Source organism: Athene noctua, chromosome Z (assembly GCF_965140245.1).
Source record: "Athene noctua chromosome Z, bAthNoc1.hap1.1, whole genome shotgun sequence".
Classification (NCBI taxonomy): domain Eukaryota; kingdom Metazoa; phylum Chordata; class Aves; order Strigiformes; family Strigidae; genus Athene; species Athene noctua.
This window is the reverse complement of record NC_134077.1, coordinates 18,502,166-18,574,254: the sequence shown is the minus strand read 5'-3', so window position 1 is coordinate 18,574,254 and position 72,089 is coordinate 18,502,166. Positions and strand designations below refer to the sequence as shown.

At 41.5% G+C, this 72,089-nt stretch overlaps 1 protein-coding gene across 3 annotated transcripts; it reads right to left on the bottom strand.

Moving 5' to 3' along the window:
• Positions 1-30,748: 30,748 nt before the first annotated feature.
• On the bottom strand, positions 30,749-42,784 carry ISL1 (ISL LIM homeobox 1). Of its 3 annotated transcripts, none has more exons than XM_074932744.1 (7): positions 42,467-42,784; positions 42,243-42,351; positions 41,221-41,410; positions 37,985-38,244; positions 35,715-35,998; positions 34,054-34,221; positions 30,749-31,935 (listed from the first exon to the last, which is right to left on the bottom strand). In XM_074932744.1, the coding sequence occupies exons 2-7, from the start codon at positions 42,268-42,270 to the stop codon at positions 31,819-31,821; spliced, it is 1,047 nt and encodes a 348-aa protein (XP_074788845.1). In that variant the 5' UTR covers positions 42,271-42,351; positions 42,467-42,784; the 3' UTR covers positions 30,749-31,818. The 3 variants fall into 3 exon arrangements, with proteins under 3 accessions (XP_074788845.1, XP_074788842.1, XP_074788844.1); XM_074932741.1 differs by having other exon boundaries at positions 30,754-31,935; positions 35,715-36,001; positions 42,467-42,779; XM_074932743.1 differs by having other exon boundaries at positions 30,754-31,935; positions 35,715-36,001; positions 42,243-42,345; positions 42,467-42,779.
• Positions 42,785-72,089: the final 29,305 nt, after the last annotated feature.

The window sequence follows — 72,089 nt, the reverse complement described above, 5'->3', positions numbered from 1 at the left end:
TGTAGGGATAGGACAAGGGGTAATGGCTTTAAACTGAAAGAGGGTAGGTTTACATTAGATATAAGGAAGAAATTCTTTACTGTGAGGGTGCTGAGGCACTGGAACAGGTCGCCCAGAGAACCTGTGGCTGCCCCCTCCCTGGCAGTGTCCAAGGCCAAGTTGGATGAGGCTTTAAGCAACCTGGTTTAGTGGAAGGTGTCCCTGGCCATGGCAGGGGGGTTGGAGCTAGATGATGTTTAAGGTCCCTTCCAAACCAAACCATTATATGGTTCTATGAAACATAAATTGCATTTCACTTAGTTATATTCCTGTGGTAAATAATAGTTAGGATATATTACTAAAAGACTTATTACTTCTACCCCTTTCCTTTTCTTCAGTTGTTTTTCCCACATAAATCCATGATGCCTTATAAGAAACCATCTGTTGCCCATAAAATTCCATTTAATATTTTAAAACATTTTACTGGTGGAGACTAAAATTAGCCAAGCTTAAAGTGTTCCACTATAGATATCTAAGAAAACTTACCTTCAAACTTCATTTCAAAAGATGCTGGAACCTGTAAATTGACCTCACTACACATTTTTTCTGAATAATCAGACCATTTTTATTTAGGCACCTAAATGGAGATTTAAGCATCTCACTTGTGACTCCTTAATTTTAAATGCTGGCATAAGTCACTTTACCTGTCTGAGACTTCACAGTACCAGCTGATCCTAACTAAAATTGAGGAACTGTGAGTTTAATTTATTAACTGTGCTGCTTTGTGACTGGTAACACCCAGCCTGTACAAAAGTACCCAGCCAAAAACAGTAACAGATTTGGTTTGCTTCTGTTACTTCTGGTCTATATTTTGTTATGATAAAGACAGAGATATAGTGTTGCTTGCACCCAATCTGATACAAAAGATATCTTCAGATCAAAACCAGTTTGATTACTGTGTGTTTAACTTGCCTGCACACAACAATGACAATGGGATAATTTTTACATGCCATGTTAATTTGTCATGTTAATGTTGGCACTAGTCATTACTTTTAAGTAACCTCAAGCCACAGTTTACGCAGCGTGGAGTAATATCTGAGGCTGAAACCATATTTAGGGTAGAAGCTAGAATCTCAGTACTCTGTGTATAAACTGTGTCAGATAACCATAAAATCAAAACTGGGTATCATTTATACAGATGCTGAGCAGGTATCTCCAGAAATCTGAGTTCATTCAAATTGTGGACCATGCATCAGTTTGGACATTCTCTAAAACATCTCAGTTCTACATATTCTCTTCATACTCTCTCTAACTAATGTGCATAAGGACCTAGTGCCAAACAGACAGTTTGTTGTTTATAAACCCTCATCTAAAATTTACCTGTGCCTTCGGTCCACTGAGCATAGAAAAGTGAAGAAGAGTCTGAGTAAACTCAAGTGAGCTTAACTTACATGGACTTACACATCACCTGCATGTTTGGCACCATGTCCTAGCATGATGCCAGAAAATGAGTCAAAAAGAATTCATGTCACTTTTGATGTTACAGGACATTTAATGGGTGTTACTTTTAACATTGTGTCCAAAACAACCAGAGGGCATGGAAGATCCAGGATATTCTCCTACCAACAGGTCTTTAAATATTCTTAAAATGCTGTTCAGTTCTGAAAGGGAGTGATGTAAAAATGACACCTTCTTATTCTGCAGGTCCATTCCTTGTGCACATTCAGTATTAGAGTCATACCTGCTGCCTGCAGAAACAAAATTTAAGCCTTACTGTGTTTTACTTCTTTTAGTCTTACAGAGCATGCACTGCAGAGAGCAAACTGGATCACCCTTCCTTTCCACATTTCTAACTATAGGCAAGTTGTGTGTGAGTCTGCATACACACCACCAAATATACAAACCAAGAATACTGTAAAGTATTGATATGATTGAAATCATAATTTTACCACCAAAATTGGAAGCGTTTCTAATGAAATGTGATGCAGAATGTATAAACTAGCTTGAGAACCAAGCATGTTGTTCTATATAATAGTGGAAAACACTGTACAGAAAATTGGGGGAACAATTCATAATCACCCATTTAAAAATTACATTGTCTTAATCCTGCCTGATGTGAGAGGAACAGTTTTATGTTCCAGAACAGCTGTGTGCATCTGAAAGTGTTCTGCCCATAGAAGAAGTCAATGCTAGGTATAGATTCCAAATGTAAATAACTAATTGGTCTTGTTCACTTCTTGGTTTTCTCTTTCTTTCTGTACTCCATTAAGAAGCTTATTAACAGAAACAAGCAGCTTTTCTTCATGCCAGGCAAGTCACTGAAAAGTGTTTTCATCAATTACACAAACATACACACAAAATCTGCAGTTAAGTCTAATTAGTTCATGTTCTGTTACAGGCTTAGTAATTATTACCTCCTTTTTTGATTGATATTTTCAAGATCATTGCAATAATCATTATACAGAGCTTTTAAGGTAGTATTTAAGAATACAAATCCAACACAGACAATGTATTCCCACTGGTATTTAGGCTTGTTGCCAATTTGCATCCCTTCTACAATGCTGGCTTTGCACCAACAGAAAAGAAAAAAAAAAAAAAAGAAAAAAAAAAAGTTGATCCTTCAAAACGAAAATATAAGTAATATCCAGTATTTCATGCAAAAGTCATTGAAAGAATATTTGTAGTAACTTGTGATTTTTAAAACACAAAGAATTCAAGTACCTGCAGGTGATTTTTGACATGAAATGTCTTTAATCTTTTTAATAATACATTTTAAATATAAAGTGCACAGTCAGATAAACATTCTCTTAACATAATATTGTTACCTTAAACTGTGATTAACACAACAAAGATACTGAACAAAGATTTATGGTGAAAAAGACATAGAAACTAGTTTTAATAACTGCAACACTATTTGGGCTTTGGAAAGTCTTTTGGCCTATTACCTTTGCTTCGTTACCTGTAACCCACCATTATCACAAGGAGGTTCAAACAATGTAAGCTTTTATTGAAGAACAAGTGTTTTAAAGCAACTTGGGCTAAATAAAACCTACAGCCATGAACTTCAGTTCCAGCCTTGTCTCCTTTGTTCACCAGCCAGAGAGCCTTCGCTACCCAACATGACGCAGAGACATCTGGTGGCTAATGGACACACTGCAGAGAGGCTTTCCAGTCGGGAGAGCCGGAGGAAGCCCAGCAGTGACTCCCCTACAGAAAAACCTTCCAGATTCTCCTATAACCTTCGATGCTATGTGCCGTTGACCTGCCTGTACGTGGAGTCTACCAGCTTTGTATGACTGTCCGGCAGTCAGTGATTTTCCTTGGGTACCCTTTGTCTAACAACCATCAATAAAATTGGCTGCAGTTACTCTCAGTTTCCTGTAAAGCTCACTAATGAGAAAATGAGTTAAACCTCTCTCTAAACCAGCACCCAATAGGATCCATTTGAAGACATCACAGTTTACTCCACATGAATATATCTTCCAGTAGCAAAAGTCCTTCTCTTAAAACATTTTGGAATAGCAGGTCGTTCATGACTAATCTCCACAGACTCCTTCATCTCTGGAGTGGGTGTCTATGAGTTAAGCCAAAGGCATCAAGCATCAAATGTTCACAGGAACAAGAAAGAAGAAGCCAGACTTCAAATAAAAAAATACGCACCTTCTCTCTCTCTCTGAATACACCGTTAGACCAACTCTGGTCCATCATACTTTAATGCCTCAGTTCAGCCGAAAAAATCATACTTGCCAGAAATGTAAACACACTAAAAGACATAACACCAGAATCTTTGCGGAAGCAAAACAGCATTTTTTAATTTGCAGAATGTTAAATTTATTTTGTTTTAAACTAAAATAATTTTAAAATATGTTTATTCCAAATAAAATATAAACATTCTTATTTTTACTGTATATGTAAAGTAGAGATTCTTAATGCAATCACATACTCCACTAGACATAAAATCCATAGAGGTCTGTTTCCTTGCATACAAACCTTTTCTTCTGAAGTCTGTGTAAATGAATCATCAATGCTAGCAGCCGTGACAGTGCAGCACGAGGAGCTACCACAAACCCAACAGTTTTTAAAATTCAAGGGCTCTGACCGCATTCTAACATGTCTTTAGTAAAGTATAGGGTCATCTTTCTCTGAAGTTTAACAAGACAAGACAAAAATCTGAATTACCAAATTACCCCATCAAACTAATTGTTGCCTCTTGGGTGTTCTAAAGCCCTTTGTTTGTTTTTTGTTTTTTCTTAGTTCTCTGTGTACAGTCAATGGATTGTAAAAACATAATTATCTTCTGTGAAACTAAATAAGTGACCTTTACTATGAAGGACTGCATATCTTTGTCCATTTTCTTAACAGCCAGACTATGTTCTTCTTTTTCTGAATTCAGACTTGTAACGACTCTGCTTTACACAGCATCAGGGTGAGGACAGTAAAGCAGAGACCCACTTAGAGAGACGGCACTAAAACCTGACTGAGACACTCTTCCCAAGATCACAATGTGAATATCAGCAATGGCTTCCCCACCAGCTTCTCACAGGGCCTAGGCAGACTTGACCCAGAATTACAGAAAACATTGTATTTCATAGTATTGTCCTGCAGAAGACAGTGAGACTCCAGCACTTTCAGACAGTGATGACTGGATCCCAAGCAATCCCTGGAAAAGAGGAGTGATTTGTGGGGAGCTGCCAGACCACAGGGCTCACCTCATCTCTAACCACAAATGTAGAGAGGTATTCACACACTGTATTGAACAGAAATGGAACCACTCGTGCTCTTCATTATTATTTTTCAAGTTTGAAACCTTGATTTGATGAACCAAGGTTTCATCAGAAGGTACTCATCAATTTGATGAGAGCTGAATGTGGAATCCTCCAGGCTCCAGGAAGGAAATATGCCTGACAAAACCTTTGCCCTCATTCAGCCTTGCCCTGGAATAATCTTAGTAAACGCATAAAAATACAATAATGGTGCTAAGTACTTTGGTTTTCATACAAAATTATTATTTATTCCTTTTTTTGTCCTGTTTTTAAGCCTTTAACTTGTCTCTTGTGTGTAAGCTAATTCTCATTACTTACATTTCTTGCATGGCCTCTGTAGGCTATTCAAAGTGATGAAACAAGGTCTGCTTCTTCCTCTTCATCACACTATTCCCCAGCCAGTTCTCACCAGTATGGGCAGAAGTCAGAAGGTAATAGGTGCAGTATGTACACAGCCTTTCACAGTGGCCTATCAGCCGCATATCCTGACTGTGTAAAAATAAAAGGCTGCAAACACAGACATTTCATTAAGAGAGTCTACAGGTAGGAGCTTTTAGATTATTTACACTAAGGACAGATAGTTCTTTTGTCATCTATATATTAATATTTTGCAGTTACTTCCTGCTGTTTCCTGGATGCTTCTTAATTTACTAGTGACTCACTGCCAATGATTCCCTTGTGCTAGGTACCTGGTAAGCCTCTTCATTTCTGTACTGAGCTTAAGCCTGTGGGGCTCCCTGGAAGAAAGCTTAACAAATATAGAGACTTTGTGCCTGAAAATCTGCATTAACACTTCATTTGGGAGATAGTTTGAGCTTGCATATATAGTGTTGTAGTACTGTAGGACTAGATTTTGACTCTCCAAAATTTTACATATCAATCTCTCTTCAATACCTGAGTTTGTCCTATCTTTAAAGGACTGCCTAGATGGAAAAGACAGTTGTACAGGTACAAGTGTTTGGGGGAACAGGAAAGTTCAGGAACAGTCTTTCGCTATGACAAGCTGTTAACAGAGTAAAGGAGAGTGTGAGTCTGCAGTCACCACAGTCCTATGCTACCACAGGTCCTTCTTATGCAGGCAACCCTGAGGGATATGGGTCAAATTCCTTATGATTTTTTTCTTTGGTTTTTTTTTTTTCTATGATCAAGAAGATCTGATCACTGAGCTCTTCCAGTCTTACTTGTGCAGGTGTTTTCCTGTGGTTACAAGTATCTTTGTTTAGAGAGAGCTCCCGAGTTTTTCAGTACCAATAGCTTTTTATAGTTTTATTTTCTGTTAGAGTAATCAAGACCAGTTCACTGAGAACCAGTTTGATTGTTATAACCTAATGTGTCTATTACATACAAGCAAGGTGGCATAGTGTTTAACAAAATATGGACCAAAACATACTTCCATCCTGTCACAGGACTGATGGATATGGGGGATCTTTCCCCTAAGTCTCTACACCTACAGTTATCTCCAAAAGACAAAACAGCATACCAACCTCTTCTAATAACTAGAATCATTATTATCAACAGGCATTTGTTGCACATTTCTATCTCCCTTCAATCTTCTAGTTTTGTTTAAAACCATGGACACATCGAACTGTGAACCTTGGTTTGAGAATTGCTTAATTTAGTTTGAATGAGATCACCTTGATGAAAATTGCTTCAGGTTTAGAAGAATTTTTGTTAATCACAGAAGCTGTAAGTTCCAACAGTAGCTATATGCACTTCATTAATTGGTAGAGAGGTATAAATCGTATTTGAATTTACTGGTTTTAAAAAGAAAACCACATTTCAAATTACAATATCAAGTAGTAAACTTGTGACCTGTGGACAGAATCTAACCAGTTTATACAGATTGTGGTTCTTCCGTTGGCACCTTCTTTCACAAAATGTTCTGGGTGTCCACCTTCTGTTGGTTTTGCTCCCAGTGGTTTACATATCTTTCTTCTGTCAAATGACTGGAGTGACATCCATCACATAACCAAATACAAGTATCCCTGTATTTGTGATTGTGATTATTATCACAAAACAGACATGTCTCTAGTCACAGGCTAGGGGCAATATGTCCATATAAGAGGAACAAAATAGTGCCTTTGTACTGTAAAAAGTCGGGAGTTATTTCCCCATGTGGGTATTGCCCTAAGCAGCATGGCAGCTGTAGAGCCCTGGATTTCTGCCATAACCAAGGAAAAACCATTCAGTGTAGAATCTGACAGTTTCTTCTAAATGAGTCTAACCTTCCCCTGTTTTAAAATTCAGACATCATGAGACAGTAATAGGCTGTTCATTTCACTTGCTGTGCTGATAATTCATACATAATATAGCTGTTAATTTGGCGAGCTGAAGCATCAGTCATGCTGATATTGTGCACCAGCCTCTTCATCTCCTTTGGTTATTTTGTGTTCCATCATCACTGAATATTTTTTTTCCAACTCCATGTTTCATAATAGGAAGAAAGTGAGCTGAAGAGCTACAATGATTTCCATCTAAACTGCTCTTTTTTTGTCTGCACTACAAAAACTAATATCCCTTTGCCAACATTTGCTTAGACATTTTTCAAATCATAAGAAAGGAAATGATGGGAGTGAGAACACAAAAATGGAGCAAAATCCTCTTTTTACCATAAAGTGTGCATTGGAAATGAGTGAGTTTCCAACTGTTCAGAACATACATGTGAACAGTAGGAGACAATGAATGCTCTAAGCACTGTCTCCTGCCTGCTGACACAGTAGAGCAATCAGAAAAGAGAAGGCTGTTTGCCTTGTTAAAAAAAAAAAAAAAAAAAGTCAATCTTTTTTGAGAGCCAGTAGCAGAGTTCTTTATTTTCATCTCTCCTGCGATGCTTCATAAACTCACTGCACTGTTAAAGTTACATACAGCTACCTTTTCCTCTGTGTTTTCTGATCTTGGGATTTTCCCTGGAATATATGATTCCCAAAGCTGAAGCCTTTAATGATGTCATTACTTGCACAAAGAAACATGCAAGGGGTTCTGTTAGCTCTGTTACGCTTGGAAAAATAAATAAATAAATAAATACATTTTCTTTTCAGATTTGGGTTTTTTTAACTACACACAGTATTTGCTAATAGGAGTTTTGTGAAGAACAAAACAAAGAGGAAGGGAGGTAGGTATATGGGAGAGAACACTGATACAACCTACTCACAACAGAGCAAGTAGTGTGTTCTGTATAAGTTGACATTACTCAAGAACTCAGATACGCAAAATATCAACTTCTGGAGTGCATTTATCTGAAGTTTAATCCAGGATACAATTAATGTTTAACCTAGTCCAACTCCAAACCTTCAGAAAACATGAGTCTAAGCGTCTCAAGTCTTGAGCTTACCATTAAAAATAACTTCTTTTTTTTTTTTTTTTTTTTTAAGTGAATACAGTTAGTTTCTTTGTGTTCAACTTCTGGTTTCTAAATCATTAAGCAATTTCCATATCACGTGTTAGTTTGTTTTGTTTTTTTCTACAGCCGTAAGTACTAGAAACTGAAAGGTTTTATGACTATTTGCTCAGCTGATTGACTGGTTAAATGATAAATACTTTAGGGAAATTGTATAAAGCAGCTGGAGACTTAAGAAAAAACTTTGAATCTTGCAAGACATGATATCACTGTAAGATTAGTGAAACTTCCTAATGTTCCTAAAACTTCCATTCACTCAAGTGCTGCATTTTATTGTCCTAACTGACAGCATTTTAAACTGACAAAATATTAAAATTTGGCTGATAGTCCTTTGATGATCCAGTAATGTAAACTTGCCAGTTTTCAAGATAAAGTTAGCATATTCTTCAGAGACTGGAAAGAGCTCCAGTGATATAAGAGGGCCAGGGTGAATCTAATACTAAAAGTGGCTTCTCCAGCCCAGGGCTCAAGTTATTTTGCCGACTCTGTCTACGTCACCATTAAGGTACTGTCCTTCATACACAGTTGCTGAAGCCTTGAGTGAAATTCCATTTCAAGCAAAGAGATGTCACAAGACCTACCTGGCTTTGGCCTTGTGCAAGGGTTAAATGTAACATCTTGAACAAATCTCCCAGAGAGATAAATTCCTCCTTAGAAAAATTAGTGAGATAAGAGAAGATAGACAGAGAGTCCTTTTTTATGGAAAAAAAAACCCAACCAACCAACCAACCAAACCAAAAACAAACAAACAAACACAACAGAGGAGCCAAAGAAAACAAATGAATAAATACCTCCAAATGTATTCAAATAAAGAAGTTCCTTTTCTTCCACAGATTGATTCTTTACTAAGATAACCTGTCATAACCTCATCTTTACACAAATTCTTTATGGTGATTTGTGCAATGAAGCAAATGCTATTTAAAAAAAAAAAAAAAGAGGGAAGGAAAATAATCACTTAATGTAATAAAATTTAAATCTTTAAAAAAAACTTCTACAGTGCAAAAGTGAAACCAGCAAATAATCTTGGCATAATTTTTCTAAAAGGGATGACTGGTCAGTTAACTTTTCTCAGTTTCTTTTTCTTTAATTCACCTTGGATTCGGGAAGAAAAAAAATGTGACAAAAGTATAACCAAGGTTCCCTTATTCTCCAGTCTTGCCACATTCAGTAATAGATTCAACAGGATTTAGTAAAAGAAAAAAAGAGAAAAAGGGGTCAAAAGTTCTTCCCTGAGACTAAATATCTTGGTGGGCCACAGCAGGTAAGGGCAATTTCTGTAGCAAATGGAAGAGAAACAAATGAAATAACAGGCATTGTGCCCAATCACCTCTAATTCACCAACAAAACAGTTCTTTATGAAGGGATCAACTGGGAAAAGCAAGTGGAAGGAAAGTGGGATGAGATCTGAGTTCCTGCCTCTGAACCACACAGGTCCTGTTATCCATCATGCACTCTTATCATGAGGGAATATTTAAATCTTGTTGCAATCTTATGCATATTCATACTTTTATACTGATACCTATTTATTGGTGTATTCAACCCTAATTATGGGGTCACTGCCACTTTAAAAAGATTTTCCAGTCCAGTGTATTTTGCCTAAATTTTCTATCATATATTTGCTTGTAAACAATCTGTATACAAAAATAAATGCAGAGATTAAATGCTCAGTTGCAAAAAAAGCAGATGCATAAAAAAATCCATCCATCATGATGCATTTCATTTTCATTATGTTTTTGTAGCCTGAAGCAGCCAGTTTGAATTAATATTCAGTCATCCTGTTGTAATTCTGGTCATCCTTTGGTACTAAAATGAATAAAGTATCTAAATCACATGAAAATTAAATCTCTTACAAGTTATTTAACCAATCTTTTTATCTATCTTTTTCAATAATGTTATTTTAAGCAAGGTTGAACAAAAGGAATTAATTTTCTCCACTGGATTCAAACAGCTAATTAGGTGTAAATCTCAACTGAACTAAAATCTGATGTCATGGCTGGTATGGCCAACACAACCTATATGATTCATATTTTTGCAAAAGAAGACTAGGAAATTAGTACATCTAATAGCTGGGAGACAGCAAGCAGCCTTGGAGCCACTGTGGGCTTGGCAGCACTGAAGGCCAGCAGCATCCTCTGGTGCATCAGCAAGAGCACCGCCTGATCAAGGACTAAGATTATACTCCACTCAGCACTTATTAGGCCACATTTGGAAAAGTCTTCAGTTTTCATTCCCACCTTTAGGAGAGACATTTAAAAAAATTGAAGGGGTCCAGTGGAGGACCATCAACATGGTTACGGAATTGGAGAACTTGACATATGAAAAGATGTTGATGGAATTGAATTTGTTCAACCTAGAGGAGAGAAAGTTCAGGGGGAACTTAATCACACTCCAGCAATACCATAAGTATATTTATAGAGAAGATGGAGGTACTCTCTTTACAAGGGAGCACGGTGACAAGACAATGGGAACAAACTGCTTTGGGAGAAATTATCTCTGGATATAAGAAAAATATTTCTCACTGTGAGAACAATTAAACTTTGGAGTAGGCTGCCCAAAGAAGAGGTGGAAGATCTCTTGCCCAAAATACTGAAGACCTTGCTTAACAGAGCCCTGAAAAATCTAATCTAAAGCTCTGCTTTCAATAAAAGGTTGAACCAGATGATCTCCAGAGGTCCCTTCCACACTTTTAATGACTTTTGAACGATTCAGTTTTTCTTTTCTTTGGTATTCTTGCTCCACTTTCGAAGATCTTATCTTTTTCCTAAAATTACACTTACTTTCTAAAATCAGAAAAATATTTAAAGTATATCAGCAAGAAAATGTGTATCACATATTGATGCTCAGTACCTCTGTTGGATTTGCAAGATCATGAAAGTGATATATTGAAAGAAAAATAAAAACGTACTCTTTATCTGACTCAACTGGTCATGTAATTTCTACAGAATGGACATATAATGAGGCTTTGAATTTAAACTACACTGCCTCTCCATTCCCCCCTCCAGTTATCAGGCTGCAGCTCGAGTCACATTACACTTATACAAGAGTGGGATTACATTCCCCTAATGGGGCAGGATTAAGCCAAAGGAGGTGGAACAGCTTTCAAAGGACCAACTTCAACACAGGGGGACAAATTCCACTCTCAGTTACACACATGTGACTGTCACAGTGATTTCAGTGGGGATACTCAGGTGTAACCAGGAGTAGAGTGACTTTGTGACATGGAGCAGATGTGAAAAATCCAATTGCAGATTAACCGTGAGTATCTCATTTTTAAACAGCCACTTTATTGTGGTTGGCAAGCAACAAGCTTTAAATAAGACCATAATCTACTGCACTGTATTCAGAAGTAAATCATTCTTCTATACTGGATTCACTTTCACCCTCTCACAACTGCTACAAAATACAGCAAACCTACAGTAAAAGATACTGAAGAGTGAAGGTGAGATTCTTTACTCCAAGTTTACAATTTCTCTGATTGTTGAACTGTTTGTCTCACCTCCATCACTACAGCACCTGAAGTGTCAGGCTGTGTTCAGAGCTACTTTATATCCTTCTGGTTTAATTCTTGCAGCTTTAAAAGTCAAAGTCACACTTCTTTATCTTAGAGGATTTTTTAATTATCTGTACATTTCTGTTTTCATGTAAGTTAATGAGTGTAATAAAACTGTATTGAAGATTTTTTTATTTTAAAGTTCTATGTAAGCAGAGCAGATTTTAACATGACTCTCAATATGGATCCCTCCTTTAGAATAGACCAGACAGACTTTGCAGTAAATTTCATCAATGTCTGTACAAGAATGTAAGTTCGACAATATTAATTCACACCAGCAATTTGCCAGAGTGCTAATAAATTGTATCATGAGTGGCTGAGGTACAGTCATGTGGAAAGGAAAGGAAAAGCATCAGTAGAAAAGCAAAGGGCTGGCTGGAACTCTTCTGTCTAGCCTATCTTCTCTCTAGGATCAGCTCATACGATTTAAAAGAAACCATCATATACAGAGTATAACTCAGAATATTGTCCATGTTATATGACCATATGAGCAATGCTGACAGAATGAATCACGCAATGGGCAGTGCAGCTGGCTGTCACCCAAGACTGGGGAGATTTGCCTGTGCTCACAGGAGTCCTCCAGCCCCCAGAGACAGTGCACACTGCAGTGTCACTAATGGCCATGCTGCAGAACACCGTGTCATTGAAATAAAAGAGAGAAGGGGAAGGGGAATTAATCTGGCAATAAAGTAGGGATTTGCCCTAAATTAAAAATATAAATGCAGGCAAGCCATGTAATCTTGTATTAAGCTGTTGTACACTATAGAAATTATTCACATTACATATTTTGTTTTCCTGAGAAACATTCCTGTAGCTCTTTAATTAAATGATTTCACTACCACCTTTAAGAACTGACTGCCTCTACATGCTCAGCCTAGTGCTACAGCTTGGGAAGGTGAGAAAAATATTAGGGTAAGCTATACTCAAGCCATACATGGACCACAGTTCCTTCAGGTAATACTGTGGTTCTATGATTTCCATAAGCCTCCAGAGGCAAGCTTCATCTCTCACTACGCGTTAACCACCCAAAAGTTGCATATCATACCCAAATCATCCAGGAGAAGAGTCAAGGGAGGCTAACTAATCCTAGGTTTATGTTGATGTGAGGTTGTATCTTTTGAGAGGGGCCAGACTGGGACCTAGAAGCTGTTCATTGTAGACTAACTTGCATCATTAAGTGAAGGATAAATTATTTATCCAAAAAAGAGACAGGCTCTTCACCGTATTTTGCAGAACACAAAAGGAACCATGCAGCTGTTTAAGGAAAACAAGAAGCACTAAGCTGTCTCCCTGACAGGCTGTGACATGGTTGGTGTCAGATGCCCCTGAATCTCCTAGCATTTGCTGAAGCCATCTGAAACTGCTTCTCCAGTAGCATGTGGACAAAGTATCGCATCCTTTCTCTGTAGTATATGATGAATTCAGATTCTGATTTTCATACAAGAAATGCAAAACACACTAAGTAACAGCAGAAAATTAATACTGAATAATCAATCTATTTGAGAAGAAAAATAGCACAAGTGTGGAAGAGGAATATTAACCGACCATCTCTCTAGGGGAACCGGACAATGCATTCACAAATAATAGATTCATTAAAAGGCAGAGAAAAATCATTGAGAAAATAATTTTACAAATAATGTTTGAATATTACTCATCTTAGCCCAGCTTCACACAGCTGTCACTAAAATTTACCATACCTGACTGCCCTTTACCATTGTGATTAACACTAATAAAAAAACCTAGTGGTGTTTTATAACCTTGTCAAAAAAAAAAAAAAAAACCTGCACAGGGCAAGTGGTTGAATAAAAATTTGCAGCACTGACTTAGAGTCATAAATATTACTGATTAATAAAGTGTGGTCCCTGTGATATACATTTAATTACTCTTCCCACTGTTTTATTCACTTGGGGCTTGATTGTGCATGGCTGGAGTCACTGTCTTTTTGGGAAATACTGAATAAACAAATCTCAGTGACATTCATAATGCATAAGAACCACCAATACCTTGATAGATTTAAAAATAAAATATTTTTCTTGTACTTTTATTTGAAATCTATTTTATTCATGCCATATCCTGGCATTCCCCACAAATTTTCTAATGTGTAATTTTATCCAAAACATTACTCATGAAAACTGCTTAAGACACCTTTTCATTAAGATGGCACAATATTATTCTTCTCAGCAAAGGACAAGAAAAAGCATAAACTTCAGGTTCATGAAAGAGTCCAATAACGAAAGGACTTGGAAAGTTAAATATTGAGCAATGAAGAAAAAAGAAAATATCTAGAGATAGCATTTCTATCACCTGTACATGTTATATCTTTGAGGCAGATTAATATTTTGGAGTAGTTCTCTTTCTTCAGTATGTACTTGTATGGCTCCTGTTAGTCACTGAGACTCCACAATAAGGGCAAGATTTTGACTCACCGTTTTTCCATTATAATTGGATTCAAAGATAGCAAACCTGTAATAATTAATCAAGAATATGAATCAGGTCAGCAGGATATTTGTTCTGTGATCATAATGGCTTAGAAGTTTTATTAAACTAAGCATTTACAGAAGACTTCTGAAGGAAACATTTTAATCAAATGAGCTATTACATGACGCAATACTGTTAAAAGACAGTATCTAAACTGTAGGATTTGGATGTTTTATATTTTTTTCAGATACCTGCAAAACAATTCCAGAGGTACCAAAGCCCAGAAGAGAAGAAAAAGGAGAATCTCTTTTTCAGGACAATAAGGAATCGCTTGAGAGACATAAAGTGGCTTGGGGTCATTTGAGGAAATTGTCTGCTATAGACACTGTTTGTTAGGTAAAATATCATATCTAAAGAGACTTGAGTATATGATAATTCCTTGTCTCTACTGCTTTGGTTCTGCTACAAAAGAAGTGCTTCTTTAAGAAGGCTGACCAGTGGTTGCAAAATCATAGAGAAAATAATGCAAGTACTGAATCAGGTTACCTAGAGAAATTTTGATGAAGAGCTGATACAGAAATGGGAGACCTAAGGAATTCTGTCCATCTTCCTAGGTTGGTTGCCCTCTCTCATTATCTCAACATCAGAAAGAATGTGTGTGTCAATATTGCACCTCTTCTCAGCTCCCTCATGTAGACTGAGACCACATCCACCTCCAGTAGGAGCAAACCAAGATGAGGAGAAAATGCTATTTTCCTGGTAACTGTAACAGCTATTAAAAAGGGATCTATTCAAAAGGCAGGGTTCAGTAACAAACAATAACTCACATAAATGCCACAAAATTGTTCTTAGTATATCTGTAAAGGGTCTGAGTGGTTTATAGTAATAGTGGCCTCTTGTAAAGATTTTACTAGTTGACTTCTAAATGCCATAATTCAATATATTTTCTTTTTTATCCAGTGGGAATAGGAGGGAAAATGCAGTTTTCATATGAAATTGTCTCTTGTCCTAGTGTTTTATTGCTGCAGTGCATGAGAGCATATTGTTGTAGTTAGTGCAGAAAAATTCCAGGCTAGAGGTAGCATTATACATACCATGATGGTGAAGAGATCAGATTCAACACCCAGGGTTTCATTCTTCTCTGAATTACTTTTGATACAGTCATTTGCTTGACTTGAAGGAATACAGTTATTTTGTTTTGGTGACAAAACCCATTCAAACTCTTCTATTTGCAGATTCCTATCAGCTTATGCCAGTTCAGTTCATACTCAAGTTCATACATTTGGACAAAATCCTGAATGATAAGAAGGAGGCGTTGCCCTTATCACGGTTTTTGAAATATGGTTTCCTTAGGAATGACCTTCACTGAGGGTACATTCTGTGCATACAAAAAGCAGAGTCATTAATAAATTATATACAATGTAGGACTTGAAAAATACATACAAAGTAGACAAAGCTTTGTAGTCTGAAAGAACTGCATGGAACTGCTAATATATGATGTGACAGGAATGAAAAGTAACTGACCATACAAGAAGTGTTTTTAGAAAATCCAGTACCATTTGATTGGAAATAAAAATCAAAGCGAGAAGTCAACAAAATAATGTTACCTGCTGTTTTTATGGACTGCTAGAAATAAGAGTAGCAAAGAAAAGGCTTTGCAAAATTATAGCAAATTTTGACCCCCAAATTCTTTTGGAATTGCAGAGTTCAAACTAAAATTTCAGGGATAATTAAATGAGAATTATAGTTCATATAATATATATATATATAAGGAAATATTTTAATAATGATTAAGGTGATTGTCTATAATGTTACAATACTATCACTCATTTGAAAGGATTTAGATATTTTACTACAGTGAAATATTAAATTTCATTTCAAACAGAATGCTTAATCTCTGTTAACAGTTGTATATCTTATTGGGAACAAATAAACTAGAATTATATGGGCTGAAAAAAGGTAGATCCCAGTCTTTCAAGGAGGAGAACTTTGAGGAAATGTCAAGAACCATCATCTCCACTGAAAGACAAGGGTGTGATATCAGCTACTATCACTTCTGTACAAATGAGTCAAAACTTCATCTTAATAAAGAGGCTGAAGCCTACAAATTACAAGTACTCTGTCACACTGACAGTGAAGTCACTAGACTGAAATTTCATGCCAGTAAGACAAGAATGAGTCCTGACCATGTTAAGAACTACAGCACACATCAGGTCTTTCTGTCTCTGGAAAAAGCATAAGAAAACAAGACACATACAGAGTGACCAATGCCCGATAGATTCTTCTAGAGGCCAAAATTTGTCTGCATGAACTGATTTTGTTCCTTTTGGAATCTATTTACCTCTTAGCACCTGTAAAATCATCTGACTGAGCATAACATAGTTATTAATTATATATTGTCTGAAAAAATGCTACATATTGTTTGCTTTTATACTTACTGCGTGATAAACTGGAATAGCTCAAGTGATAAACAGGATTTTTATTATTTATCTTTGACTTATTCTATATTATAATATGAGCCCATCATTTACGGTGGAAGAGCTTTCATTGTCTTCTATAAGAATATTTTAGGCATTATCTCCTTTGTCGAGGTAAATGTGGTTTCCCTTTAAAAATATTCTGGGACTTTACAACAGACCTTTCACATTTTACTATTTATTTTACACACAGTACTGTTGTACAGTATTATTTTCTTTTGAGGAAAAAATAATATTAAAGCAAAGTGGCTTTGTTACTAAAACTCCAGCATACAGAAACGTAGGCACAGAACCTGTGTATCTGCTATGAATTTAAATGTACTCTACTTTTACAAGTATTTCCAATCAGAAAGAACATAAATGCTATTCACGTTTTTTAAGGAACTTCAGTGCAGACCAAGTGCTTGTGCTCAGTTATCTCTTCTTCAGGCACATTCAGAGTATCCCATTTCCAGTAAGGCATTGTGTAAGATAATGTTTATAACTGATCAAGTCGAACAAGAATGGTGGTGAATCAGTGTTCTATCACTCTTGTGAAAAACAATAGCTTAAGTCAGGCCTCACTGCCTGCACAGAAGGCAGCAGTTTGCTGAGGATATATGAAGTGTAATTGTAACTGGTCACACCAGTGTGTGGCTGCTCTCTCTCAGTGACTTTCTTACTGTTTCCTTACCTATAGCGGGACTCACCAGATACAGGATTTATTGTGCTGCTGCTGCTATACGGAGCTGAAACATGTTTGCTGCCTGCTCCAGATAGAGGCAGAGAAATGCTGCTTTTGAGAGAAATAGCATTCTGGTTTGCTTAATGAAATAAAAGTCTCCATAGACATTTGTTTTACATTATACACTCTTACAGATATGACTGCATCAGACAGCTAAGGGATACTTCAGGGTCAAATTCTGATTTATATCCATCAAATTGTATTCAAACCAGTGAAATTGAGCAGTATGAAAGTGAGAGTAGTAAGCCACCATCTGTGTCTGGTAGATCCCCAGACATAGAGAAATTAGAATATATTTGATTGTGTAGTTTTATTTAAAATACATCATATTAGTCTGCACATTTGAGTAAACTTGCAGTCTAACATATCATGACAAAAAAATTAAGTGTCATAACACTGACAAATGATAGAAACACTGTAAATATTCTTTTTAAAAGCAAACATTGTGTTCAAGTGAAATCACACAAGCTAGCTGAAAGAAAAAACAGTTAAAAATTTATTTAATATTAAAGAGTAGGAAAAACACAATCAAGCCTTGCAGCTTGAAAGGGTTTCACCCAGTCCTTAAAAAAGTATCCAAAGCCTCATACTTTGATATTCTGCTGTATAATGCTATATTGGGTAGAATCTCCAAACCTCAGACAGGCAGCCATCCTGTGGGAAAATGCCTAACTTCTTTATGACACTGAATCTTGCTAGGAGCAAGCAGAAAGAATATTTTGGTGACTAAGCGAAGGATAAATTCATTCCAAATGTCTTTGGGGAGGGTTAGCTTAGTCATCAAACATATGGTATTTTTAAACATCGTGGATCAGATCTTCAAACCATGCCCCAACTTCTTTGTGTTGTGGGTGTGTACAGAAGACAAAAAGCTGCCCTTGTAGGGCTCTGTGGCATCTCCATGAGTCCATGCTATGTATGTTGTGAATCAGGACAGAGCAGTGTATCTAATCAAGGTAGAATGAGAAGAGGAACCAAAACTGCTACAGTTTCCTCATTTGCATTTAAAACTGTTTAGATGGCACTGAACGATCTTGTAACATATCTATTACATATTGATTAAAAATATGATCAGAATAGAACTCATAATCCTTAAAATCTAATTATTCTGGAAAAAAAAACCCATGCTGATGCTCTGTTCTTCTGTCCATCTCAGTCCTTATTTTTGTTGCTTTAGTTTTAAATAAATAATGGTGAAAATAAACCATTTCTTTACATATGCTCCTGAATCTTTGTATCGACCATGCACCTCCCACCACCACATTCCATCAAATTTTGAAAGGTCATTTTAAATGATTCGAGCAAGTTTCCATTAAAAATCCTGGTGAGATTCTTGGCAGTCTTCCATTGCCAAGAGATTTCTCCTAATATTCACAGAGTCAGTTGCATTACAAATTGCAATTATTAACCAAATTATACTTACAATGTGCTTTTGGACAAGTCTGCTTGTCTAAAGCTGCTGGTGTTTGACTCACTGTCTAGAGCTGCATAAAGCAAGGATTATCAAACTTAATTGGAAGAGGTAAGAGTACCTTAGATCTCTGTGCAAGGCCAAGTTCTTGCACAGGAATTGCTCAGTTGTTCACAAACTGCACTGAAGAGTTGCATAGCAAGTAGAACAGTTTGGGAACTCCTTAGCAAAACAGTGGTATCCCTGATATAAATATGAAAGGGAGTTTCTGGTGAGCTCAAGAAGAGGAGACCATGTCTAATAGTACTTTAGGAAGAAACACAATGGTTACTAACAGTCTTTGAAGTTAGTATCTGGGATTACAGCTATTACAGATACAAATACAGTATTTCTAAAAATCATATAAGGGAAGATTCACCTTAGAAACTTAGAAAATAACTTCCTGAAGATGGACTCAAAACCTTATCCATGCCCATCTTTCTCAAATATATGCCTCTTGCTCTGCAGTCTCTACCTCACCCTCCCAAAAAACTTGGTCATGTCCAGCAGATCAGTGTATTCTGGCTACATTGACAACAGGTGAGACCAGACAATAACCTCAGAAGCAAACAACTGGAGAAACTTCCTGACAAGTTGTTCTTTTCCACTTTCATATTGTGGCTACTCCAGCTTATCACCAACTAGCACAAGTTGAAGCTGTGGATGGACTGTGCAGATAGATGCCCATGTTCTCATATATGCAAGCTACCTAGGTTCCGCAGGTCAAAATCATACTTTAAAACTCCACCTGGAGACCAACTAGAGGCTAGAAGATGTCTGGGAACACTGATCTCGTGTTCCCAGCAAGATACATTGTTTAGTGAGAGGACATGACACTCTGATCGAGTTGTAACACAGAGTGATGTATTTGCTGTAACAAACCACTGCAAGAACCTAGGTGTCAGGGCACAGAACACAAGAGCAAAGTCTTCATCCAAAAGTATTAATAACAAATGTCTCACCAGAAAATTATGGGGGTGTGTTGTGGGTAAGCTTGCCTTCCACCTGCTGAGATGGAATCACTTAACAGCAGCCAGAGCCTGAGTAATGCTTCCAGCCTGACAGCCAGCAGACTCCCTGGTGAGCAGGGCAGGTACCAGCTCTGCCTTACCTGCTGGAAGCTTCCTCCAGCCTGTACCACTGCCTTAAGCCTTATGCAGACTGACCTGTGACCAGCAAGCTCTCACAGGTTTCCAAGTGTCACCCACACATTGGGCAAGGCATTTGACAGCAGTGAGCAAGTTAAATGAGGCAGAGAGTGAGGATCCTTGCACGACCTTTTCCCTTTCACGACCCCTGCCACACCTCTCTGATACTGCTAGGAAGATGGAAGCTGGCCACATCTTCCAGCTGGGCCCCTTCTGGTAGGTGTTGTCAGCACACTTGCAAACACCCTCCTCAGCAGTGGCTTTCCAAAGGGGGTAAGGTGCCCAGCATGAAGCTTGGGTGTGATTTAAGCATGTAGGCCCAAAACAGATCTTGTTAAAACTTTGTTCACCTGATGACCATTTCCAGAGCCATCTGACCTCTGGAGAGGCCTGGTTTCTACATCAGAATTTCTCAAACACCCACAGTTCTGCATGCATATATGCTGAGACCTACCTGCTCCTGACAGGCTACACACCTCGGACAAAACCCATCCTCCAAATGGACTCAAACTTGCTTCCTGTGACAGAGGTTTCAACTATCATATTCTCATTTCCTCTCTCCAGTCTTCCCTGGGCTGTAGAATAGCTTCAGCAGGTAGGATGGAAACACCCCGCATCACACACCCACACATCAGCCCTATACATACATCCGACTGCCTTGGCTGGGGGAAGGACACATGGCTGCATCGCCTCAGGCATGGAGGGAATCTAAAACCATGTCTGTCAAGTCTTAAGTAAATGCTGAAACCACAGATCATTTTTAGAGCAGAGGGAGCTAGGGCTCCAGGCATCTTCTGAAAGTTAAAACTGATACCTTGTATCAACCAAATTAAAAAAAAAAAAAGGGGGGGTGGGGGAGGGGAGAAGGACATAAGTGCCTGCTATTGTTAACGGGCCTGGGCTGTAAATTCTGAGAGACATGACTTCTAGTAGCACAGCCCCAAAGAAGGGCAGCATCTGCGATATATCCCTCTGCTCAGTAAGCAGCAGCTGTTTTTCTGTGAATCAGACTCAGAAGCACTCAGATCTCCCCATCCACTCACCATGGCATGAGATGCTGCTCCGCAGCCTGTACCTCCATTACAGAGTCGGACGTCCAAAAGTAGCTGTTGCAGCACATGCTCTGCTCCACTGAAGCTCATCCCCAGAGGGTGGACAGCCCTTGCTGTCTCAAGCTTTGGCCATGGTGCATGGTCTCTGGCACACGAAGCATGGCACTAGCACAGAGCTGCAGGTGCTCTCCAGGCAGCACATGGCACAGCCTGCGCCTGCATTTATGGCCTCAGCCTGCGCCTTCTCACAAGTGCCATGCTTGGGCTGGATGTCTGCAGGAGCACAATGGCCCTTTCACATCACAGGCTTTAAACAGCAGGTGCCACATGCTAAGTCTCACGTCCCAGCTTTTTGGACAGAGGCTTTCTCTTCATCACAAAGCACATGCATGGATTCCGTGATGGCTGAGAGGATGGAGGAGACACAGATGAAGCCTTGCCCAAGCTGGCCAGAACATCCTGCATGTAGCTGGGCCTGCACTGCCAGAGCAAGAATAGCCTGTGCTAGAGAAAGGACAGAGGAGTGTGGGAACTCAGGGCAAGGAGCCAGCCAGGAACATGCTCTCCCACATCTGGAGACTTCCAGGTCACGGCCTGAGTGGTGCAGGGGGAGGAAGAGCAGCGATGCATTAAGGCAAGGGCGGGCAGTCACACTCCTGAGAACAGGGAAGTTTCAGCTCCCTGCCCCAAGCTTCCCTGCGACTGCTCTGGAGGCTTTCATAGAGAGGGAGAAAGCCTTGACTGAAACACAAGCTCAGGTCTCTACTGAAAGCTCTGCAGACCAACAACAACTTATCTCAGCCGTAACAAAGGCATGAGGAAGTTCATCAGAGACACCTGATCTCTCTCCGTCATCAAGAGATCAGCTCTCATTGTGGTCAGTGCCTCTTTCTGTGCAGATGTGAATTTGAGGCAGCTCTATGCTTTGGGAACTAGTTTGCCACACAACTTTTTTCAGCATTCCTCCTAGAAAGAGAGCACCTGTCTAACGATCCTATCCAAGGACGACTCAGCCTCTGCTGAAGCAGCACAAAAACATCCTTTCCCGGAGGAGCTCTGCTGCCCCTCACTAGTGGTGAGCCCCTTCACAAGCCCATGCAAGGCTCAGCTACACTATGAAGCAAAGGCTTCAACACCAGAGAGCATTATCGGGGTGTCATAGGCTCTGTGTCATGTCACAGGTAGACATGAACTGCCTCCATACTCCCTTTTTCTCTTCCACATTGCTCTCACAATTGCATTTACCACTCTACTGCCCCTGTGAGCTTCACTGACCTAACTGGAAGCACTAGTTCTTTGTTCCTTTAGAATCCACATTTACATCCACATTCTCCCCCAACTCTATTCTCTTTTATCCCCAAATAAGAAATACTTCACAATATTAAAAAAAACAAAAACAAAAACAAAAACAATCATTAACTAAAGGGCAACTCAGTTTAACACCCCCTGGCTGGAAGACATGATCAAGAATTGGAGCAGATAACTCATCATACTTAATTGATCATTAACTGGTTAAATTTATTGCAATCTCTGCTTGATCAACGGCTGTTCTATGACTGCCTTTGGTCCAGCAGTGTATTCAAATGTATATCAAAACAAAAAATATTTGCTGAAGTATAAGGTAGAGTTATGGCAGACAAAACTCTGAAGAAGCAGCGTATTGTTTTAGTGACTATAATAGTCAACCAAACTTTTGCTCCTGCAGTACCAGACCTTCAGATTTCAGGTTTTTTTCCATGCAGACTCAGTCCTTGCAGCATAAAACTTGTACTGCTAATTGCACTGCTGCTACTTGTCATGCTATTTCATTCTTACTTCCCATTATTTTTTTGAGGCACTTGCTGAATGAAGAGACCAAATTCTGCTGTGGAATTTAGCAACAATTTTGCCATAGAAACAGGAACAAGTGCAGTGTTGAAAAATTATTTTGTGGAAATCTAACATCTATAAGATATTGTGTCTATATTAGCTGATTATTACTGTAGAGTTGTATTAACATCACCCTGTTCTTTTATTTACTATTATCAACCATGTTGGTTACAGCATTGCTCTAAGGGCCTTTGAGGAGCATGACCCATTATATTAGGCACTGCACAACTGTGGAACAGTCATAAGCACCCTCAAATGAATCGCTACTTGAATGACCTAATAATTTCAGAAAGAAACGTCTTTTTATAAACAAAATATTCACCAGGAAAAATAACAAACTGACAAAGAATAATTCTGATTTGATAGTTGTGAGAAGTGGCATCTGCCTTTCTTAAAATCTTCTGGGCTTGGGTTTTTGTTGTTTTGGTTTTTTTTTTTTTCACTGTGATAATGATTAGTAAGTTAAAGGAAAACTGCAAACACATTTCCCTAATATAATCAGTTTTGAAGAGCCAACATACTGTGGAACAGAGATCCCAAATACTGAAATTTCACTTTCAGGACTGTTTTAATGACCAGTTCTTCTCCTCTGAAGTAGCTCGTAACAGTGTTGTTACCACAAAGAAATATGATACGGAGTGGTCACTGAAAAAATCTTAATGTTCTTGACTTTGCCACGATGTAATTGCCAGAGATTTCTGACTCTGAAACAGGATGGGCTCAACTGAATTGAGGACACATGACTCTCTGAAAGTCCACTGAGGCTTTACTCAAACAAAAAAAATTAAGATTAAGGCATAAAACAGCTGTGCTTACTGGAAGAGGCAAAGTTGCTTTGAAAACTAACTCATCAGAAGAAAAATGATGAACCAAAAGAACAGAGATTTAAAAACCTAGTATTAAAAAAATGTGATGAAGACTCATCTAATGACTTGAAAATATTGCTCCTGTATTAACACCAGGAGTTAGTTTTTTCCCCAGTTTACACTAACCAGTAAAATCTGGAATGAATGCTGGACTAAAATACTTCAATTTAAAGTGATACAACAATCTGAGGTCTCTGGCCACTAGGTTTTCAGATGGAAAAGGCCCAGCCCTGAATAAGGTTATTTGAACAATTAGAAAAGCTCTGGCCTTTCAAGTGCTAAAATCATTAAACTCTTGTTGCAGAAAAAGAATCTGATCAAGAAAAAAAAAACAACAAACCCACCACATTTCCATCAATTCATTTTTTTTTTTTTAAAGGAAACCCTGCATCTTTAGCATACTTCAAATCCCACTGACTGCTGTATGTGAAGTTTGGGATCGTTTTGCAACAGCCAATTGGGCAGTCGCCTGGCTCAGAACAAGCCTGAATTTGAGTCACACTGGTAGAGACAAATCCTGCAAAACCTTCCTTGCTTCATATTATGAAGGTGAAAGACCTCTAAATTAGGACTTCAGAGCTGGTGTGGGGCTAATTCTGTTAAGTTTTGCTAAGAGTTCTCTGCTGTAAAATATAATGTAAGTAATTTGTATGTATTCTCCTACCCCAGCATTCGCAATGTATGGAATTTGCCTTAGGCAGTACTAAGTGAGACAGGGAGTGGCTGTTTTATTTTGTAATATTCTGTACACTCAGATGAGTTATTGGCTCCTGTTTCTGATTACCACACCAAGCAAGATGCTTTTACTGATGCACTGGTAGTTTAAGAGGGTTTTTCTCTTATAATAGAAAATTATGTAGTCATTTAGGTCAAATATGGGAAAAAAATAGAATAGTGGGAAGGAAATTGCTTTTTTCCCCTACGAAATCACAGCACTAATTTTATACCCATATATATTTTATCCCACAGGATTTTTGCCACTAACTTAAGTGAGAGTTAGGCTTGAGCCTTCAGAGCTAGGCATTTCTGCTTCACTAGAGGTTAGCAGAAAATCTTTCATTACCTTCACAGAAGGCCCTGTGTAAACTAGAAAATTTGCTCCTGCAATTCCTGATTCACTAGAGTGGTCTAATATTAATTACTTCAAATTACCTATGGTAAGATCTTTGAGGACTAGGACCTCAGTTTGCATCTTCAAGTTGGGGAAAAAATATTTGGGCTCCAAATATTGGAGTATTTTTTTAAGTGTCATATATATTGTAAGATCTTCTACATATCATCGTAACTTTGTAAAAAAGGTTAATTTATGGGCTGTAGTTAATACCTTCATAAACTTTTCAAGTTAATTCCCACCATATTTTACTTTATCATGCACAGTGACACGTCAGTATTATCTCGATATACCTGCTAAGTTTAACACTTTTCAAACAACACCTTGTATTTGTGACAGTTAAAAATAAACACAAGGTTTTACCCATGAGAAAAAAAAAAAAAAAAAAAAAAGAGGAGTACCAGGATCATGGTTAAGATTCCTTTTCTCGGAAATGTTGCTCTCTTGATCCTGAATTCCCTGAGTTACTGGGAGTTTAAAATGGTTTAAATGTGTTTGATGGAAAATTATTACAAAAACCTTGCAATATAATTTGCTCTGTACACGAGGAAATTTGCAACTACTGAATCTATAAAAACAGCACTTACAAGCCTTCTAAACTGCACAGAGAAAGAGTCCTACCCACTGGCAAATTTCATAATTCCACATTAGCAAACTCAATTACAATATCCACTGCAAATAGCATATCAGTGCATCATAGTTAGAGCAATCAGCTTGCTTTCTTCCAAATGCAATATCATGGCCCTGAACTCAACCACACTGAGAAACAGCACAGAGTTTGGAGAGGAATCACACAGATTTGCAACAAACCATTTTGCGTTATGGTAGAGAAGCAGAAGAGGTGGTGGATGGGCTCATGCGCTGTTCAGAAACCTGGAAACCCACCATCCACACGCCCAACGTGCCAGGAGAGTTTGAAAGCTCACGAAAACAAATTGATAGAGTGATATCTGACCAAAAGATGCCATTTTCTACCTTACTTTCCAAAATGCTGCTTGCTATTGAGTTAAATTCTTTTATTGATCCCAAACGCCTCAAACAAGCTTTACAGCTTCCAGTACCCACAAACTCGGCATAAAGGGACTAATACAGAAGGCAATCTTCTGCTCCCAAAGAAGATCTTGTATCTAGGCTGACTTCCTCTCTCTTGACTGCTTTGCTTCGATCATTCCTTAGTGCTGGTGAACAAGAGTGAGTTTGGATATTTTTTCCCATTCTCTGCAAAACTTCAACTGGAAAAAAAAAAAAAAAATGCCAGTAGCGACAAATACACACATGCCGGCCGGGGGGGGGGGGGGGGGGGGGGGAGTCAGTCGGGTGTAGAAAAAAGAAAAAACAACACCTCTGACCCCAGCGGGACTCCAGTGCCCACTGCCACATCCTGCCGCAGGGGTGGCCCTTCGGTGCCCGGGGGGCGACAGGGGCAGCTGCGGTGGCAAGCAGAGGGGTGTCCGTTTCACTGAGCGGCCCGCCGGTCACCCCTGCCCGGCGGCCGGGGGCGGGGGGAGGCAGGGCCGCAGCCGCGGCAGCCCGGGAACAACAAAGCGGACTGTAAAGCCTCCAGGTGGTGGGTGTATTTGTTGTCCTGTCTGCGAGGTGCGGTGGCTCCCCGGCCCCGGCAGATCCCAGTGCTGCTGTGGACATTAAGAAAAGTCTCTTTTGGCTGATTCCAAAACCAGATAAGGAGCCGCCGAGCCACCAGCTCTGTCTAGACTCCGGACCTCACAAGTCAAACGGGTTGTTTGGATTAGCCTTGGAGATCTACCGACCTGAACAGCCCTCCTAAAGAAAAGCCACAGTAACACCCTATTTTCCTCTTTCCATTGCCACCCGAGGTCTGCCCGGAGATAGGAGCTGAGCTCTGTTTTGGTCCCTGTCACTTAGTTCTGGAAAACTTTTCCGCCTTCTCTCTCTCCCACAAACACACCTTGCCCTGTTTTGTCTGCCGGGAGAAAAGAAAACAAACAACAATAACAACAACTAAAAAAGGCAAAGAGACACTCCAGCAAAAATCCTGTTTTGCAACCTTTCTCCTTCCTTCTCTCCCACCGCCACACACCCCAGGAGATACCCGGAGGTGCAGGTAATCAATCCGGCTGCAGCCGCGCGGAGAGCGGCCGGGCCGCCCGGTCGGGTTGCTGCCCCGGTGCTGCCAGTCCCGGGAGACCCGGACCGGCTGCGCGCCCTCCCTGCCTCCGCCTCCCTCCCTCTCCAGCCCCAGACAAGCCCAAAGCACTTGTTTGGTGGCGCTTAGCCGCGGCAAGAAAATGCAACGAGACTCAAACGAAAGAGCAGCCTGGTGTAAAAGCTGCATCTCTCGTCTGCGATGCTGCGAGGGGCGGTGCACAGAGCCTGCCCCGTCCTCCGGCACGGGCAGGAGGTTCGGGGAAAGGCACCGATTAATTTTGCACCTCTTTCCCCTGGCTAGTGACGGCAGATACCGTGGAATATGGAAAGGTCGGTCATACAGACGACCCTCCCCCGCCCCCCGGTGCCTGCCTCCTTGGGAGCTGCTTTCTCCGCCCGCACTTCACAAGTCCCGGGAGGTGAGGAGTGATCCTCCAGCAGGGCCGGCACACTGGGAGCTGTTAGGTTTATGTTTGTGGCGCCTGAGCTCAAACAGTCATTCAGTGGCTTGCTCTGTTATCAAGAAAACAACAATCAGGAACAATCAGTAAACAGGATCTCTTTCCAGCCCCTTTATTAACTACTTACGGCTCCGCTGAAGCACGCAAAGCTTCCAGCAGCGGCACCTCGTACTGTAAAACGCTGTCGGCGTGTCGGGCGTGCAGAGGGGGTCGAGGACGGCCGGCACCACGGACCCTTAGCCCGCTCTAGCTCTCTCCCGGCCTCTGCGCTGGGGCTGCAGCGGCCCGTGGGCCGGCATCGCCGCGGGGGCCTTCATTCCTTCCCTGCTGCCCACTTTTGGGTGACCCAACATTGGATTTGTTAAGATATGTATGCATACATATGTATATAAAGGCAAGCACTTACTGGTTGAGATGTTCGGCTGATCTCAACGCTGGAATTCACGTGCCCGGCTTCTGCGTCTCACTGCTACATTGGCTGGAGATGCTGAGAGCTATTTAACCTGGTACAAATATTGAAATAAGAAGAGTTTGAATACTGTCTCTCTGTGTGCAAACGAAATTCTCAGAGAAATTACCACAGGCTTTAACAGACCTTATTTGACATTATTAAGAGAGACTGCAGCAACAAGGGAACAGGCGGACCATGGGACTGCTAATTGCCGCCCTCGCCCATATCAGAAAGAGGAACCAGACCAGGAACCTGCACAGAGCACTATAGGGACACGCATTTCATGAAGAGGATGTTTTCTCTCGCTTGCACAAATCCTGCTGCCCAAGCTCAGGAAGGGTGTTCTCCTGAAGGCGCTAAGAGGGACCGCCTGAAAGTTTGTCTCTATTTGCTCCACGGCGGATAATACTCAAAGATTTGGGGGAGGGAAGAAATACGCCACAAATACATGAAATGCAAAAGGGAAGCAAAGGCCATAAAAGAAAACCCTCCTCGCCGCAAAAGAAATAATCTTAAAATAAACCGAGGTTTGTTTAGCTGAAGTTTCGAGGGGGCAAGCTGCGGGGTGACCCCGGGGCCGCAGGTCTGCGCAGAAGGGCGGGCCGGATGGGGGTGGCCGTGGCCGGGGGAGCGCGGAGACCCCCGAACGGTTGCCACAGAGGCGACCACAGCACTCCCTGGGAAGGCTGGGGGGGCTCAGGCCCTCCGTGAGGGGTGCAGGCACATCCCGATCGGGGCTCCCGCCCGCAGCCCGCTGCAGAACCGAGGAGTCGGAGCGCGGCCGCAGCCCTCTGAAGTTGTGTGTGCTGTGTGCTTTGAGGAGCAAGGCGCTCCGTCGGCAGCCCAAACACAGACCCTGCCTCCCGGCGGGCCGCTTATCTCGTCGGCAGTCCCAGCCATCGGGAGGGCGCGCCGGGACCGCGGGGCGCCGCGCAGCGCAGCCCAGACCCGACCCCGCGCAGGGCTGGGGGGGACCTTCCCCCTCGCAAGGAGCGACAGGCAAAATTCGTCTTCCCCTCCTGCGGGGCCCTCGGAGACGACAGACCTTCCCCGATCCGAAGGTCCTGCCCTGAGAAGGTGCGGGGGCTGGGGGGGGAACGACGGAGGGCGGATCTCAGCAACGCCCCGGCGCGCATGTTGCTCTCCCGCGGGGTCCCCCGCGCCCCGGCATAACCCTGAGCCTCTCCCCGCGGAGTGGCCGCGCTTCCCATCTACACGTTAGTATCCAGGCCGTAAAAGGCGACCGCAAAGGCCCCCGTGTTGTCCTAACCTTAAAGGTTTTCAGCGACAATTAAGAACACACCCCCCACCCCAAGACGGAGACTCGGTCTCCAAACTTCCCCTTTACCCCCCTCCCGTCAGTAAGCGACTCAAACAACTTACACGTTAGACCACCGGGCAGAAATGACACCCTTTCTCCCTCCCGCCCCCCGAAGCGTCGTACCAAGCCTCTGATCCTGCATGAAAACACAAGAGTTACCAATCACACAGTTTAAGGTAGATTTCATATTTATTTAAATATTTATCAAGTACTCAAAAATGTATTACACTTGAGCATACAAAATGAATCCAGTTTCTAATCAGGATGATTGAAATCCTTGTATTAGACTTTTAACCTTTTTTTTTTTTTTTTTTTTTTTTTAATGTTCTCTGTACTGTCGAAATGGTTTGTCGCTATAGCTGAGCTTGCTCAGTGGTGGGCTGAGACGGTGAGGAGGGAGGAAAAAGAAGGTTATGTTAAGAAAACATTAGGGTTTGGAGTAACTATCATGCAAACCAACTTGTCTTTGTCAGACTAAAAATCTCTGTATATTCCACTTGTTAAGGGTTTTTTAAATGGAGCTTTTGTCTTGTGCTGGCCGGGAGCACTACAGAGTACTTGGACTGGAGCAAAAAAAACCCCTTTCATATTTTTTTTTTTCTTTCTATTTTTTCATAAGAAATCGCCCACGTTTCTAGCTTTCACCACCCACTCCCCCACAAATAAAAAAAAAAAAAAAGGAAGAAAAAAGGGAGTGAAGAGAGGGAAGTCGACAGAAAATAAGGAACACCATTCGTGCAATTTCACAGCAATATCCCCACAACCTATTCCTCCTGCAGCATTTTTCAATCGTTTTGACAGCAGACATTGATAAATAATGGTCATATTTGACTTGTTAAGCAAAAAAGCATCCCCTTTATCAGCTTATACTTAAAGTACAGGTCACTTCAACAATCTCAACAACGAGGCTTTGGTATACAGCACTTTCTTTTTATTATTTTTAAAAAATAATAGAACTCAGCAAAAAGCCTGAGCTCCTAGTTCTTTAGATGTCTTAACGTTATGTCAGATCATGCCTAGAGTAATATTACTTTTAAGAGCAAGGGAGGGGGGGGGGCGGGGAACAAGAGAGTTTCTAACGTTATCGATTGAAAGCTAAGGCATTCAACTAGCCCTGATATAGTTGTTGAAACGGAAATTTACAAGCTGGTCGTTAATACTTGCAATAAAATATCACACTCCTTTTATTCACTAACGACCTGCTTTGCATGCAATATTTTATTTCAGGTATTTTAGCTGCTAACTTGTAAATATTTAAAAGAGGGAACTTTGTTAATTATTTAATATTAATATTATTATTATTTTCTCTATTCCAAACGCTTATTTAGTGAAATAGTCCTGAAGATATAATAATTCTACATATGGCGGTTTAATTTCACATAATATTTAAGAAAAAAAAAAAAAAAAAAAGAAGACAAAAACCACGTAGAATTAGACATATAATTCAAAGACCACGGTACAATCTTTTCTTTTTTTTTTTTTTTTTTTTTTTCTTTTACTTCAGCAAACAAAAAATAGTCAAATGACATGAAAAGTGGCAAGTCTTCCGATAATAAATAATAAATTACTTTATAATTTTGCAATGTAAGAGCAAACAAAAAAGGGTATTTTTTTCTTTTTTTCTTTTTTCTTTTTTTTACTTTTTTTTTTTTCTTTAGAGAGAGAGAGAGAGAGAGAGAAAGAGAGAGAGAGAGAGAGAGAGAGAAAACAGTCGTTTTAACCAATGACTATACACATCTTTGGGGGAGGGGAAGGTTTTTGGACGGACACATTTCAAACACAATCCCGAGACGCTTTGTGGCAAAATAGAGGTATACCTTGTTGCAATGCTTTTATAAACTGTTTTTTAAAGAGAAATTCAAAAACCTATTTTTAATCGCTTCAGACTTGATAGAGGGTGGATCGCAACCAAACAAAACCAAAATCCCGCTACAGTACATGCTCGAAGAGACCCAGGAAACAACCTCTTGTTAAGAGTCAACTAAAAACAACATTGCAAATCAATGCAGCTCCACCTTCCTGCAATTAATCTTTCAATAATGCAGGGTTAAATCGTCTCTTTTCTGGTGATGGAGAACCTACTGGAGCTCTTTTTGGCAAGGCAATCCCCAATATAGAAACAGCACCATTCGGATTGGGAGGGACTGGATAGAAAGTCCCTCTACCTTGGTTTCTCCCTAAGACGTGCAGTCAAATAAAAAGATAGTTTTTTTCACTTTTTTTTTTTTTTTTTTTTTTTTTTTTGAGATCCACGAGTACAAATCCTTTACGTTTTGAAAACGTCTTTTCGATCTTCCTCTGATCATTGAACAGCGCGGGGTTTTTTTTTTTGTGGGGTTTTTTTGTGGTTTTTTTTGTTGTTTTTTTGTTTGTTTTGGTGGTGGGGGTTTTTTTTTGTTGTTTTTTGTTTTTTTTGTATTTATTCTAGTAAGATCCCATGATTGTCTTCACAGTGTTGCTACCATATTACCTTGTCTTTTCAAACATGACTCCGTTCATTTCATGGAGCAGTTTCTTGCTAGGTTCATTAAAGGGTTGTTAAATACTTTTTCCCCCTAAATTTCGGAGTCCCAATGCGATCACTTTCCCACTCTCTCCAACAGGTATGAGGGTAAGGGCAGAAACAACAACACAGAAATCTGAATGAATATCCCTCATGCCTCAATAGGACTGGCTACCATGCTGTTGGGTGTATCTGGCAGCTGAGAAGACATTGATGCTACTTCACTTCCAGTAGAATTGGAACCGGGTCCTCCTTCTGAAAAATTAACCTGCCAAAAAAAAAATTAAAAAAAAAAAAAGTTTTGTTTCAATTGTAACACTTAAAGAAAATGCACAGACAAAGAAGAAAGTAAAAATAAATACACAGGCATGCAGCCGAACAGCCTGATACATCTCCAGGGGAGGCTGTGTCACTGTTGCTTTGTTTAGTTTCCCCATTGACTTCACAGGAATCTTCTTCGGGCCTTTGGTCAAATCACAGAAGAAAAAACAAAACACCACCAAAAAACCCCCCAAAACCCCACCACACAACCTAAAAAAAAAAAAAAGACTGAATAATCAAGCAAATAAACAAACAAACTTACTAATGAGGCCTTCTTCCCTGTCTTGCGAGAGTGGCAATCCCAACAGGATGTTCTAGTCAATTATTTAAGAGGGCATGTGTTTTTTTGACATGAAACTGCATCGTTACTTTTTTCCCCTTTTGTGCACATACTAAAATAAACCTGGAAGGAGCATCCAGGAGCAGAAGACATTTGAAACTAGCCATCCCTTTTCATTTGTGATGTGAAGCGAGTACTATCTTTTTTTAACGAGTCAGTTTGATAAAAAAGGTCACACTTCTCCATCCTAATGTGCTCTGTGGCTCCCGTTAGTTTAGGAAAAGACATGATTTGAAGGGTGAAGCTTTGCTGTTCCAAAAGCATTTCTTCGGCACCTATTTAGCTGGCCAATCCTGTGATTAAGGCCCTTTCCAGATTACAGACGTGCCTTGAACAGTCGATGAACTGTCTGTTCCACCTACAATTCTGTAACTCTTTTCAGTATCGGACATTATGACCCATATATATCAATGCTCATCTGTTTACCTAATGATATACCTACCCATATGCATGTGTGTATTTGGACTATTCATTTTCCATTCCACAGGTTATTTGGTTTGGGTTGTTTTGTTGGTATTTTTTAGAACTACTCCATACAAAAATTCCCTGCATCAGAGGATTTTTAAGTCTTCTGTTAAGGCACAACAAGTAAGGCAGCCAAAGGAGATCAATTTTTCCTGTGTTTGCTTGACAGCTTGATTAAAGAAGGAATACCAGTGATTGCTCTAAGAGGTAAGATGATGCAAACAGCCCTGCTGCTGTGTTACAGCTTCCCAAGCAAGCGTGGTGTGCCAGGGGAGGAAAGTATGCTGCAGCTTGCCACAGGGCAAAAGAAAAGCAATCCTGCAAGAGAGTGTGACATTAAACTGAAAAGGTCTGAAAACAGTTCTAGACATGGCTACAAACCTCTATCTTCCACGTCAAAAAAATGACCAATGGATCAAAAAGGGACTATACGTTAATTTTTCATCACTTAGTATTATTTTGAATCACATACACATATCTTATTATTTTAAAGATCTGGTTTTAACACACTTGAGTAAGGAAATTGTCCTTAATTCACCTTGTTGGGCTTGTGTATTGTAGATGATACGGTCCCATATGAACTGCCAAATGACATAGGCATAAGGAAGTGAGTTAAGAACAGAATTTATTCTAAAAGGTCTGTTTTCTTTCTGTTTAAGGCAGTTTATTATACTGTGAAATTTTCAAGAGAATATTTATTAATAATTTTCTTTCTAACGAACAACTTTTAGTGTAACTTTTATATTCTTGTGTGTATATATGTATATATAGATAAAGTTATATGTAGAGGTACATGCTTAAAGCAAGGACTCCAAAAACTTAATTAAGGTGCTCATGTTTGTGTGTAAAGGCAAAGTCGGTCCGAAGGTGGGAGAGGTGAATTTTAGAAACTGCTTTCTCAAATGGACACACAATTAAATGACACGTGAAGAATGTTATAGCCGCTGTATAAAGATGCTTTCAGTTTTCAAAAGTGTGTGATCTGAGTTAGTCTCAGACCTGGGTCAGGCCTTATCCAGCTTCCACTTAACCTGGCAAGAGCTCTGCTGTGCACTAAGGTAGATTTTGCACCAAGCCCTATTAAATCAGTTCAGTTCGCCACATTTACAGAGTGCCACCATGGTCACCTTGCAATTTCAGGAAAACCCGGCTAGTCTGAATTGCTCATCTCTCTGAGGGCATTCGGCATGTTTAGCGAATCCCCCCATTACTCTGGCCCGGGTACAGGCTGGCCTGCCCCGGTTGAGAACCGAGACTTACTAGTTGCTGAAAAGCAGGTTGGTCTATGTCACTCTGCAATGCGAAGTCACTCAGTACTTTCCAGGGCGGTTGGTAACTCTGCACCTCCACCGGGTTCGCCTGTAAACCACCGTCATGTCTCTCCGGACTAGCTGCCACCATCGGAGTTCCTGTCATCCCTTGGATATTCTGTAAACAGCCCAGCAAAAGATGTTAATGAGCTTGGTTAACTTTATTGTATATAAGCGCTGAGTCAATAAACTGCTTTCTATCTTATCTATACAGTCGCTTGTATTTGCTTTGTTAATCTGCTGTGAATGTCTTACTCTATTCTACTCTAGGTCAGCCTGTTTCTACCCACTGCATTTATCACGGTGGAAGTTTACTTTCTTTCCCTTTAATCCTCCTATTTCTCTCAAGGCATAACCCCTCCGCCCCAAGCTTTCTTAAACACGAGCACTCTGTATCTTGACTGCCGATGCACGGCTTGCACAAGAAACGGTTAATCATACAGCCTTTCTATTTTGCATTCAGGCTGGTTTTGTTCTGCTTGACCTTAACTGGATCGTATATCCACTGCACGGCAAACCTGGGGTACGTCAGTACCTCTCTCTTAAAAAACCAAACCAAACAAAAACAAAAAAACCAAACCACCCCACAACCAAAAAAAAACCCCATCAAAAAAACCACCTCAGCCTTAGCAGTGTGCCCTGTGGTGCAGGCACTGTGTACAAAATAACTCCAAGCCTCGACGAATAGATTGTTCAGGCGGGTTAATAACATCGTGTTTTATTGCATTCCAACAGGGTAAAATGAAACTCCTTAAATTCCACTTAACTAGGCAGCCTTATGAATTAATAGTCATTCTCAGGTCAGTCAATATACACAGGAAGAATAACAGACTCTTCTTCAAGTGGGCTAACAACAACAGGGGAAAAAAAAAAAAAAAAAAAAAAAAGTTGGCTTAAAATGGAGACAGCCAGTTTGCTCTGCTGAACTCAGCGCTTTCCGCTTATTTGCATCATATGTGCATATGCTCGCAGACAAAAGCTCAATGTATTTCTGTGCTAGAACTATATATATTTTAAGTAACCTGTAAACACGATGGCAATTCCAAAAACTTTGCGTTGCATTTGTCTTTTTCTACAGTAAGTGCACTGACAAATACACATGCACATTGTAGTATATAAAGTGCTAAGAAAATGCACCAAATTCCCTTTTTTACTGATGGGTTTTACTTCTGGGTTTACTCCTATGTAAAACCGTTGAAGAGGGCGAAAACGTTATTTTCCCCGCAAGGAGACCTTTGCATTTGCAATATAAATATTACACAAGGTTGGGTTTATTACATCCCATAAGCTCGGCAGGTCGCAATTCATGCTGCAGTGCAGTTAGTCTAATCCACTGCATATCCTTAGCCCCACAGAAAGACGTGTTAGCTTGAGCTGCCTATAACGGCTTCTCTCTGTGGTCTGTTTAATTGTACAGTAGAAACAGTTGTTTCTACTGACAGTAGAAACAAGCGCCTAATAGTTAAACGGCATCATTTGCTTTGTCTTAAGGGAACTCCCACAAAATCAAAAGCGTCAAACCGACCCCAGAAGCTGGCCGGGCTGGACATAGCCCAGGCGTTTCTCCTTGGGAAGGAAGGCAGCGCACGGTCAGAGGCTGAAACCACTTACAGTTTTGTCATTGGGTTGCTGCTGCTGAAGTTGCTTCATCATAATGCTCCTTTTTTTGTCCTTGCATCGCTTGTTTTGAAACCAAACCCTGATGACCCTCGGGCTGAGGCCAGTCATTTCTACCAGTTGCTCTTTCATGAGGGCGTCAGGTCTGGGGTTTGCAGCGTAGCAGGTCCTCAAGGTGTGAAGCTGTTTTTCGTTAAGGACAGTCCGGACACGGGTAGTCTTCTCGGGCTGCTTGTGGACGTGGGGTCTCAGAGCAGGCTGTCTGGCAGAGATAGGTTCTGCTGTAAGGGAAGGGGAAGGGAGGAACAGGATCCCCATGAGTAGGAAGCAGGGAGCCTGCAGAGGCCATGAATCTAAGCTGGTGGGACAGGGGGAGGCGGGGGGGGGGCTGTGATGAACCCTCTTTCAGAGACCACTCAAGCAGTCAGATCTATCGGAACTCCTGCAGCCTCCTCTGCTTTATGCGCTGGTGGAGTGACAGGACTGACATTTCTGACTCCTCAGATAATTAATTTGCGAAAACAAACCACCCCCCTAAACCCCTTAATGACAGAAGCTTGAACCTGTGAGACTTGACAGGGGAGGGCGAGTTCGCCAAGGTGTGCGTGCCCTAGGAAAGGAGGGGGAGGGTTTTATGCATTTATTTCCTGACAAATTACCAAAACAGATTTTTGACCCCCAAATTAATGAAAGAATACTTTTTAAATCAATCATAATTCGGGTCTGCCTCTTGTATACGGAATCTAGTTTACTTTAGCCAGAGACCGCAATAATGTATGACAGCTCCCGGCAGTTTGATGCTTCCAAATCAAAGCCAAACAAGCCAAATCCACTACACCGTAACCGTGGAGGAAAATCTTGTGAGAGCCTCGTGTCCCAAAGCCTGGGCGACGAAGCTCTATATTAGAAAGTGAAGGTGCTAGGTGAATTTATGTCGACTTTTGGTGAACACTTAAAAAATATGAGTGTTTCACCAGTTCTTTAGAAGGCAAACAAGCCTAGCAACTCGTGGAAACCGCCAAGAAATGCAAACCTACTGGTAGCGTCATATCAAGAGCTAAAATATTCGTGTGATTCTGCTGTTCTTCTGTGTATTACGTAGCTGTAGCTATCTAGACGTAATTTGACCCAGTCAAGAGAAAAATAAAAACACTTTTTTTTTTTTTTTTTTTTTTTTTCCCCTCTAAAATTCTGGTTAGCTGATATTCAGAAGTGCTCGCTTTTCTACAGTCGGCCTCGGGCTTTTCTGATTATAACAATAAATCAGCAAATGCGATGAAGACAATACGAAGGCTTCAGATCTTGGTAGTATTGTACCTGCCGACACAATACGCCTTTTGGAGACATGCACAAACACGCAACAGGGAGCACACACAATCTCTCTAAAATTTTGCATTGATCAGCTACGGGATTTTTTTTTCTCCCTATATGCAGATATGTCACCTGAAAGCAGCTCAGAAGCGGGAAACGAGCCCGTTTAAACATAGCTGTGTTCATAAATAACCTTTTGAGTTACAGTTACTTGCACAGCAATAACGCCGGCCAACCTTCTATTGTCCAGGCTAGTTTGCATCAGAGACGTGACCCTTCCTAACGCTAAGCATCTCTGAGTATCTGATGTACCCGTCGAGAACCAAAAGTGTAAGTAAAGCTGTAAGGCGGGGCGACTCTGAAGTTGCAATGCTGAGTTTTAAGACGAAATTCTCATCAAATCACATAAAACGTTTCAAGAAGGCAGAGTCACTTTAAAAGGCAATTACCGAAGATTAGCTTGTTGACAGTTTTAAATTACAGCCTAAGTGCTCGCCTGTAGTTATGAAGTCTATCTCTTTTCGGGCCCCGCTTCCCCAGCGCTCGGAACAGCTTCTCCACATGCTCCGGGCACAGCGGGGTCTGCGCTTTGCCGCCGACCCGCTCCGTGCAGCGGCTCGTCCCTCTCCGTCTCAGGCTCCCGGGGGGGCGACTCCCGCGCCCGCTGCGCGGCGGGAGCAGGAGGGGCGCAGGCTGGCGGGGGTGCTGCCCCCTGCGCAGGTGTCTCCGCCTCACGCGTACCGCGTACGCCGGCGTTTCTCGCAGCAGCCCGACCCGCGGCAGAGCCCGTGCGCGGGGCGCGCCGCAACCGCCCCTCCGCAGGCGCGCACGCTCGGAGCCGCCTTTCCACGGGGACGCGGGACCTGCTGCAAGCGGCAGGGCCCCCTCTCCAGGCGCCGGGCCGGGCGGCGCCAAACCCCATGGGCTTCCGCGGCGCCGGGTGCGGGCGGTACCTGCCATCTGCAGCGGCCGGGCGGGGTGCAGGGGGCTGAGGGGGTCCCCGGCGCCCAGGCTGGCCCGCTCCACCACGTCGTGGTCCGCCCGGCAGAAGAGGCCGTCCTCCCGCAGCGCGAATTCATCGCCGGGGATGAGCTGGCGGCTGCAGGCCACGCAGCGGAAACACTCGATGTGGTACACCTTGGCGCGGGCGCGCATCACGAAGTCATTCTTGCTGAAGCCGATGCTGCACTTGGCGCACTTGATGCCGTATAACCTGAGCAGGGCCCAGCCCAGAAAGAAGGAGAAGGGAGGGAGAGCACGGGAGGGGGAAGGGGAGGGCAGGGAAGGGAAGGGCGGGAGGGGAGGGGGGAGAAGAAAGGAAGGGGAAAAAGAAAGAGAGAGGTTTTCACTCCCGCTCGTGGGCAGCCCCGTGGCCCCGCGTAGACGCAGTCCACTAGTTAACAAGCCTCGAAAATACAGAAGTCGTACGAGAAAAGGAATAAACTGGATTTGTTTGCTGCCGGTGCTCTGATCCCCAAGCCGTAAAAGTCGCTGGGAATCCGGACACACCGGTGGGCAAGGAGAGGGGGGAGCGAAGGGGCGGCGGGGGTGGAAGAAGGAACTGGGGAAGAAACAAAAAAACCGACCCCCTTCCTTTCCGAGGAGATGCCGACCTCTCTCTCCCTCCTGCCCCAGCGCCCGGGATGCAGACGATGGGCCTTCCCTGCCCTCTCCCTCGCTCCTCACGGCGGAGGGACCTGACCTAGCCTGGCCCGGGACTGAAACGGACTGCCCGGGTGGAGCGGGGAAAGGCGAGGCTGGCCAAGCTGCCGTCCACTACCCACGCACAAACGTACCAGCCTCACTAAATGGTATTATTTTTGCGAGGAACCCACCCAGGACTTCTGCCGCTTAATGCGTGCCCGGGCTACCGGCAGCTTAGCCTCTGGGACGCTGCAGGGTGGCTCTGCCGGGGACCGGGGCTCTTGCCCTTTCCCCTCTCACCAGGTTCACTTTATACAACAGTATAGGAAGACACACACACACCCCCCTTTATATATACACACGCTCACATATATAGCAGTGTAACTATTCTCGCCTGGCCCTAATAACCGGCATTTTGGGTGCTTTGACTCTGCATCCTGCTCCTACCTCCGCCTCACTGCCCTGTCTCCCCTGGCGCTCCCACCTTGAGGAGGGACAGGCTGGAGTTGAAAGAGCAGCTTCTCCCTGATAGCCCCACGCGGAAAATAATGGGTTTCTGGAGTGGATGGCGGGTTCCTCGTCTCCCGAGGAGGAGAAGGGGACATTTAACCATCAGTGGATGAACATCAGTGGAGAAAACGCTCCAGCTCGGGTGTCTAGAAGTGCACCGTTCCTCGGCTCCCGCCGAGTGCTCCTTAGCCAACCTCCTTGGTATTAAGTAAAATTAACATCTTCCCGCAAATGTACGGACACACGCACATACTGTATGCACACGGTTCACAGAACTGTAGAAGCTGTTCCTAAAACTGAGCTAATATCCCCACGCATTTCCTCACCAGTGCACTCCCTTAGAGATACAGTCTGTGAGGTATGCTTATAGGTAGAGCTGTTTATTTACAGACGTATTTAGCTACTATGTCTAGAGCTGTACTAAGCCTGTATTCAGAGATACGTGTTTCCGAATTAAAAGGTTCTGAGAAGAGAACCCGCCAAACAAACAGCTAAACAGCAGAAGAACATAGCGATCGCAAAGTGTATACATTAATAGGTACAACTGTTGGGGGGGTTGTCCACATGTCTGACAATTATAGATTGGCTCACGGTCTAATCCAAAGCCGACTTGCACATAACTCATATCTTACTTTTAAAATTGTAGCAAATTAAATGTGTTGCGTATTAATATAAAAGAGCTGCTTTTTAGTTGTTGTTTAATTTCGCCTGCTGAGTTCTAGCAGGAGGTATGTGAACATCCCAGTCCAAACCTTTTCCTTTAATCTGAAATTAGTGAAAGGACAACATTTAAAAGCACGGCTCCGAGGTGCGTTTAAATGTAAAGCGGGGGTGGGGGGGTGGGGGGGGTGCGGAAGAAATGTGGGCTGGTTTTCGCCATGGTAAAACTTTGAATATAATGTCACAACATGGCTTGAAGGAATGATCTGCTTATGAATGGTGCACTGGAGAAAGAAAGACTCAAGCGATTTATTTCAATTCAAAATTACAAAGAAACTAGAAAAGATATCTTAGGTGGCTAGGTAAATACTTGCTCCCAAAACTTTCAGTAAAAAAATACTGACCATACCTCAGTGTCTACAAAGTTCTGTTCTGGCAAACCCAGTAGACGACACTGAAACAGATCAGCATGACCCAGGAGCACAAATAATAAAGACACTCGAAATTCCTGGTTTGGTTTCACTGTAGTGTCAGGTTTGGCAACTCTCACATTTTATCAGTTACCAGATTTTAATGTGAGGAAGGAAGCAGTTCCATTATCTAAATATACCCAATTGTTCGCGAACAGATGATGGGCAATTTGATCTGCTCTGTCTAATTCATCAGTACAGATAAGATAAGAAAGAAAAGGCAGTCAAATATCACCAAAGGGGTTAATATTTAAAAAGATTCAATGTCAGTTATTTTAGCGAAGAAACATTTCGGTTTAGGTTTTAACCTCCCCATAAAAGGATCCTTAATTCTGAAGGAAACTTCGGTTTTGTTTTTGTTTTCCATTTGCTTTTTTTTTTTTTTTTTTTTTTTTTTGTAGGCCTAGTTTAAATTGGGGGGGGGGGGGGGGGGGAAGTTGCCTGTGTATTTATTTTTAAGGCATACATGCTTGAAGTGTCTTTCTTATGAATGTCATTATGCTTTTGCAAAAACCCAGAGAGATGCGTTTCTCAGATTGTACTAAAAAGCGATCAGTTCCGTGCTGCTCATAATATCTACACTATTGAAAATATTCTCCATTACCTACGATTTCCCACGTTGTTAGAATCACAGAATGCATTGCCAAAATTCTCAGGAGGGTCTCTAGCTAGTTCTTCTCGAATGTTGTTTTGTTTATACAGAAATTTACATTTGAATCTATGGAATAAAAAACTTGACGACTCTAACTTTTTTCGTTGCCTGTCTAACTGTGGGAGAAATCACTTAAAAACATACCAATTGTCTTTTCACCATCTTTCTCACGTTTTTTTCTCTTTCTGCCTCTATTAGATTCATAAAGGAAAAAAAAATCTCACCGAAGAATTAAACAACGTAAGTGGCGTACCTGATATAATCTCTTTTACAGTAGGTTTTGCCATCCCTAACAAAGCACGTACAGGTCTCGTCCAAATACTGATTACACTCTGCACACTTCAAACACGCCGCATGCCATTCCAAATCCGGTGAAACCCTCAGAATATACTGATCGTGAATTTGATTGCCGCAACCAACACATAGGGAAATCAGGCGTTTTTCTGAAATGAAAATAAATACATGATTGACTAACCATTTACTCTCCTACAGAGATAAACATACTTCTAGTGTCGTTCCCTTATAGGGCGTACTCTGAGAGTGTTGTTTTTTGTTTTGTTTTCTTTTGTTTTTTTTTAAAGAGTATTACACTTATGGATGGTAATTGAAGTGTGCCATCAAAACCTTGCCTCGTTTAGAAAGAAGGCGGAACATATGTTAAAATGCAGATGCAAACAGTCCTCGGGGTGGAGGTTCTCCTTTTGCAAGCCTTGCAAGGAATCAAAACTCCAAACGCTCTCGTTTTATTTTTATTTTATTGTTTGCTCGTTTGGAATCTTTGCCTTACGGGGAGAGCACCTATATGTTTTATTTCATTTTTTAAGAGGCTCCGACTGGAACGATGAACGTGTGGCTGGATGCGCTTCCCATTCAGCCCTTTGCCACAGAAGACGGGACTCGAAACTGCTAGCAAGAACAACATCATTACGGTTGTCACTTGCTCTCTTTTGCAAGTCTAATGCTAATTCCCCTAGATGGACTAGGTGCTGGAGAGTCAGACAGCCTCATCGCAGTCTAGCACGAGGAGAATTTAAGGCTCCGTGGTTGGAGATCCCATTTAAATCCTATCTGCTCCCCAAACTTTAAAAGAGAGCAGGACCTCAGGCTATTAACATACAAGGCTACGAGGTTAAAACACAGCAAGCATGCAGGCATGGCAACAAAGGCACCTACTCTACCATTCAAATGAAGTTCAGCTCTTTAGCAGTTCGCCTGCCTGAGACGATTACAATAGACAGCACATTTATTCCAACAACGGTAAAAATTCCGCCTTACTTTTTGGTGGGTCTCCCATGTCTCCCATATCTGTAAGAGGGTGTAATGTCCACAGTGAAATGGTGTACGGTTTCGTTTTAAGACCCCAAAGTAGGTTTGAGAGCTGTCGCTAAAAATAAAAATAAATAAAAAAGTAGAAGCAGTAAGAACAAAAGAAAAAAAAAATAGAGACTCGAAATAAATTAAAAAAAAAAAAAAAAAAAAAAGGCAAAACAAAACACCACCGGCGTGGGAGACACTGTCAGGGCTGCGGAGAGAGAAGGGAGCGCGCGGTGAGGCGCGGTGCGGGGCGCAGCGCCGGGGGCGCGGCGGGATCCGGCCACGGAGTCCGGCCGTGCAGCGCGATGCGGTAAGCGGTGCGGGAGCGGTGCGGGAGCGGCGCGGTGCGGTGCGGTGCGGCGCGGCGGTGCCGGACTGGGCGCTGGCGGCTCGGGCACTCGCCTCGCCCTTATCTCTTACTCAAACTTCTCTGCTCCAACTCAGCCGGCTCGCCATTGGCCTGACGTCACGCGCGGGGACGTCACGCCTGCGCGGCGCCCATTGGCTGCGGGCGGCGCGGCGCAGCTGTTCTGATTATCATATTTCAGCGTCTGGCGGCGCGGCGGCCCCGGCTCGGGCTCTCGGAGGCAACTTTTCCTCTCTCCTCATTTGTATTTCCCTTTATACTTTCTTCTTGTCGCTCTCCTCCGTCCCCGCCGCTTATCTCCCGTCACACCTTTCATTTTCCTTCCCGGCCCCGCTCGGGCTCCTCCACCCCTTCCCCCTCTCGGGTCTGCCGTGCCGTACTTACCGGTGGTTTGTGGGGGTTTGGGGGGTTTTGTTGTGTTTTGGTTTTTTTTGTTGTTGTTGTTGTTATTTTTTTTTTTTTGTAGGGGTGGGTGTGCTGGGAGGTGGGTGGTGTTAATCCAACTATTTCCTTTCCGAGGGTTTATCTTTTCTAGGCGAGAGCCGCTGCTCCGGTTTGCCCAGGCGAAGCTGCTCTGCGAGGGGAGGGCGATCGGGCTGGCTGGGCACGGCCCCAGCCACGAGATGGGACTGTTTATGTTTGTCCTCCAGCCTACTTCTTGATTAAAATCGCAGATAAAAGCTTCATGTATTTCTCTAAAACATAAGATCGAAGAAGGTACAAATATTTACCTTTACACTGACTCTCAACACTCCCTCCATTCTATTTATGTTTTCCGATCCCTTTTAGACCCTTTTCTCCCTCTTCCCCAATCTGTAAATAGAAACGCATCCTGTGTTTAGACGGTTTCGTAGGTTGGCTGGGAATGGACATTCGCGGAGAAAAGTGAAGAAGTTCTGCCTTTCCCCGTGGAGAATCCCTTAAAATTCTTATTAAAAAAAAAAAAAAAAAAAAAAAAGAGAGAGGGAGAGAGAAGACGCGGACTCTGTCGTTTGCGCGGCTCTGCGGCGCTATTCCCTGGAGGCGATGTGGGGACCCCGGACCCGAGAGCCGCGGACGGGCGCGGTGCGGTGCGGTGCCCGTGCTCCCCGCTGCGCACCGGCGCACGGCGCTCCTCAGCCCACCCTGGCAGCACCAGCCCCCCCGGTGATTGCGGGCGGTTATCTGAAAGCTTCCTTAGCCAGGCAAAACGCAACTTTCCCGTGGGCACGGATTTCTTTGTGCATGTTTTACAAAGGGTAGGCTCCGCTTAGGCGACACCGTGCCTTTCCTGTAGTCTGTGCGCGAAACCGTACTCTCTCCCCAGAGTGGTCACCCCAAACCCTTGTAATTCTCCCCCGCCCCCCCCCCCCCCCCCCCCCCCATCTTAAACGTCCCCTTTGAGTTTGTTTAGATCCCATTTTTATGTTCCATTCCATATGGGCTGTTACACCGCCCTCATCAGCGTAGTGTATAAGTGCCCTCCAATCACTACTCATCAGGAAAATAAAATTTTTTCAAAGTCTTACTTTTTTAAAAGACAACCGAGTTTGGGTGAAAAAGAGGCAAAGCCGTATTCACACGGAATATCTTCCAGCGGGGAAATCTGATTGCAATGAAACAGCCAAGAAAAAGTTCTGAAACTCGCATTTGCTGATGAGACATCTACTAAACAACAGACCTCCTCTGAGTCCTAACTTAGTTTGCAAGATGTTTTCCTTTCCGAGGCTGAGGGAGCAAACACACCCACCAGCTTTATTTCAAACAAGAAGTGGGACCCAGCGTTGCCACTTGTAGAGATAACTAAGCTGTCTTGAAATGATCTCAAGATAGTGTCAGGAGGTAAAGATATGGTTGTAAGCGCGCACACACACAGAGTTACTTTACATATTCGACGTTTAAATAAACAGTGGGAAATACCACTCTGCTAGCCGATCGGTTCCACGCCCAAGAAACTGGCGATCTGCTTGTATGTGTGGGTGCTTGTACATGCATGTATATAGGAGAGACTGGGTATACTGGACTTCATAATTCCGTGTTAGCTGAGTAACCCAAAAGGCAATTATCAGGAATTACTGCAGATGCTGGCAGCACCGGACAGCCTGGCACGTGTTCGGGGCAAACGTCAGTAACGTCCCGTTTCGGGGCCGGGCCGGGGGGGCACCTCCGTGCGCCCCTCCTCCTCGCATTCCCCCGCGGGCCGCCGTGCGCGCTGCGGCGCTGGCCGGGGGGCGGGGGGTCGCCCTCCGCCGGAGACCCGACCCCGCACGGGCGCCGGGTCCGCGGCCGGCCTGGCCCCGCGGAGAGCGCGCGGGCGGCGCGGCGACCTCTGCTGGCCGCGGGGCGCTCGGCCCCGGCCCCGCGCGGTGGGCGCGTTTCGGACCTTTTGTGTCTTTCCGACCGGTACGCGGCAAATATCACCCTCTGCCCCCCGGCACGGGGCATGCCGAGACACCATCGCCCCCCCTCCGCCCCCCCGGGTGACCTCGAGGGCTGTGAGCTGGCCAAGGACCCGAGACATTGAAAAAAAACACCAAACCCAAACCCCAGAGTCATCTCAATGACGGGTTTAATGAGAGAGTTTGAAACAGGGAAGGTGTTTTTCCGTAGTGCGTCCTATGCATTTTTCCCCCATGGATGTTTTTATTTCTTTTAAAAAATTGGCCTGATTAAAACACACCCCCTCACATCTCTGAAATAACGCATCTCATTTTCCACTGTTACATCTTTGCTTGAAAATAACTCAATCTGGTTTTAATTCTATTAACTCCCACCCCCTAATTTTTGGGGGTTTAGCTACTACTTCGGGGTGAGGTGATTACATTTTAAGTTTGATCTTTCCAAATGATGCGTATTAAGGGAAAAACCTGTCTCCGCCCCAACAAACCAGGATTGGGAAGAAAAGGAGGACTTTGATCAAGGTTTTTTTCCCCCTCCTGTGCTACTGATTTGCTCACTGTGTATTCGATTCGCGTTCCCAGGAAGGCGAAGCTCTATATTTAGCCAGCATCAGTATCGGGTTTAAGGGAGTGGAATAATGAGTGGAACTGCCAGTTTCAATAAATGTTTAGAGAAAAAAAACTGATGAAGGATTTATCTTTTATGATATCTATATACACGTGGATGGGAAGACATAAAACGGGATTTGTGCATATTTGAGACAGATCAGAAAATATACGTTAATTTTATTTTTTCCCGTGTCCGTCCCGTCCGTCCGCCCCCCCCCTCCCCCCTCCCTGTCCGTCCGTGTGTGTCCCCCCCTTTTCTTATTTATTTACTTTTGGGAGGGGACTAGGGGAGCCTGCTAAAAGTCGGTGGCTCTATATAGCAATCAATAGCTTTCATCACGTTGAGGGGCTCAAATGAGATTATATGCATTCGAGGGAAGGGCAGGGGAAAAAAAAAAAAAACAACAAAAAACCAAAATACAAAACCCAAACCAACCCCCAAACCGACATCGGCGACTAACCCTTTCCTTCCCGTAAAGAACTGCTATAAATTCGGTTCTGAGTTTTCTTGGTGGAGAAACCTAGAAAAACTTGCCGGAGGGAGGGGAACGGGGAAGAAAAAATAATCTTCGGGAAATGATTAAAGAGGTAGTGCTGGTTTCTGAAGGGAGACAACATTAGGGTCTGGGTGAGATGTCCTTGCCGGCCAGGGCTGGGACAGTGCCGGGCTGCGGCGGCCGAGCCCCGGGTGCAACGGTGCAGCGGGGAGTTCCCCGCCCGTCCCGCCGGGGCCCCTCGCGGTCATCGTCCCGGGGTAGACTCGGGGACGCGGCCGCTGGAGGCAGCGAGGTCCCCACACGCACAGCGGTTCGGACGCCGGCTGCGAGGGGCTATTTTTGTCCTACTGCATCGCGGTGGCTCAGCGCAGCCTCGCCACTCGGACACGCAGAAAGGCTTCTTCAGCCAGCTCCGGCTCAAAACTTTTCTTGAAGAGTTTTGGGCCAGAAAGATGTTTTGCAAGAAGAATCTGGGTTTGGGATCCCAGAGGTTCAGATCTCCCCTCGCTGCTTTGGGGGATGAGGAGAGGAGACCAGAGTTGAACCCGTGCCTTGTGCCGAGAGGGGAAAGGGGTTTCGCACATGGCTGAAACTAGAAACGACGCAGCGGGGAAATCAATCACGAAATGTATTAGCTGCTCCGTGGTGTAGGCTTTGACTCATCTAGAGGTGTGCGATCTTTAATCTTCAAGTCTTAGCTACTGCATGTGAGGGAGAAGTGTACCGTAACAGCACTAAATCTATCAAAACACAAGAAAACCTGTCAGTGGGTTTCTGCACGCCCAGGAAAACTTCGTGACTTTAATAATACGATTTGGCATACTAAATCGCCCTACCGCTTAAAAAAAAAAAAAAAAAAAAAAGAGAGAAAGAGAAAAAAAGCTATCCTTTCCCTCCTAGAGCCTCCTCGAAGCGCATCAACTGTCACAGGACTGACCAGCGGCTTCGACCCCACCTTAATCCGGTCAGAAATGAGCACACTCTGTCTGCGAGTGCAGGCAGGGAAGCAAGGTCTTTGGCAGTTGGGGGAAAAAAATCCCCCCAAAATTCCGAGGGGAGAAAAATCCCCAAAAGACGTTAAGAAGGTGGCAGAGAACGGGTCGGGCGGAGAGGTCCGGAACGGGACTGTAAAAGCCCGATTTCCCCTCAACCGAGTGCCGCCTGGCCTCAGCAGCGGCAGATGCGGGAGCATACGGGGGGTGAGGCGGGTCGAGGATATTTATTGCTTTAAACTTTCCCCTTTGTTATCGTCTTCGTGTCAGGAAGTGTTCGAGGACAGGAAATACGGCGGCGAATTTGTCTCCGGGGTGAACAGAAATCTCTCGGTAGCGAGGGAATTTAGGGCCCGCTTTCCAGTCCTGGCTCTGGCGGAGGTCCCGCTGGGGGGATCGGGCCCTTTCGTTCTCCCCGCAGGCCCTGGGGACCGTGGGGGGCCGTGGGAGGAGGCAGCGAGCCGAGGCCGGCCCCGCGCCGGCCCCACAGTGCGCCCGGCCCACGTCGGGGGACAAACTGCTGGGAGAGGGGGGATGAGGAGCAGCGGTAAAACGCTGTCCCCTACTAGTCTGTCTTGCCATGAGTGTGTAGGGGGACACACTACTCCTATCCCCTCGTAAAGAGGTTCGTTCCCACTGGAAGTTTGCCTCGTCGAAACAACCTCAAGCGGCGTCCCGGCTCAGGGCTGCTACAATGGTGGCTTCCTCAGGAAGACGGCCCAGACCCGCAGCTCTGGAGTGTGGCTTTGGAAAGAAAAAAGAAAAAAACAAATCCCACCTAAATAATTAATTAATAACGTCCTCCTCATCGACAACAGTAACATTAACAGAAACAGCACGAACAGCAGCCGAGGCGGCCGTGGGAGGCCGGTGCTGCCGGGGCCCACCGTCGCTGCGGAGGGCTGCGGGACGAGAAGGCTGCCTGTTCCCTGCCCGCTCCCTGCCCGCCTCGCCCGGACGGAGAGCACCGGGGTCGCCCCTCAGGCCCGCTCTGCCGGCGGCCGCGCCGCCTCGCTGGGCGGCAGCGACCGGGCCGCCCCGCTCCGCTCCGCTCCTCACCGCTCCGCTCCCCAGCCGGCGGAGGGCGCGGCCCGCTCCGCGCAGCTCCGCGGGGGCGCCCGGCTGCGAGGGCCGTCCGCCCCGTGGCCGAGGCGGGGAGCGAAGGGCGGCGGGGAGATCCGCAAACCCTGCCGGTGCGAGCGGCACGGCTGCCGCACAAAGGGCTCTTCCCGGCGGAGCCAAGGCGGCTTCCCGGGGCGGCGAGTAGGCATCCACGGCTGCCACCCGCGCCCCTACCCCTGCTCGCAGAGACGTCTTTAACGTCTCACCAACATCGAATACGCTGTACGGAAGACACGGCCCGCTTGTCCCTCCGAGAGGCTCGCTCTCCTCCCCCGCGCCTTACTGACCTTCGCAACAGGGTTTCAAGAGATGCAAAAAAACCTCAACAAGACCCAGCAACAGCAGCGAAGGGGAAATAACACCAAATAAATGCAGGAATAGAGCACCTAGAAGAAAGTAAGTTTGACGATGGGTAGTGGATTACTTGTCTGACGGGCAGTGGTGTGCTTTAGACACAGTGGAAGATATACCACCCGTCTTTGGCCATTATAAAGTGTATTTATTGCTTCCCAAAAGAGCACAATAAAATTGACAGCCACAACCTGGAAAAAGAAATATGCGTTTTAAAAACAAAACCACAGAGTTATCTGTGTGGAGGTTAGACAGATCAACTTAATTAGCCAAAGAGAATAGCTACGTGTAAACACAAAATGATGCCCTGTTAACTTAGCTGTTATTGCTTAGATCCTGAAAACAAATCTTGCAAAATTAATGACCGGAGAAGCAATAGAGAGACCAAAAAAAGAGACGAAGTCTAAACAAGAACAGTTAGAACTCGGTGTACATAAATACCACAAGTTCAGTGTACTCACATGAATATCCCTGCAATGCACACAGTTTATTACACTTGTTCTGAAGAGAGGCTGCCTCACTACAACAGGGAAAAATAAAAAATAAAAAAAACCCAAACAACAAACCAAACAAGAAAACCCTTAACAAGATTTGCATAATGCCAACACTGCAAGTTTCAAAACGGCAGACACAAACTTGTTAAAGTGGCTACATACAAAACAGGAGAATCCTTAGTGAAAGTAATGCAATCAGCATGTTAGAGGGATGAATCCAAGATGGATCGTGACCCTTTGTACAATCATTTCTCATGCATGAAAGCAAAAGAAGGGGGGGGATTTTTATGTATTGTCCACTCTTCAATGGTCTCTGTTTTGAAAAGGGGCAAATAAAAGCCATCAATAAATCATAAATCTTACATTAAGAACAAGCATGCACAACATACTTACGGCTTAGCATTTTTTCCCGCTAGTGGGACATGTGCCATCCATTACTTATGAAGATGAAAGGTGTATCATAAAATACAGTGGTATTCGGTTATATCTGTATATAGATAGACAATCAGAGAATTAATGCAACAGATACCACCAATACATGTGTTACACATTTGAAACATTCATCTGGAGCGTATACTCATTATTAAAGCTACTTGTGGTTTCCTTTGTATTGCTCAGAATCCTACATTCAGCCCCATCTCATGAAGAGAAATGTACCCCGAGTAAATGTAGCATGAGCTTAAACTGCCTGTCATTGTCTGTTCTTTCTCTATAGATGTGCATTTCTGCTTGTATGTTTTTTTTTGCATCCAGATATTGACTTTTCCAACTATGTTGCACACAGCTTCTGTTTTCCTGTGTAAACAAACATGTACAGGGTGAATTCAGCATCTAAAGACCCTGCAAATGTGGTGTACACTTTAACAGTTTCACTGCCAAATATGTTTTGCAGATCAGGAATTTTCAAATGGTATCAACTTCCTATCTGCACATACATCTGAACTGCAGGTCACAGGAAATTTGATGTCTTTACGATGATTTTCCAGTTTACCTGTAGATTGCTATGCACTAGTCCACTTGGTTTTCATGAAAGGTTGGAAAAGTAAGAAAAATCTCTTTGGAAGAGGCAGGCCAGTAAATGTGTTCTAGCCTCAGGACCGTACTTGATGACACGTACTCTGGGCAATGCTGCAAGTGCAATCAGTAAAGAGGCTGTGTCATTCCCACTGTTGTCAAGAGCACCAGAATGAATGTGGAGGCCTTGGAAAGAGGCTAGATATGATCTGATCTGAAGACCATATGCATTTGTGCCATGTGGTAGGGCAAAATCTGTGTGTGAGGAGTGACTACAGTAAAGAGAATGAGGGCTGGGGAAAAGACAAAAAAGGGCGAATGTCAGTAGGGCTAGAAGAAAGCAAAAATATATGGAGAAATAAGTAGAACCATAGAGGGGCAGAGGTGAGGGGCATGTTTAAGAAATTAAAAGTAGTGCCATAGGAAACAAGTAATAAGGAAGAAGGAGTGAAACCAATGGTGAAAAGAATGTAAAAGAAGGAACACGTCAGAAGGAAGAATGACCGGGAAGAGGGAGGCAGGGCAGGAAAATGAAAAGAACACAGCTTCTTTCTTGGAAGTGCTATGTGTGTGTTTGTGTTTGATGCCAAGGCTGTGACAAATCACATGCTGCCATCGATGACAATGATTTGGTACTCAACTGCAAAAGTTTTCCAGTTTCTCTCACAATATTTTGCTGTTATGGCTACAATTGCTCTTAATATATTTGACAAAACACGGCTATGTTTATATTCATTGTAACATTGTAATTGTTTAATTATTTGCCACTCTTGGATTTGCAGAGGATTTCTTTATTCTAAAAAATAAAACGCTTCTTCTTTGTTTATTTTGTTTTTAAGAAAGCATTGTTCTTGCAAAAGAAAGTACTCCCCCACCTTCAATCTCCCCCCCCAAATCTCCTTCTCTCTCTGTCACTCCTGTAGGTCAAAGAGGACCCCTGCTCCGCATATGTGCAGAAACTAGCAGGCCTATAAAAACTTGATGTGAGTCAGCACTGCTCCATAAAAGGTCAACTGCAGCTGAATCAAGCTACTCTTAAAAGGCATCTACCACAGGAAAGAAATATGAGACAGACAGGAACAGTATAGAAAGGCATAGGTATTAATCAGAGCAAAAGACAGAAGGCAAAGAACACAAAATTCTGCCAAGCGCTAATATTTTTCCACTAATATGTTCAACAATGCCTGCACAACCTACACAGGCTGACTGGCTAAGGTCAGGTTGATCTTAGCTATGCAAAAGGAAGCAGCTGTCAACTATGGCACATGGCAGATGGAGAACTCTTATCAGATTTTTTAAAACCTGAAATTACTTTTTTTTTTTTTTTTTTTAATTTAGAAATTGATTTGCTGTGTGACATTAGAAACCCTAATACTGGCACCACATGTTGCAATGAACCATCTTCCACCTCTGTGTGACAAGATAAGAATGTTTTTATGATGTGTGTATATTTTGCCATACTTGGATTTTCAAAGATAATTGGGGTCGGCCTTATTTGTTTCAGGCCTCCTGCCTCTTTATCTAGACTGCACTATAAATATTACTCTGTTGATACTGAAACTATTGTGTTTGACAACATTTGCTTAGTGGGAGAAAAGAAAAAACAGTTTTATTACAGGAATTATGACAGAGGTCAGAACAGATGAGCAGAGTAGTCCTTCCTCTCCCTCAGATCTCTGTTAGATAGTTGGCTGTGTTTCTTGGTGGAGCTTCACTAATGTGAACAGTTATAACACACATGACTCAAAAGCTGAGCAAATAGCTAACATGTTAAGAGAAAAATAAGGTATGCCCGATGCATGAAGCAGTTGTTCAGAAGCACCACTGAAAATGAAAATATGTAACAAGGCCATCATTATTTGCTTTAGTGATAATGATAATATTATGATCATCTGTTGCCTTCTTAGGGTCTCAAACACTCAGCACAGTCATTACCTCAGGAACTTAGTCCTTAATATTAGGATGGGAGTTCTGGACATCTGTGTACAGTGGGGATCTGCAGGACTCGGTCAGAAGTTCTTAGCCAAACAACATGTTGAGGCAGGCAGTAATCATTATACCCATTTTACAGCTACACTGAACTGTCCCTCAAGTGAAAAAGGGTAAAATTCTACTGCCATTATTGTCAGTGAGAGGCTTGTTGATGATTTATTGTGCAACATCCTGAAATATTTCTCCTCCTTAAGAATCAAAGTAACACTGTCTCTGCACTTTTACTTTCCAGCAAACTGCGTGTGTTACAAAGGTATCTGCATGTGCAGCATTATACTGGGGCATTAATTTTAATACGTAAGCAGACATAAACCCAAATATTTTTACATACATTTTCATCTGTGATCCAAATAGATCTGCAAATTTTACAGATACTCCTGCTTGCTAGCAAGCAGCTATTAAGTGAAAAAAACACAGAAAATTTTGGATAGTATTTTCTTCCTTATGTACTTGACAGTACACATAAATAACTTTTGACTTTAAGGTTATTTATTAAGCAAGTGGACTCCTTATAGACCTAAGAGCTCTTTTAAAAAAGTGATTAAGCATTTGCCTATTTTTAAGGACTCAGGTCAGTCCACTGTCATAAATGGCCTGACACACAGGTTTGAAGGTGGCTTCCTGAACCTTTCAGTCATTTACAATATTTCTTACATACAGTTATCATCACAAAGGATCACTTTTAGTTGTTTTAGGTGAAATCTTGCCTCTACTCTTAAGAACTCTTATGGAAGAAAAAGGAAGGACTCTCAGAAAGTCACCAGCTTGAAGTGTTGACTTCATGTCTTTCCTTCCTTCTATACAGGTTGGCTGCATCATTTTACATCTGCAGTCTTCTATAAATTTAAGAGCTCAAAAAGAAAAGTAGACATACATCAGAAGGGCTGCTCTTTGATTTAGGGAAATAACAGAGCAATGTTCATGGTCTTTATGGAAAGTCAAGCTGATATTAGGCAAAGGTTCTTGCAATCTATTTCTGTTTTATGAATGTGTTTCTGCTTCATTTCATTATCTTTCTTTCCTGAGAGTTACTCCTATTTAATACAGTTCAGTGGAAAAAAAATTAATTATTGTATGTACATGAACACAGTTTAGATTAATAGGATTATCTGGAATAGCCAAGTATGACAGTCCAGAAATATAGAAACATGTATTTTGTGGCCTAGATATTAAAATTCTTACTCACATGATCAATGACATTGATGACAGTCAGGCTACAGCTATATGTGGTTTTATTCACTTAAATCAGGACATCTATTATAAAAGTTTCTGTATAGAGTTCTGTTGCAGAAACCTTAACTGAAGGTGCTATTTTGTTCAGGTCATTACAATTTTCAAATGAGAAAAACCCACATACTTAAATATCTTTTCTCTAATATGTACACAATGGATGAGGATTTTTTTCTTTTTTTTTTTTTTTTCCCCAGAAAGTAACAAAATTGAGTATATAACAGTCATTAAAATACTTTGCATCAGTGGGAAATACCTGTCTAATATATGTCTGGTTACTGAAACAAAATTTATATAAGCTTCATAAAATTGTATCTAAGACAAAACAATTTGTTCAAATCAATTAACAAAAGCACTATCATAAGAAAGAAAATTCTGGAAGAATAGACAGTCAAAATACTGTTGAAAATTGAATTCTTAGGTTTAAATATATATTAAAAATGAAAAATAATTTTATGAATCCTTTAATATCTTCCAATTCATGTTCAGATGACAGAAACAAAATTGAAAAGAAACGGAGGGGGCAAGAAGTGAAGTGGAATTAAGTGAAGTTGTACACAAACTATAGTCTTTTTCATGGAAGGAGTATCTTGTGACTAGTTAGTGGTAATAGAATCATATAGAGTCAAACAGAGTAGCAGATTTACTTTAGTAGCAGATTCCTAAACAGTGAGTATAGTTAAGTTATAATTCCTTTTATTTTTTCAGTTTTTCTGTCCTTTAAAAAAAAATTTCTATCAAATATGCAATTGATCTGCCAACATAAACAAGATTTTTAGAAAACATCCAACACAAAATACACGTTTTTCCATGTACTGTAAATATTTGCCTTTTATGATAATCCCACGACCCCATATTATTCTTAAGAAAGTTTTGGATTGCTAAATAAACATCTTGGTTGTATTTGGAAATTTACAGGGAAAAAAATGTGTCTAGTGCTTGTGAATAGAATACATATAATCTGTATAAGTCTACGAACTCACTAATACTACCATTTCAGTATCCTCTGTGCAACCATCAATAAATTATGACTTTGCAGCTAGATCTTTAACTGATTAATTGCAGGCTTTCACAAAGAAGCTTGGTGTGTGTGTGTGTGTCCTGTCAGTAACAGAGCTATTACATTCACAGACAAAAGTGTGCTGATACAACATTAAGCTTGTGAAACTAACTTAAAACATGGCAAGCTTTTGTTGCATATGAAATGCTGAATATCTGAGACAATGTGCACTTTGTTTTGCTTCGGTAATACAGGGATATGCAGTCAAACTCTGAAGCAGAAACAGACAAACTAATTGTTATGACTATTTATTTCCTTGTTATTAACCTCAGTTCCTGATCCCTGCAACTGAGCCATGGAAAAAAAGTATAAGGGCTGTGTCACAGAGTTGCATGTTTGGGACCGACTTTCATAAATACTAAATACCCGGGTCAGTCCTTAGCTTAAAATTACTATTGACGGATGGCTATTGATTATGCTGCAAAGGTGAACCGAATACTGATGTGAATGTGCTAGAGGTCATTTCGCTGGTGAAGTAATGCCTAAATGTTGACTATATATGATCTATAACTTGCTGAAATGCATAATTTTGTACCCATTTAAAAGTAGATACAAAGGAACTTGCGAAAATTTGAGGAACTGACAAATATTGCTGCATGCAGATGCTTGAGAATATGTTCAGTGCACACTTTGAGAGTGGTTTCTTTCTTTCAGACCATCCTTCAAGATCCTATATCTTGGGACCTGATGTAAGAATGCATGGCCCTTTTTACAGGACTGTCGCATGATGTGTGCTCCACTGGAGTATAGTGATGCTCTGGCCACAGAGCATCTCTTCAGTGTGTCTTAGGGTCAGCTGCTACTCAGTTTTCTGTGCGTCTGGCTGCGTAAAAAGCTTAACAGCTTCTGTGCATCACTGACACGAATAGGGCTAGAATGGCCCTCAGGGTATGCCTCAGTACATTCATGATGGATACAGAAAGGTACTAAGGCAATAGGAGTTGTCCCTTCTTTAAAAGCTGTGGTTCTGGTTGCCTTGAACATCACCAGAGATACGATTAGCATTACAGTCCCCAGTTGGAATTAAAGTGTTAGCATGTTTGCCACCATAAAAACACCATCATAAAAAATGTCTGCCTCAAACCTTTTAGAACCTATAATAGTGGTGAAGGAAAGGAGGGGAAACAGAAATGGCACTAAAAGTGAGTTTCTGAAGATTAGACAACATGAAAGGAGCGTGGAGGAGTGCAGGTTTCCCGAGTTCCATGTTATTGAATATCTCTATACACTATGTGCTGAATATGCATGATCCTAAGTAGAATGAGGGCTAGATCCAAACAAAATGGTGTGATTACAGCAGATTTACATCTTGTCCTCTAAAACTATGACTTTTCTGTGAGGAAAATCTGAAACCCTGGGTTATGCATCTCAGCTTGCAGAGGTGGGATGATCCACCTGATCCACCACAATAAAGTTTGCCTGCAGTCAGCATGCTGATGGAGATGCATAGAGTACTTGAGTGGGAAGCACCTGAAAACTATTAGGTCTTCAGTCCTTTCTGTGTTTATAGCTTTGACTACTTAGCCATGACTGTGAAAAAGCACTTTAGTCTGTCTTGGAGTAATAGCTCAGTGATCTCACGGACCTTTTATGAAAAAGAAGAGCAGAAGTCCCTGCTAAAAACAAAACCAACAGAAAACAAAGCAAATCACAATGTGCTGCTGTCAGGTCCTGTTATACAATAATCTAGACATTACAGGACTTGGCCCAGATGTACTTGAGAAGGCTCAAGCTGACACCTTCCATGTCCCACCAGAGAGTTCCTGTCACCTTGTTATTATTACCCTGGTGGGAGCAGGGGACAGGGAAAAGGATAGACATATTCCAGCCACTCTGCTGAAGGTGTACAACTGTGAAGAAGAGATGTGCCAAACCAGAAGGCAAGAACAGGAAGAAACAGGATTCTGAAGCTCAGTGACAGGTCACTGACCTGGATGAAGAAAACGTCAGGCTGTAATTTCTGTTTCAAGGCTTATAAACACATTTTGTTAATGGATGCTTTGTATAGTGATTGGACAAGGAACTAGAAATATGGACTTCTCTGCTCTTCAACCAATAGATTAAAGAATCGTGTTCCTCTGGTCCTCATCTTTTGGTCCTATAAATCTTAAATGATTTTTTGATCTCTGAAGAAGTCAGTTAAAATATCAGAAACACTGCACACACATTAGCACAGCTCTGTGTCCACTCAGGGTGAGCTCAGGAGACACTACGTGGAACTGGGTGGACATGCTCTAAAGTCTCATCACTGGTGTGCTTAGTTAAGTGTAAGAGTGACATATACTGTATCCCAGTAATGTATCAGTAAGAACACAATAGAGAATTAAAAGAATAAACCTGAAAGGTTCCTATTACTTCTTAGCTTATTGACTGTCAGATATTTCCAAGAAATAATTGTCAGTGATACTTAGCATTGTTTCTCATTGTCTGTAAGCCAAGAGAACACAAATGTATAGTGAACAACCAACAACAAAGTGCTTTCAGTGTGACTTTTGCAACAAATAAGTGTCTGTGCTACGAGTGTATGCAGATATTTTCATGAGTATCTTACGTTAATGAATGCTTGGAAACTGTACCAAGCAATGAATAGACAGCAGAGAAATCCCACGACTGCATCTCTTTCCATTGTCCAATAAAACTTCAAATGAAGCCAAAATGTCAGCTGTGGATGGTGTTAGTGTTACCCCACAGGTCTTTTGTGCTGATGAAGGGATACAGCTAATGAACATAATTATAAGACAGATCATTATTTCCTGTCCTTATTCTTCTTTCTGTAAAGCATCCTTTTCCTCCCTCCTGATCTTTATCTGCCATTCACACCCTCCTGGTCTGCTTGCATCTTCCATCAATTCCTTTTTCTTCACATTCTTTTTCTCTGTCCCCTGTAGTCTCTCAATGTCTCTTCAGAGCATTCCTAAATTTCATTCTGCTTTCTGTCCTTCTGAAAAAGGAGGAGAGGTAGTGAACTGCTAGAAAGGAGTCAGAGAAGGACTACAGAATAGCCACCTTTGCTCCCAGACTACACGTGTCTCAGAATGAATCTTTCTTCTTTATTTCAGAGGATGGGAAAGGTGTTTCTCAGCTGCAGGCTGCTAAATGAGAGAGGGGCTGTTGGCCTCAACATCATTAATGGCTTCCCAGACATCTGAGTTCCATTACAAACACCAATTAGTCTGGTGTTCTGCTCCTCAGCTCTTCTTTTTGTTTCCCCCAACCTTCCCTTTTCCCTCAGATAACGGACGAACCGTTAGGAGTTTCAGAGTCTCACAAAGACCAGTCTTATAACCCATGAGTTTCAGGGGGAAAAAAAAAAAAGTGTCGAATTTTAATCAGACTCTCAGTCTATACTGATTTGTATTGGCTCATATTTTCAGGGTTGTCTCTGAAAAGAAAAAGGACCTCTTACTTGACATGGATGCTACTTTGTCATTTAGAACATTTCAGAACCAGTATTGACTTTGTGGGTCATCAGAGCCATCTGGGGCCTGATTCTCTAACTGTTTTTATCAGCAGTTAATGGTTTCTAGAACTGAACGTGTTCTATGCAGAGAATGGGAGTAGTTTCACATATAATATTAGATACATACCAACTAAACACATCTTGAAGGCCTCGTAATTTTTTTCCCCTTTCTTTAGAAGGCATATTACCACCCTGAAGTTCAGAATTAAGAAAGCTCATGTGTTCCTGGACTGCAAGGTAGCAGAGATTTCCAGTCATTTCCATTTGTTTAAGAGGTTGTAGCCTTTATTCTCATTGCTCTGATATGGATCTTGTGCAGTTATTCTTCACATTATAAATTCCACTGGATTATTTCAGAAATTTCTTTCTGAGGTTGCTCTGAAGTCCAGTAACTGTATGCGAATGGTTCAGAGCACAACATCTTACCTATTTAGCATTGCTGTCTGTAAGGAGTACATTATCTCTTTTTCCACAGACTTCTAGTTTGTTTGCAGGTCAATTAATTATGCCAGTTATAATCTATATATTCTTACCTGGTTTGAGTTGATTGTATCTCATAAACAAGTTCTGCCCCTACTGCAATTTCAACAGCCCTGAGCTTGTTAGCTCTCTTACCACTGTGTGTGGAATAGCTCTCCTCTTCTGATACGTGGTGGAACTCCCCATTACCCTGGTCCATGGTACAGGATCTCCTGAAAGCAGGTCCACACCATAAGGTGTTATGGCCTTGAAGTATCTTTCCTGCTGTTCCAGAGTTTGTGATATAGGACTCTGTCCCATGACCTGACTCTTCTCTTTCTGTGGGTTTTATGTTTAATTCTCTTCCTAAAGGTGTAAGTATGTGTGTAGTTTGGAGTTTGCTTCAAAAACCTTGCTATTCCTGTCTCTCATCCATTACAATGCACAGCTGGAAATAGGAGACCACAACCCCATTCAGGAGATCCCAAACTCTCCACTCTGATTCTCAATGTAGGTAACAGAAACTCCTCCACAGAATGTTCTGTGATGCCTCATAATCTGAAGTTCTAAGTTTGGGGATAAGCCCTGATTTATACATTTAATGTTAAATTTATTGTGTCAGGTTTATTCCCTAATCCCAGAAATTATTCTGTGCAGCCCAGACTAGATCAGCATTGACATATTGACCAGATCTGTTCTACATGTTTCCTGGTGTAATCTGTCCAGTTGGCTTGCCACTGACTGCATTCTCTACATTCTCTGGAGCTGGTGAACCTTACAAACAAGTTAACAATTTGTGCACATTCATTCTGCAATATGAGTGTTTGGGCTACAGTCCTGGGGACACTTTTTGTTGAGGTCCAGACTGTGCCATGTTTGGCCTGTCATATTACTCTATCACCTAAACTGAGTGTGATGGCAGGCTGTAGTATCTTCCACTGCTAGAGTTGGTGAGACAAATTTTCTAAACACAGATTCTTAGATTTTGTGTGTTTGTGCATATGCTACATAAAGTAGAAACTATCTGGAATACACAAAGCTACAAATGAATTCTAAGCAGTAAAGTTTTAGTGGATTTTACAGAATCACAGAATCATCTAGGTTGGAAAAGACCTTGAAGATCATCTAGTCCAACAATTAACATAACACTGACAGTTCCCAACTACACCATACAGTTCCTACCCAACTGCACCGCATCCCTCAGCACTATGTCAACCTGACTGAAACACCTCCAGGGATGGGGACTTCACCACTGCCCTGGGCAGCCCATTCCAACACCTAAATTTCCTAATCCAGTCTAAACCTTCCCTGGTGCAACTTGAGGCCATTCCCTCTCGTCTTATTGCTTGTTACTTGGTTCAAGAGACTCATCCCCAGCTCTCTGCACCCTCCTTTCAGGGAGCTGTAGAGGGCGATGAGGTCTCCCCTCAGCCTCCTCTTCTCCAGACTAAACACCCCCAGTTCCCTCAGCCACTCCCCGTACGACCTGTGCTCCAGACCCTGCACCAGCTCTGTTGACCTTCTCTGGACACGCTCGAGTCATTCAATGTCCTTTTTGGAGTGAGGGGCCCAAAACTGAACACAGGAATCGAGGGGCGGCCTCCCCAGTGCCGAGTACAGGGGTCAGATCCCTTCCCTGTCCCTGCTGGCCACGCTATTGCTGACACAAGCCAGGATGCCATTGGCCTTCTTGGCCACCTGGGCACGCTGCTGGCTCCTGTTCAGCTGGCTGTCAATCAACACCCCCAGGTCCCTCTCTGACTGGCAGCTCTCCAGCCACTGCTCCCCAAGCCTGTAGCGCTGCTGGGGGTTGTTGTGGCCCAAGGGCAGCCCCCGGCATTTGGCCTTATTGAAACTCCTCCAGTTGGCCTCAGCCCATGGCTCCAGCCTGTCCAGGTCTCTCTGCAGAGCCTCCCTACCCTCGAGCAGATCAACACTCCCACCCAACCTGGTGTCATCTGCAAACTTACTGAGGGTTTCAAAAAAATAGTATGGGTAACAGGGCAGATCACATATTACTCAGTGCACAAATATTTGCCAGAACAAACCAAAATAGGATAGATGACTCTATTTACCCCGAATTTTCCAGAAAAATGCTGATGAAACTGCAGTTCGTAACCGATCCTGTAAGTGGTACTAAGGACAATACATGAACAGAGGCTAATCAGTCCAAGCCAGCAGTAACAGAAGATGATTGGAGGAGTCTGGAGTCAGCAACTAGAAGTAGATGGCAATACTGCCTTATGCCTCAAAGGATTACTTCAGAAAAGTAAAACAATCATCAAAGAGTGTCAAATATTATTTTGTACAATATTGTGTATTAATGTATATAGTAATATGAAAAATGATATATGATAAATTGCTATCATTGGTACGATCAGATTATTTATTAGTTTCTTAAAAAACTGTTGCTTAGTCAATAAACACTGTAGTGTCTTAAAGAGGTTATGTTCAGACTGTAATATAAAGAAGGGAAATGGAACTGGTGAAGTAACAAGCAAGCAAGAAGAAGGTAACCCATGAAGTAATAAATTACTAGAAGAATACTTCAGTTGCAGCAGGAATGAGCTGAGGAACATCAGGGCTATGTTCAAATTTTATTTAGCTTGAATGTTTAACCTGATACTTTATTTGGTCAAATGCTATGAATCCAATATTTATATAGCACAGCTTTAGTAAGGTTCAGCCTTTTTGCAGCACCTACGGCTCAGATTTATGCTTTTTACCTAAAGTTCTGCTATTTTTTCCTGAAGTTCCTTGACAGTTCAATGTTACAAAGGACAGGAGGGGACTAATTTTCTTTTGATATTTGTCAAGGTGAATTACAAAGAGAAGTTGTCACCGTGAGGTTAACTAAAAGGGTTTTATTAATGATTAAATGATGATCCAATTATAATTAATTGATGACTCATAATCAAATGGTGATTAAGCAATAACTGAATAGTAATTAAACTGATTTGACAATGATTTAACTATGATTTGATGATGATTTAAATTATGATTTAAACAATAATTTAGATGGTTAGATGACAGTCAAACACTCTACTACTTACTACACTTCTAATAATTAAGCTATAGCTGGATATATAAATGTTGTTCTCATGTAGTATAGTTTTAGTTCTAGTGTAAAATGTTGCTTACCTCATTATAGACATCAGATACCGGGAAAGGTGTCTCATAACCTTGGGAAGTAACCTTGAGAAGAATCCTTGCTCAAGGGGAGATCACCACTGTGCAGCCTGCTGCCATACAGTAGAGCTCAATCGGCTCAAGTGGCTCCAGATATCTATGAAGTGACTGACTTGCAATCAACCCTACTTTTGGTGCATGTGTGTGTGCAGTTGTGCAGATGTAGCAGTTTTAGTTTTGTCTAGTCCCAACTCAGGCTGATACTGTTAACTCCTGATAAGACATAGCTTAGGGTCCTTGATTCCTGAGAAGGTATGGTTTTAGCACTGTTCTCAAAGTTTGTACAGCAAGGGCTGGTTTCAGTCAGGCCTTCTTGTCAGTGACGCCTGAATCAAAGCACTGCTCACTTGGAGTGGGGGCATCTGTCACGGTACCCTTGTGGAAAAAAATCATTCCTCCCCCACCCCACCCCCCCGCCCCCCCCTTTCTCCATGAAGTCAGTCTGATATGCGGATAAATATTTGGAGTCTACATTGATTTTAAATGAAGGCAGGATCACCAGGTGTGGGTTATACATTGTATACAGCATAGCTTAAAAAAAGTGTTGCTTAAATTTACAATTAGTTTTGATATTTATTTCAGCCAATTACCAAGGAGCCACTGTTGTTAAATGGTGCAACAACAATTAGATTTTAAGCGAATACACTTTCATTCTTTCTGTTCACCTTTGGTATTTCAGATTTTAAGATCTTGTGGTTTTAAACTTTTGTCTGTAACCAAGAAAGTTAAAATCTCTCTGTGTGAAAGCTAAGATCCTTCTCTAACACAGATTCCAGGAGTTAGTGCCTAAGTGAAATACTGTGTGTAAGTAAAATCCTGAGACCTGGCAATAAGGTCCATCCAGAAATTCTGAACTGCAGCCAAAACCGGCATAACCTAATTAAACCTAATTCTCACTGTATCTCATTAGTTAGCGTTAGTGGCTTTCCAACATTAGGTGTCTAAATACAGAGTTTTCACTGTGTTTTAAAAACCTGGGGAGTCAGGCAGGCAGAATACAGATGTCTGAGCCATGCTCTGTGATTTACACGTGGTTTTTTCTCTCCTCCCTCACAGAGACAGAAGAAGGAGACTTCAAGCTCCACCAGTGTGAATCAGCTCATCAAAGTAGGGGCAGGAGCCCCATTTCTGCTTCTGAGCTCAAGGGACACACAAATAAATGTACTAGAAAGATGAGGACAGTTAGACGTGAGTGTCTCCAGTGACTATGTTAGAACTGATTTAGCAAAAGGCCTTACAATTCCAGCAGATATAGAGATACATTTAAAGAGAAACCTCATATTTTATCTTTTTTCTTTTTATCTCCTTTTTTTTTTTTTTTTTTTTTTTTTTTAGCTACAACAGGGACTATAAAATCTATAAAATCTATACGCCAGCCAGACAAATTACAGTTAAATTTGAGGGAACTTTTCCTGTGCCACTCCAGTCTCATCCTCATTTTTGTTTCTGCTGCTGTATATTTTCATTTATGTGAGCACAACGTCCTTAAGAAAATATTTACTTAAGTTTGACAGTTGGCAGGTTTACAGAACTAAACCAAACTAACTTCCTCCAGAACAGCATTATTTCGCATGTTCCTTGGTGACTGAATAATGTGAAATACTTTACTTGAAATTCTAATCAATTTTAAATTAAAATTGGTTAGGTTTTTAACAGGAGATGAAATATTTTGTTGCCTCTTTCATTTCAATGTTATATTTGTCAGCCTTCCTGATCAAGCCAACATCATTTACAAACTCTATATTGCTATTTTTTGTGGGTTTCAGCCTTGAGACCTTAGAAAAATGACACCCGCTATTCTCTACTTAAAGCTATCTCTTCCTAAGCTTTAGGGTCACAGGATTTCCAAAGAATAAATAAATGCAACAATTTTGTCATATAAATGTTCACACCTTCATGGTGCAGAAATTTTTATAAAAACATGGCTAGACAGGAAAATTTGTATACAGATTTAGATTATTATACTATAACCTACACCTAGGGCTAAATTGTATCTTCCATTACATTTCTACAGTGGTCCATACAGTTAGATGTATCTGAAGAAGTATGGGCACTCTCCAATGAGCTTGGGTTGTTCATGCAATGACCACATCTATCACATGTGCAGTGTTGTAGGATGTACAGCAGGGTGGGAAGCATGACCCATTGAGGCACAGCCCAGAAGTCTTCAGTAAGGTGCTGTCAAGGCTCACATGTTAAGGGGAGAGGCAGTTCAAGGATATTGTTTTTCTCTCTCTTATGCTAAGGATAGGGAGCGATGTTTCAGTCCCAGTGTACAATCTTCGTAAAGATGTAGAGAGTTTTTCAGCCATGTAAATGTGAAAACATGCTTTTCACAAATCTTTGAAAATTAGGCTTTGAGCTGTCTCATGTATTAGACAAAGCTGTAGCAATGTGCAGTAAAGATGGCATGTTTCTAGTAACTCTATGGAGTAGTGCCATTAATTTGCCATTTAGAGGTACAGAGGGCTGTCAGAGAGCGTTCCAATGAAAACTCCTCTTTCCGCCTCCTCATGCTTATTCCAAGTTCCTCATGGCTACTGCAGGTAATTCTTGCCTCTCTGTAATCTTATTTCTTTTAACTTGGCACCATAGATGAGATAATTATTTATTTCTAATTAGATGACACTGTACTATCAGCCCAAATGATTACTTGTTTGGTGTTTTAAGGACAGCGTCTTAAAGATGACATTATTAACAGCATAATTTTAATACATGCAAGACCAAAAGTAAATCTGTAGGAGTATGTATTATTTCAGTGGAATACATCCACATTTTTACATGGGAGAAGTATATGAATAATTTACTTGCTAGATTAAAATTCAGAGGAAGTCCATTCAGTTATAAAGAATCTACTTAAGATCTGCCACTTTATGCATTATGTGTGTAGGCATATAGGGCCAAACATCATTTGGTTGGGTTTGCCTAACTTGTCTTATATCAGTCAGGTAGATGCAGCTGTAAGAACTGGAACTATCTATAAAGTCCAAAAAGTTAAATTCTCAGCTCTTTGCTTCTCAAAAAAAAAATCTATTCAGTTACTTCATTTAACAACCTTTAGCATTTTCACACTGATCATCCATAGCTGACCATGCCTTTTGATACTTTCAGATCCTCTTTCCGCTCTGTCTTGACTAGTTTTGTCTTAGCTTCCTGAAGTAAAAACATCTGAAACGCAAGTGTTTTTAAGGACAGGTTAAAAATGACTTTAAAGAAGTTAGCTTTTACTGTCCTTTCCTTTTCCCTCCCATTTGCTCTCATGGCTGCCACTCACAGATTTGCTTCATCATCCAAGAGACTCTTGTCTCATGTTTCAGGAGGTTAATGTCTGACTCTAGTCACTCATTCAGACACCATGTCCCCCTGTGAAACTGCTTCAGATCTATTCCTGTAAATCTAATTGGTTTTATCCTTGATTATTGCCTGTGCCTTTCTCAAAGTTTCTGGAATGTAAAATGTTCCTACCCATTTTCTTGTATAGACCAAAAAATATATGCTGAGGTCTAAATTATCACATTGGTCTCTTGTGTGGATTTCAAGAGGTCCTCTCCAGAGACAGTGATCACACAGTGACTTCTACTACATGTAGACAATCTCTTACTTTAAGACATACTGATGTTTTTTGATGCCACCAAAAGTAAAAGGCTAAAGCTGAGGTGAGTGGAGAACAAAACATGATATTGCCCAGGGCATGTTACTTGCAATATTTTGTCTCCCACGGGACAGTAAATGTTGAAGAGAATTTTACAACCTGCATAAAAGTTTCTGGTAATCTGTTTATAATTTTGCTCCTCTGTCCTTCCCAGTGGGGAATTAGTTGAGTAAGTATTTTGCTTTATCAGTTTTGCAACAGCTGATCCTTTCAACTTTAGGAAGTGTCAAATCATGTTTTTTCCTGCTTCGAAGTTGCTTCAAGACTGGATTAATCCCAAAATTGGCATTAATCCCTATATGCCAAAATGCTTTCTCTAGATACATGTTCTGGGGGAAGTGTATCACCTAATCAGGAAAGAGATGGTGTGTTTCATGAGTCGTTTTCTGTGGGAAAAGAATATCTGTAGCAGGCCTGGCTCCCAATGGTCCAGATCAAGGAGACTGTTAAAACATCCCACAGAGTCTTGCTTTGTGCAACAGTTCTGCTTTGTGTGGAATCACAGTTTGATATATAGACAATATCTGAGCCTTGCCATGAAACGTGGAGTCAGAAGAGGCCTGGGATGAGCTCCTGGATCCCACTCTGACTTTATAATTAAGCATAATGGGAATCCTGTTGCTGCAGGGAGGTGAATATTTTGTGATGTTTTTCTGGATTCTTCCTGTGAAACAAGACGCCAGCAGGATTTATCTTTTGATAAGGAAATAGCTCTTTGGTTTTGCTCTTGTGTTTCCATCTGGAAATTCTACAGCTTTAGTGTCATCCGACACTGAGGGGACAGGCAGGTTCTTTTAGGGTTCCCTGTCAGAATGATGACAGCACTAAATCGTAGCTACAATTAAAGCTTTATTTTCTTAACAGGATTTTATGATTAGTATAGCACAGAATTTATGATTAGAGTGGCACAGGATTTCTGCAAGCAGAATTAATGTAATACAATCTATAAGTAGCATAATACAGAATTTAAAATACAAATTAATTTATGGTTTCTCATCATATAGATACTCAGCAGATCACATCAGATATTAATACATGGCTTACTGTATCAATGTAACAATCACAAACTAGACTTTGCTCTCTTCTTGGAGGAAGCAGAGGATGATGGAGGTGTCCCTGGCCATGGGTCTCACTGTCCAGCAGCAGTTCTGGTCCACGTTCCCCACTTAGGACTGTAACTGTTTGATTTTACAGACAGTGCTCTGGATGCCATTACATTGCCCTGTTCTGTGATGGGATCATCACCACCACTGGATTGGCCAGATGCCTGGGACCTTCAAGGGACTAATCCACCTGGAGATCAGAAGCCTTGACACTGGCAGGGAGAAATCTGTTTGGTTTGTCTACTTGGTCCACAAGACCTCCTGATAATGAGGGAAAGAGAACAAATATGTAACCCACTTGGTCACAGAGTGGCTGCTTGCCTCATAAAATGGTGTTAGTTATGCTAACCTCATTACCAGATTACTGGTACCAGGGGTACTGGCCACATTTAGTCATCAAGAAGTTCCTGAGAATGGACTAATTTGTATTCCAGAGCCTCTGTCATATTATTTATCTTTTGTTTTTTTTGTTGTTTTTTTTATAAAAGCTGTCTTACAGGTGTGGGTATTTTCATTTTATCAGAGTATATGGCATAATCTGACATATAGTTCATTTACATTGAACAAAGTGTACCAAACACAGACTTTATCACAGACTGTGGAGTCAAAAGGGAACCAGTGGTTTCTTTGTGAACATTTTTATTTCTGTCTTTGGTAGAAAACACATCTGGGTCAGAAGTCCTAGAGCTAGAATGGTGTAAGAGGACATACATTTGTTAAATTCTTACTCTTCCACAAAAATAATTTTATGGTTTCAGATTGGCACAGAGCATGTGGATAGATGGGCTTTGATGACAGAATGACCCTTACAGCCATCCCGACACTTTTACCTCCACCCACTGTTGTTACTTTATTAATCTGGATTGCTCTGGAACCCCTTCAAGGACCGCTGTGCTAGATTTCACAGTGAAGGTGTAAGAGGAGAGTAGATTGGACAAGCAGAATCCAAGAAACTGCTGGTCACATTGTCAGGACACTCTTTATGCCTGGCTGCCTGTCATTCATTGATCTGGGTCTCCAAAGCCTGTCATCTGTTTACATTTTAGCCAATCTAGTGTCTTCACAGACCTCCACAGAAGCTGACAGTGTTGTTCATGAGTTCAAAATCTCTCCTCAAGAGATAATGTGTGCCTAAAGGATCACAGGCTCATCTATCACTCCTTTCCAGGTGGATAGGCACCCCTCACACAAATTACTCACAGACCTAAAAGTGACACTAATCTGCACCCTTTTGAGGAGCCTGGTATCTGTTCTTTAAGCTTTTCAGAGTATCTCAGACACAGGTTCCTTGTTTCCGAAAACAAGCTTGTCTGAAAACAAGAAGTGAATCATCACTGAGGAGCCATGTTGTTCCAGGGGCCACACAGTCCAAAGCAGTCAGCATTGTTGCTGGACCCTGAACACACCAGGTGCAAGCAGAGGCCTTCAGGCTCCAGGAATACATATTTTCTTGCACATGGCACAGATCAGACATTACATTTGCCCCATCCCAATACATAACCATAACACCTTAATTTGACTGCACATATTAGTGTTTATGCTCCAAGTTAAAACTTCTATGCTGCATTACTCAGCAACAATAATATAGAAGCTGGCATTCCAGGATCACACAGAATCACAGAATCATGTAGGTTGGAAAAGACCTTGAAGATCATCCAGTCCAACCATTAACCTAACACTGACAGTTCCCAACTACACCATATACCTCAGCGCTATGTCAGGACTACAGATCTTGCCACTTAGTCCCCATGGGTACAGCCAGAACACCATAAGTACATATAATCCTGCCAGTTTCTATCAGTAAAGCAAGGGTCAGAGTGAGTACAATATTTTAACCTGCAACAATTTGAAAGACACCTCCACAGTAATAGCGGTGATATGCATTCTGCACACCTGAAAGTTAATTACCTAACACACCCCAAATGTTTCAAAATGCATCACGTGTATTTTTAATTTGGTAGAAAGTTTGTTAGAAAATCTCTTTCTTAAATAGTATAAACATTATATACATATATATACACATATACACAATCTATCTATCTATCTATCTATCTATCTGAAACCAGATTATTACTATTTACCTCTGTAATTCCAAAAAAGACTGTCAATATACTGGTTGGTAACACTCAGGAAAATCAACATCTATATTTCTTCCTCTGTTTGGAATAAGTCATGTTTTGATGAAAAAAAAATATGATAGAGTCAGCTAACCTTTCAAAGACACACCCCCCCCCCCCTTTATCTTTCAGAACAGGCAATATTTTCACAGAACTGTTTTTTTTTTATTTATTATTTTATTATTTAAAGTGTGTGTTCAACTGGAAAATATCCTATTCAAATGCTACTACTCAATACCATACAGAAACTGAAATGACATTTGCTTTGGCTAAAATTCCCAAATCAGTCTCACAACCTTCAACCCATGCAAACCCTTGTTTTAATTTCATGTAAATATGCAGTTTATACATTTTGTATATAATGTGCGGCCTTTAGTACTATACTTCAAATTACCAGCATTTCAATAAACCAGTAGAAAATAGAACCATCTGCAATCTGTAAGCTCAGCATAGAAATAAAACTATGTTTAATGCAACCGTGAAACTCTGGCATTCCAAAAATGGCATATTGCAATGTGTCCTAGAGCATTAGATATCCGTTAATCTTTTAGCAGCTTTTTGAGCAAGACATCTCTTTGAGCATGAATGCTTGTTTCCATGCCCTTGTTTTAGGGAGAAGGTTCTGAAGACTACTGAAGAAATTTGTCAAGATACCAAATTTATTATCCATCTCTTTTTCAAAATGTACCATGTAATCACTAATCTCTGGAAAACTTTGATTTAGCATGTCATCTAAAAGATATTACTGTATTATTACTAGCACACTAGCCAGAATGCAAAATACAAGAGTGTGAGTAGGAGGAATGTGTCCCAGATTTTCAGCCACAACTGGCTACAATGTCCTGACACAACAGCAACACTGGCACCTTCCAGTCAAACTGTATCCTTTATGTTTAACTGTATGTTAAGTCCACTAGCATAAATTTCAAGGACTAAAAAGCTGAAGCTTTACAAGTATACTTTTAGAGAAGCAGACATTGTGTTGAGATAAAACACCTATCACAGTAATTTCAAATGCCTGCAGTTTTTACATCCTTAAAATCTTTTGACTGGAAATAAGGATTTGTAGCAAATTTAAGCCTACTGTTAACAGATTTAATTTTTTTTTACACAGTAGAAGGTTTTTTTGCAAACATACAGGATCCACAGGCCACCAATGGAAAACCACTATTTGTCTACCCAAGAATTATGGCTGTATGAGACTTGATCCCTGGGACCCTGCAGCATAGTATCGGGCCAAGAGATTTCAGAGAAAGAAATCAAAATGGTAAGACACTACTTACTCATCATGAACTAGGAATACCAAAGTAGGGTATTCACCTTTTCTTAAGCAAGCTGTGCATGTACTGCAAGATACAATATATTGTCTATTCCATTTGTAATGTGAATTAATTTCTTCCCATTCTTCCAAGAGATAATGATAAAAAGAAGCATCATGTCCTTTTCAGTCCTGGCTACAGCATGCTCATTTATGTTTAGTCTTTACAGGTGTCTGCATAATCAGTTTCACAATATACTTCTGTTTTTTTTCCTTAAGAATAGGGCTTGGAATGCCATGCTTTCAAATGTGAAATGCCACATCATATGAAACAAAATCCATTGGCTGAAGGAATTTTAGAGTGTTATAAGATTATATTTCATTTTATAATGTCAAAGGTTCCATAGGCAAAAATTTGCAACAGTTAACAAGTATGACCTTTAAATTAGTCACATGAAATTCAAGGCATAAAATTTAATATTCACACATGAACAGCATGTTTTTGCCTAAAAATCTGGTAGAAAGAATGAATCCACCAGGTGAGTGCTGGTTCAAATCCATAGCACTAACTTGAGTGTGTAAGAGAGAGAATCAGGACAAATGAAAATGAAGATCCTTAAAATAGTTAGATTTCATCCCTAAATCAATCATTGTACATTTCCAGCAATAAGTATGTGAATAAACCTCTGTTTTTCAGCTCGGTTCTTAAACATATGTTTACTTTGGAAAATCTGATGTGCTGAATCGTGATGAAAAGAATCTTGTTAGATCTGTTCACATATTTGTACCATATGTAAGTGGATGATAATCAAAGTACTCTTTTTTTTTTTTTTTTTTTTTCCCATTGTTTTAATTGCAGTGTAGAACTTAGAGTCCTTGTCTTTAAATCAATGGTGTTTGAAAATGTATTTGTTAAAAATGATAAAAATAACACGTAAGAGAATATACTTTGGAAATTAGTCAGCTTTGGGAGACCAAGGATCACCTCTACTGCTACCTACACAAGTATTTCCAAGAATTGTGATATATGCAGATGTATCAAAGATACCTCCCACAGTTTGGGCATAGAATCCAAAAGCAAGGCACATTCACCACAAGATGTGCAACCTTTTCCACTAGTACTTTTCACTGAAAGTTACATGTAAACATAATCTCATACAATTCATTAAAATTAAAATATGTACTTAAGAGTTCTACTTATTTTAATTAATTCATTTGGCATCATAAGATATTATTTTTTATAATGTTTTATAAGACTGAAAAATAAAGCTGAAGTCAAAATAATCCAAAGTGGTGGCCTTTGCTTTCCAACATATTAATCCTGCTCCTCAAGTTCTAAAGAATATTTTAACATTACATTTAATTCAGCAAAAACTGGGTATATATTCCAAGTCATGCATATGATACTTCTACAGGAACTGCTGATACTGAAATGCTGCTTTTATTTTTAGTGTCTGCATTTGAAAAAATATACTGAAAAAAATAATAGGAGATAGAAATTAGCCTCTGTGTGACTGAATGAGTGGAAAGCGTCTCAGTGGGACCCTTAAAGGAGTTCAGTGTGTTTAAGACACTGAAAGAAAACGGAGAGTTTAGTTGCATACAGTGTCTAAGTGCTTTCACATGGAGAAGAGACAGTCATAGAATGAGACTTTTAAGAAAGGAAAGACAAGGTTCAGCACAAAGAACCTGAGGTCAGACAAATTTAAATAGGACATAAGACATATTTTTGATGGTGAATTGCAATTAATCACTTAAACTTCCATCAGATGGATGTGGTTAATTGCCAGATCTCAGGATGACTTCTGATACATATTTAGAAGACATGTTTTGACTAAAAGCAAGTTAGTGAGACTCAGCACAGTGGTAAAAGAATGAAATGTACAACCTAGTGATATTTTTGAAGAGGAACTAGATGACCACACAGCTTGTTGCACCATAGTCTCAAACTATGTTTATGTAACCAAACTGTTTACAGATGTAAGAATCACTGAAGATATATGCCAGTCTTAAGTATTTGCATTTTTGTTTATGTTTCACTTTTTGGGATGCAAGATGAGAAATTAAATTTTGATACTAATATCCTTTTAGGGAGTTGGGTTAATGAAAGAGTAGAATAGGTTCCACCAATTAATGAACTTCAATAGTTAGACTTCTTGTTGTTTTGTGTATATACACACTTTTTTTTTCCTGTTTAAGGTTGTTTGTTTGTTTGTTTGTTTGTTTTTTTCCCTAAAAAATAAGCTAAGGAAATGCGTGATACTCCACATGACTCAAAATTAAGATAATTTTATTGTCAGACTTTTCTACACCATAAACAAAATAGATGTAATTTAATATCTTAAGCAGGATTTCATTCATATTGATGCCACCTTACCTTTACATTGGTATGCATCTCAGTTACCTGTGAATTTTTCATACTCTTTAAGAACCACATTTTCTACAGTTTGCTATTTATTAAATG

Excerpts from the sequence above, each read along its gene's own strand:
- ISL1 (XM_074932741.1), bottom strand. The coding sequence starts at position 42,270 with ATGGGAGACATGGGAGACCCACCAAAAA. Across the intron at positions 36,002-37,984 it reads CCGGCCGCTGCAGATGGCAG|CAGAACCTATCTCTGCCAGA; the intron begins GTACCGCCCGCA and ends CTTCCCTTACAG. Across the intron at positions 34,222-35,714 it reads AGCAACCCAATGACAAAACT|AATATCCAAGGGATGACAGG; the intron begins GTAAGTGGTTTC and ends GGCTGTTTACAG.